Below are 68,956 nucleotides of genomic sequence, written 5' to 3'. Positions count from 1 at the left end.
CCGGCCGGTCCGTTGCCGCACCACTGTGGGCGACCGCACCTGCCCACGCCCTCCTCCCCGCGCGTCGCGTTCGTCACCGCAGCCATAGCCGGCCAGGCTCGTCCATGAACACAGCCTCGTGCTCCTCGCGTCCCGCGCCCCCGCTTGCTTCGCCTACTGCTGCTACTAACCACCGCCGGCCGCCCTCCCTTCCTCCCACGGCCATGCCACCACGTCCGCGCGTGTCGCCGTGCCTCCTTGTTCGCCCTGCAGCTGCGTGCTGCTGGTGGCACCGTAGCCACCCCGCGTCGCCCACTCTCCACTGCGCCGGCCCCCGCTGCCTCCCCGATGGCCAGCCGCTGCCCCGCGACGCCACTCCGTCCAAAGCCCACGCCCCCGCTGCTGCTTCCCGCTGCAACGGCCGCCCCCGCTCCGTCCCCCTGGCCTCGCCTGCCTAGCGTCGCGCCGCCATCACCCCGCGGCTGTCGCTGCTCACCAGCGCACTCCGGCGCCCGTGCCCCTCGTCGCGGCTACGGCTAGCCGCGCCGGCGCCGTCCCTTGCCGCGGCCTTGCTCGCCATTTGGCCCACTCGGGTCCGCCTCCTCGGGCACACGCCCGTGACCGCTACGCCCGTTTAGCCTCATGGGCCACTGACCACAGGGGCCCACAGCCCTTGTTTTGTAAAAAAAAGATATTAAAAAATAAGTAAATATAAAGACATTTAATTAATTGATTAATTAATTAGGTAATTAATTATCTTAATTAGCCTTGCTTAATTAGCCTAATGAACTAGTTTAGTTATATTAAATCTGTTAATTAGTTAGGTCAATGACATACGGGCCCCACTGCCATGTTTGACCAGTCAACGGTCTGTGTTGACCGCTGACGTCATGATGGTGTCCTGCTGGTGCAATAACTCCATTTTAGCTTTAATAATAAATTCAGAAATTATTTAAATCTTTGATAAATCACAGAAAATAATCCGTAGCTCGGATGAAAAAGTTTTATACATGAAAGTTGCTCAGAACGACGAGACGAATCCGAATACACTGTCCGTTTGTCAGCCACACGTCCCTAGCATAGCGAACATGCAACTTTCCCTCTCCGGTCCGTTTGTCCGAAAATGTGGAACACCGGGAATACTTTCCCGGATGTTTTCCCCCTTCGCCGGTATCACTTATCCCTGCGTTAGGTCACCTCTAGCACCGCATATTGCCATGTTATGCTTTGTGATGCTTTGATTGCTCTGTTATTTATTGTGTTCCCCTCCGTTACTTCTTTCCAGTAGACCCCAAGACCGATGTCGGTACCCCCTGTGATCGAATACACCGACGTCGAACCCTTCTTGCCAGAGCAACCAGGCAAGCAAACCCTCCTTGAGCATTCTGATATCGCCCATTTCTTTCCCTCTCATGCTTGCATTAGAACTGCTACTGCTTTATGTATGATCCTACTCTGATGCATAGCCTGTTTTTGTTACCTGCTTTCATACCTTACTTGCTTAACTGCTTAGTATAGGTTGGTTAGAGATCCATCAGTGACCCTACCTTGTCCCAGTTGCCCCGCTTTATGTTCGATGACTCGATCAACGTGATCGACGTCCAGGCCCCGACACCGCACATCACTTTCCCCTTTTGTTGCTCGACTCTGCAGAGTTACCATCGAGTGCCGAGGGTGGAACCTCATACATCACTCCTGATGAGATCTTTGTAGTCTAGCTATCCGGTCGTGGTCATCGAGGGTGATTTCCTCCTTAACCACTTCCGTTATGGCTCTGTCGTGCAACCCCTCAAGTGTGAACCTCGAGGGTGGATCCTCTTACGTTCACCTTGATGATAACATCGAGTGGAATTCACCGGGGGTGATTCCTCGGGTTTCCCCCTTGGTGTTAGACACACAGTTACTATGGTTACTATGACTTTACAACTGAACCATGTTACTAAAGACGGGTAGGCCCTGAGGGTTACCCGCGCGAGCTTAATAGCGAGTGATGTGGAGTCGGGTTGACCTGGAAGGTGCCCGCGAGATACTTACGAGGCGTGGCCAGGCATTCTTATCCCTTGTCGCAAGTACTCGAGACAGGGCGACGGGGTCACATCGATCGTGAGTCTCTGCTCGTTACCGCACGTTCCTAATCCACTACGATTTGGGTATTTGATCCGAGGGGCCTCTGGCCTGATAGCACTAACCATCATGTGGGCATAGTATGGGCGTTCTGCGTCGTATACATTAGCCGAAGCTTAATAGACGTCAGTGACTGAGCGGCGCACGCCGGGTTGGACTGGTAAGCTCCTGCCTTTTTAGGGAGGTAGCTAGGTCTGCTCACTGGCCGCCCTCGCAACGTGCAGGAGTTCCCGGGGAGATGGCCCATGACCCCTGGGGGCATAGGTTTAGTCCGGCGTGCTGGCCTCTCTATTAAGCCTAGGTCGGGTTGCGATGTATTGTTTGGCTGAGGCCGGGCATGACCCAGGAAAGTGTGTCCGGCCGGAGTTAATCGAGCGTGATGGGTAAGTTGGTGCACCCCTGTAGGGAAGAAAACATCTATCGATAGCCTATCCTACGGTAATGGACACTTGGAGTTGTATCCCGATCGATACAACTAGAACTGGATATTTGTGATGAGAACTGGATGGTGATGAGAATTGGATTGTGATGATAACTGGATAGTATGGCTCTGGGATTGCTTTCTCGCAGGGAGTCGAGAAAGGATCTCTGGCCGAGGTTGATAACACTGCTACTACTTTACTTTATGCTACTCTACTCCCTCCTGTTGCTGCAAGATGGTGGTTTCCAGAAGATGTTAGTCTTCGATAGGACTAGGCCTTCTCTCTATTCTGGCATTTCTGCAGCCCAGTCCACATATACAACCCATTCCTTTGATACAGATGCATACTTATTTTAGATCTAATGTAAGTCTTGCGAGTACTTTGGATGAGTACTCACGGTTGCTTTGCTACTTCTTTTTCCCCCATACCCGATTGTTGCGACCAGATGACGGATCCCAGGAGCCAGACGACGCCACTGATGACTACTGCTACCCCGAGGGTGCCTACTACTACGTGAAGACCGCTGACGACTTGGAGTAGTTAGGAGGCTCCCAGGCAGGAGGCCTTGCCTTTTCGATTGATGTTGCTTTTGTGCTAGCCTTCTTAAGGCAATCCTGTTTAACTCATGTCTGTACTCAGATATTGTTGCTTCCGCTAACTCTTGTGTTTTTGAGCTTATGTATTCGAGCCCTCGAGGCCCCTGGCTTGTAATATAAAGCTTGTATTATTTTAATTTGTGTCTAGAGTTGTGTTGTGATATCTTCCCATGAGTCCTTGATCTTGATCATACACATTTGCGTGTATGATTAGTGTACGATTGAATCGAGGGTGTCACAATGTGATGTTTATACTTTATGCATCTTATTTTGCTTAGTTCGGCGGTAGCATTATAAGATGATCTCTCACTAAATTTCAAGGTATAAGTGTTCTCCCTGAGTATGCACCGTTGCTACAGTTCGTGGTGTCGAGACACCATGTGATGATCGCGTGTGATAAGCTCTACGTTCACATACAATGGGTGCAAGCCAGTTTTGCACACGCGGAATACTTGGGTTAAACTTGACGAGCCTAGCATATGCAGATATGGCCTCGGAACACTAGAGACCGAAAGATCGAGCGTGAATCATATAGTAGATATGATCAACATAGTGATGTTCACCATTGAAAACTACTCCATCTCACGTGATGATCGGACATGGTTTAGTTGATATGGATCATGTGATCACTTAGATGATTAGAGAGATGTCTATCTAAGTGGGAGTTCTTAAGTAATTTGATTAATTGAACTTTAATTTATCATGAACTTAGTACCTGATAGTATTTTGCATGTCTATGTTATTGTAGATAGATGGCCCGTGTTGTTGTTCCATTGAATTTTATTGCGTTCCTAGAGAAAGCTATGTTGAAACATGATGGTAGCAACTACACGGAGTGGGCCCTTAACTTGAGGATTATCCTCATTGCTGCATAGAAGAATTATGTCCTGGAAGCACCGCTAGGTGACAAACCCGCTGCAGGAGCAACGCCAGATGTTATGAATACCTGGTAGAGCAAAGTTGATGACTACTCGATAGTTCAGTGTGCCATGCTTTACGACTTAGAACCGGGACTTCAACGATGTTTTGAACGTCATGGAGCATATGAGATGTTCCAGGAGTTGAAGTTAATATTTCAAGCAAATGCCCGGATTGAGAGATATGAAGTCTCCAATAAGTTCTACAGCTGCAAGATGGAGGAGAATAGTTCTGTCAGTGAACATATACTCAGAATGTCTGGGTACCACAACCACTTGACTCTACTAGGAGTTAATCTTCCTGATGATAGTGTCATTGACAGAGTTCTTCAATCACTGCCACCAAGCTACAAGTGCTTCGTGATGAACTATAATATGCAAGGGATGGATAAGACGATTCCTGAGCTCTTCGCAATGCTAAAGGCTGCGGAGGTAGAAATCAAGAAGCAGCATCAAGTGTTGATGGTCAACAAGACCACCAGTTTCAAGAAAAATGGTAAAGGGAAGAAGGGGAACTTCAAGAAGAACAACAAGCTAGTTGCTGCTCAAGTGAAGAAACCCAAGTATGGACCTAAGCCTGAGAATGAGTGCTTCTACTCCCAAGGAGACTGTTGGGTACACCTTCTATCACAGATCCCAAGGCAAGATATTCGTTGCTAAGAATGGATCCTTTCTAGAGAAGGAGTTTCTCTCGAAAGAAGTGAGTGGGAGGAAAGTAGAACTTGACGAGGTAATTGTACCTTCTCCCTTATTGGAAAGTAGTTCATCACTGAAATCAGTTCCAGTGATTCCTACATCAGTAAGTGAGGAAGCTAATGATGATGATCTTGAAACTTCTGACCAAGTTACTACCGAACCTTGTAGGTCAACTAGAGTAAGATCCGCACCAGAGTGGAACGGTAATCTTGTTCTGGAAGTCATGTTACTTGACCATGACGAACCTACGAACTATGAGTAAGTGATGATGAGCCCAGATTCCGCAAAATGGCTTGAAGCCATGAAATCTGAGATGGGATCCATGTATGAGAACAAAGTGTGGACTTTGGTTGACTTGCCCGATGATCGGTAGGCCGTAGAATAAATGGATCTTCAAGAAGAAAACTGACGCTGATGGTAATGATACTATGTACAAAGCTCAACTTGTTGCGAAAGGTTTTCGACAAGTTCAAGGAGTTGACTACGATGAGACCTTCTCACCCGTAGCGATGCTTAAGTTCGTCCGAATCATGTTAGCAATTGCCGCATTTTATGATTATGAAATTTGGCAAATGGATGTCAAAATTGCATTCCTTAATGGATAGCTTAAAGAAGAGTTGTATATGATGCAACCAGAAGGTTTCGTCGATCGAAAAGGTGCTAACAAAGTGTGCAACCTCCAGCAATCCATTTATGGACTGGTGCAAGCCTCTCGGAGTTGGAATATACGCTTTGATAGTGTGATCAAAGCATAGGTTTTATACAGACTTTTGGAGAAGCCTATATTTACAATAAAGTGAGTGGGAGCTCCGTAGCATTTCTGATATTATATGTAGATGACATATTGTTGATCGGAAATGATACTGAATTTCTGAATAGCATAAAAGGATACTTGACTAAGAATTTTTCAATGAAAGACCTCGGTGAAGCTGCTTACATATTAGGCATCAAGATCTATAGAGATAGATCAAGACGCTTGATTGGACTTTCACAAAGCACATACCTTGATAAAGTTTTGAAGAAGTTCAAAATGGATCAGGCAAAGAAAGGGTTCTTGCCTGTATTACAAGGTGTGTAGTTGAGTCAGACTCAATGCCCGACCACTGCAGAATATAGAGAGAAAATGAAAGGTGTTCCCTATGCTTCAGCCATAGGCTCTATCATGCATGCAATACTGTGTACCAGACCTGATGTGTGCCTTGCTATAAGTTTAGCAGGGAGGTACCAAAGTAATCCAAGAGTGGATCACTGGACAGCGGTCAAGAACATCCTGAAATACCTGAAAAGGACTAAGGATATGTTTCTCGTATATGGAGGTGACAAAGAGCTCGGTGTAAACGATTACGTCGATGCAAGCTTTGACACTGTTCCGGATGACTCTAAGTCACAAATCGGATACGTGTTTTATTAAATGGTGGAGCTGTCAGTTGGTGCAGTTCCAAGCAGAGCGTCGTGGCGGGACCTACGTGTGAAGCGGAATACATAGCTGCTTCGGAAGCAGCAAATGAAGGAGTCTGGATGAAGGAGTTCATATCCGATCTAGGTGTCATACCTAGTGCATCGGGTCCAATGAAAATCTTTTGTGACAATACTGGAGCAATTGCCTTGGCAAAGGAATCCAGATTTCACAAAAGAACCAAGCACATCAAGAGACGCTTCAATTCCATCCGCGATCAAGTCAAGGAGGGAGACATAGAGATTTGCAAGATACATACGGATCTGAATATTGCAGTCCCGTTGACTAAGCCTCTCTCACGAGCAACATGATCAGCATCAAGACTCCACGGGTGTTAGAACCATTCCAATGTAATCTAGATTATTGACTCTAGTGCAAGTGGGAGACTGAAGGAAATATGCCCTAGAGGCAATAATAAAGTTGTTATTTATATTTCCTTATATCATGATAAATGTTTATTATTCATTCTAGAATTGTATTAACCAGAAACTTAATACATGTGTGAATACATAGACAAAGAGAGTGTCCACTAGTTTGCCTCTACTTGACTAGCTCGTTGAATCAATGATGGTTATGTTTCCTAACCATAGACATGAGTTGTCATTTGATTAACAGGATCACATCATTAGAGAATGATGTGATTGACTTGACCCATCCGTTAACTTAGCACGATTATCGTTTAGTTTGTTGCTATTGCTTTCTCCATAACTATACATGTTCCTATGACTATGAGATCATGCAAATCCCGAATACCGAAGGAACACTTTGTGTGCTACTAAACATCACAACGTAACTGGGTGATTATAAAGGTGCTCTACAGGTGTCTCCGATGTTGTTTGTTGAGTTGGCATGGATCAAGATTAGGATTTGTCACTCCGATTGTCGGAGAGGTATCTCTGGGCCCTCTCGGCAATGTACATCACTATAAGCCTTGCAAGCAATGTAGCTAATGAGTTAGTTATGGGATGTAGCATTACGGAATGAGTAAAGAGACTTGCCGGTAACGAGATTGAACTAGGTATTGAGATACCGACGATCGAATCTTGGGCAAGTGACATACCGATGACAAAGGGAACAACGTTTATCGTTATGCGGTTTGACTGATAAAGATCTTCGTAGAATATGTAGGAACCAATATGAGCATCCAGGTTCCACTATTGGTTATTGACCGGAGACATGTCTCGGTCATGTCTACATAGTTCTCGAACCCGTAGGGTCCGCACTCTTAACGTTCGGTGACGATCGGTATTACAAGTTTATGTGTTTTGATGTACCGAAGGTAGTTCAGAGTCTCGAATTTGATCGTCCACATGATGAGGAGTCTCGAAATGGTCGAGACGTAAAGATCGATATATTGGAAGCCTATGTTTGGACATCAGAATGGTTCCAGGTGAAATCGGGAGTATACCAGAGTACCGGGAGGTTACCGGAACCCCCCGGGAGGTATATGGGCCTTATTGGGCCTTAGTAGAAGAGAAGGAAAAGAAGCAAAGGAGGGGGCGCCCCCCCTTTCCTTCCTTCTTCCCTCTCCTTCCTTCTCTCCTAGAACCAACAAAGGGAAGGGGGAATCCTACTCACGGTGGGAGTAGGACTACTTGGGGCGCGCCTAGAGAGGTCGACCCCCTCCCCCTCCTCCACTACTTTATATATGGGGGAAGGCGGAACCCCATAGACACACACGTTGATCATTGATGTTTTAGCCGTGTGTAGTGCCCCCCTCCACCATAATCCACCTCGGTAATATCGTAGAGGTGCTTAGGTGAAGCCCTATTCTAGTAGCAACATCATCACCGTCATCACGCCGTCATGCTCACGAAGCTCTCCCTCGAAGCTCTACTGGATCATGAGTTCGCGGGACATCACCGAGCCGAACGTGTGCAGATCACGGAGGTGCCGTATCTTCGGCACTAGATCGGTCGATCGTGGAGACGTACGACTACATCAACCGCGTTGTCATGACGCTTCCGCTTACGGTCTACAAGGGTACGTAGACGATACTCTCCCCTCTCATTGCTATGCATCACCATGATCTTGCTTATGCGTAGGAATTTTTTTGAAATTACTACGGTCCCCAACAGGAAAACCACAGCATAATGGTGTGTCCGAACGTCATAACCGTACTTTATTGGATATAGTACAATCTATGATGTCTCTTACCGATTTAGCACTATCGTTTTGGTATTATGCATTAGAGACAGCTACATTCATGTTAAATAGGGCACCATCTAATTCGTTGAGATGACACCGTATGAACTATGGTTTGGCTAGAAACCTAAGCTGTCGTTTCTTAAAGCTTGGGGTTGTGATGCTTATGTGAAAAAGTTTCAGCCTGATAAGCTCAAACCCAAATAGGAAAAGTGTGTCTTCATAGGATACCCAAAAGGAACTATTGGGTACGCCTTCTATCATAGATCCGAAAGGCAAGACCTTTGTTGCTAAGAGTGGATCCTTTCTAGAGAAGAAGTTTCTCTCGAAAGAAGTGAGTGGGAGGAATGTAGAACATGATGAGGTAATTGTACCTTCTCCTAAATTGGAAAGTAGTTCATCACAGAAATCAGTTCTGGTGATTTCTATGCCAATTAGTGAGGAAGCTAAATGATGATGATCATGAAACTTTCGATCAAGTCACTACTGAACCTCGTAGGACAACTAGAGTATGGTCGGCACCAGAGTGGTACAGTAATCCTTTTTGGAAGTCATGTTACTAGACCATGACGAACCTACGAACTATGAGGAAGCGATGATGAGCCTAGATTCCGCGAAATGGCTTAAGGCCATGGAATCTGAGATGGGATCCATGTATAAAGAACAAAGTATGGACTTTGATTGACTTGCCCAATGATCGGCGAGCCATTGAGAATAAATGGATCTTCAAAAGGAAGACAGACGCTGATAGTAGTGTTACTATCTACAAAGCTCAAATTGTCGCAAAAGGGTTATCGACAAGTTCAAGGTGTTGACTACGATGAGATTTTCTGACTCGTAGCGATGCTTAAGTCTGTCCGAATCATGTTAGCAATTGCCACATTTTATGAAATCTGGCAAACGGATGTCAAAACTGCATTCCTTAATGGATTTCTTAAAGAAGAGTTGTATATGATACAACAAAAAAAATTGTCAATCTAAAGGTACTAACAAAGTGTGCAAGCTCCAGCGATCCATCTATGGACTGGTGCAAGCATCTCGGAGTTGGAATGTATACTTTGATAAAGTGATCAAAGCATATGGTTTTATACAGACTTGCGGTGAAGCCTGTATTTACAAGGAAGTGAGTGGGAGCACTATAGCCTTTCTGATAATTATATGTGAATGACATATTGTTGATCGGAAATGATGTAGAATTTTCTGGAAAGCATAAAGGAGTGTTTGAAAGGAGTTTTTCAAAGAAAGACCTCGCTGAAGCTACTTAAATATTGAGCATCAAGATCTATAGAGATAGATCAAGACGCTTTATATATTTTTCAATGAGTACATACCTTCGCAAGAATTTGAAGTAGTTCAAAATGGAACAGTCAAAGAAGGAGTTATTTCCTGTGTTGCAAGGTGTGAAGTTGAGTAAAGACTCAAAACCCGACCACGGCAGAAAATAGAAAGAGAATTAAAAATTCATTTCCTATGCCTCAGTCATAGGTTCTATAAACTATGATATGTTGTGTACCAGACCTATTGTATACCTTAGCATGATTTTGGCAAGGGAGTACAATAGTGATTTAGGAGTAGATCACTGGACATCGGTCAAAATTATCCTTAGAGGACTATGGAAATATTTCTCGGTTATGAAGGTGATAAAAGAGTTCGCTGTAAAGAGTTACGTCGATGCAAGCTTTTGACACTGATCTAGATGACTCTAAGTCACGATCTAGATACATATTGAAAGTGGGAACAATTAGCTAGAGTAGCTCCGTGCAGAGTATTGTAGACATAGAAATTTGCAAAATACATACGGATCTGAATGTTGCAGACCCGTAGACTAAACTTCTCTCAGAAGCAAAACATGATCACTCTTTGGGTGTTAATCACATAGCGATGTGAACTAGATTATTGACTCTAGTAAACCCTTTGTGTATTAGTCACATGGAGATGTGAACTATTGGTGTTAAATCACATGACGATGTGAACTAGATTATTGACTCTAGTGCAAGTGGAAGACTGAAGGAAATATGCCCTAGAGGCAATAATAAAGTTATTATTTATTTCCTTATATCATGATGAATGTTTATTATTCATGCTAGAATTGTATTAACCGGAAACTAAGTACATGTGTGAATACATAGACAAACAAAGTGTCCCTAGTATGCCTCTACTTGACTAGCTCGTTAATCAAAGATGGTTAAGTTTCCTAGCCATGGACATGTGTTGTCATTTGATGAACGGGATCACATCATTAGAGAATGATGTGATGGACAAGACCCATCCATTAGCTTAACATAATGATCGTTCAGTTTTATTGCTACTGCTTTCTTCTGACTTATACATGTTCCTCTGACTATGAGATTATGCAACTCCCGAATACCGTAGGAACACCTTGTGTGCTATCAAACGTCACAACGTAACTGGGTGATTATAAAGATGCTCTACAGGTGTCTCCGATGGTGTTTGTTGAGTTGGCATAGATCGAGATTAGGATTTTTCACTCCATGTATCGAAGAGGTATCTCTGGGCCCTCTCGGTAATGCACATCACTCTAAGCCTTGCAAGCATTGTGACTAATGAGTTAGTTGCGGGAAGAAGCATTACAGAACGAGTAAAGAGACTTGCCGGTAATGAGATTGTGGGAGTCCTGGATAAGGGGGTCTCCGACAGCCGGACTATATCCATTGGCCGGACTGTTAGACTATGAAGATACAGGATTGAAGACTTCGTCTTGTGTCCGGATGGGACTCTACTTGGCGTGGAAGGCAAGCTAGGCAATATGGATATGTATATCTCCTCCTTTGTAACCGACCTTGTGTAACCCTAACCTCTCCGGTGTCTATATAAACCGGAGGGTTTTAGTCCGTAGGACAACATACAATCTTACCATAGGCTAGCTTCTAGGGTTTAGCCTCTCTGATCTCGTGGTAGATCTACTCTTGTACTACCCATATCATCAATATTAATCAAGCAGGACGTAGGGTTTTACCTCCATCAAGAGGGCCCGAACTTGGGTAAAACATTGTGTCCCCTGCCTCCTGTTACCATCCGCCTTAGATGCACAGTTCGGGACCCCCTACCTGAGATCCGCCGGTTTTGACACCGACATTGGTGCTTTCATTGAGAGTTCCTCTATGTCATCGACGTTAGGCTTGATGGCTCCTACTATCATCGATAGCGATGCAGTCCAGGGTGAGACTTTTCTCCCCGGACAAATCTTCGTGTTCGGCGGCTTTGCACTACAGGCCAATTCACTTGGCCATCTGGAGTAGGTTGAAAGTTACACCCCTGGCCACCAAGTCAGGTTTGGAAGCTCAAACTACGCGGCCGATATCCGTGGAGACTTGATCTTCGACGGATTCGAGCCTCTGCCTTGTGCGTCACACGGTCACGATGAGTACGACTTAGCTCTACCATCGGACAGTGTAAGGAGATCGCACCGGCGGCCGCTCTAACCCTCAATTCAGAGCCAGTTGCGCCTTCTGCAGATGGGTGGATGGACCCCGCCACGGAGGCCTTACCCTCAGCGGCGATCGAGCCGAACATCAACTCTACCTTGCACGAGAGTCGTGTTGTTGAACTGTCGGATACTTCTCTGGCCACGGACTCCAAACCGCCTGCGCTCGCTCCGATCGAATCCGGTTGGGCGCCAATCATGGAGTTTACCTCCACAGATTTCTTTCAATACTCGCCCTTCGGCGATATACTGAAGTCATTAAAGTCTCTCTCCTTGTCAGGAGAATCCTGGCCGAACTATGCCCAGCAGGATTGGGATGCGGATGACGAAGAAATTCGTCGCCCACCCACCACCCACTTAATAGCCACTGTCGATGACTTAACCGACATGCTCGACTCCGACTCCGAATACATCGACGGTATGGACGGCGATGCACGAGACGAACAGGAACCACTGCCCCAGGGCACTGGACGCCCACTTCACCACATGACGTATACATGGTGGACACACCAAAGGAAAACGACGACGAGGAACGGAAGGACGCAATGAAGGATTGTTCCCTCGAGAAGCAGTCAAAACAGTGGCATAAGCGCTGCCCCAAATCCCACCTCAACAGAAACAATGATCATACAGACCCAGCGTTAGAGCAGGGGGAACCATTGTCGGACCACGGCAACACGGAGAATCAAGCCGAACAACCCGACTCTGTGAAAGATCATAGTCCAGATGACGTCACACCGGACGGACACCCGGAGCAACAGAATGCCCATCAAAGGCTCGTTGCCACCGCGAGGAGTCTAAAAAAGCAGAAGCAAAGGCTCAAAGTTGCGCAAGACACACTCCAAATCAGATGGAGCAAAGTACTCAACACAGCTGCAAAGTACGGCGGTAATCGCCCCACCAAGAGCTACCTGAAGCGGAAGTTGCTACCTGAATTCGATGAGGAGGCCTTAGATCCCCCACAACCAAAAATCAAAACAGCCATCTGGCCGGATAGGCGACTTCACGGCCAACACAGAGCGGCAAACAACGCCGCACATAAGCCAATACGCGATCCACGCGAGGACTCGCATCAAAAGGACGGCACAACCAGATCCATCTATGGCCACGTAAGCGCGCTCCAGCATACAACACAATACAGCAAACATCCAAAGAACGCGGTACACCCGGATACAGGTGTGCCGCACACCCCCTATGTTTCACCGATGAGGTGCTGGATCATGAATTTCTAGAGGGATTCAAACCCGTAAATATAGAGGCATACGACGGAACAACAGACCCTGGTGTCTGGATTGAGGATTATATCCTCCATATCCATATGGCTCGAGGAGATGACCTCCACGCCATTAAGTATTTACCCCTCAAACTCAAAGGGCCAGCTCAGCACTGGCTTAAGAGCCTCCCCGAAAGTTCCATTGGAAGCTGGGAAGAGCTCGAAGATGCTTTTCTGGCAAATTTTCAGGGGACTTACATCCGACCTCCGGACGCGGACGATTTGAGTCATATAACTCAACAGCCCGGAGAGTCAGCCCGAAAACTTTGGAACATGTTTCTTACTAAAAAGAACCAAATAGTCGACTGTCCGGACGCCGAAGCCTTGGCAGCTTTTAAGCATAGCATTCGTGACGAATGGCTTGCCAGACACCTCGGCCAAGAAAAGCCGAGAACAATGGCAGCATTAACAAGCCTCATGACCGCTTTTGCGTGGGTGAGGATAGCTGGCTAGCCAGATGCAGCATCAGCGACCCAAGTACATCCGAAGTTAGAGATGGAAACGGGAAATCACGGTGCAACAACAATAACAAACACCGGAATAAAGAAGACATCACGAAGAGCACGGCAGTAAACGCCGGATTTAGAAGCTCTTGGCAAAGTCAGCAAAAGCAGCCCTCTAAATGCGCCAGAGACGAACTGTCCAGCCTAAACAAAATTCTGGACCAAGTATGTTAGATCCATAGCACCCCCGGTAAACCTGCTAATCATACCCATAGAGAATGTTGGGTCTTCAAGCAGTTCGGCAAGCTCAACGTCGTACACAAGGGGGAGGATACACCAAGCGAAGACGAGGATGAGCCTCCCAAGCAAGACACTAGGGAACAAAAGAAGTTTCCACCAGAAGTCAAAACAGTCAACGTATTACACGTGATCAAGGGGAGAAACAAAGCGGCACTCCCAGAAAAATATGCCCAAGGGCCTATCACCGCGGAGTCCTGCCACTGGTCGTCTCAACCGATCACTTTTGACCATCGTGATTACTCAGCAAGTATCCGGCGTGCAGGATGGGCTGCCCTGGTAATAGACCCAATAATTGACGCATACCATGTTACACGAGTCCTGATGGACGGTGGCAGCTGTTTAAACCTAGTATACCAGGATATAATCCACGAAATGGGGATAGACCCAACGAAAATGTGCCATAGCAACACTACCTTTAAAGGAGTAACGCTAGGCCCCGGGGCTCACTGCACGGGCTCCCTGCTACTAGAGGTTATATTCGGCTTCCCCGATAACTTCCGTATCAAACATTTAACCTTCCACATTGCTCCGTTCCAAAGTGGCTATCAAGCACTACTTGGACGCGAAGCTTTCACTCGCTTCAATGCAATACTGCATTACGCTTCCCTCGTGCTCAAGATGCCCGGTCCACGTGGCATCATTGCAGTGCATGGAAATATTGAGCGATATTTGCGCGCCGAAGAGAGTGCGACTGCCTTGGCAGCCGCACACTAAAAACGGCCTCACCAACTAAAGCATTTGATAGGCCGTCAAGACCACGGACACGGTTAGACGAGTCCGGCGCAGCTATATGTAATTCATACCGGATTGATGGCCACACCCCTATTACAAATACAAGGGGCTTAACGCGCGCAGACAAGTGGCAATTTTTACTTATCTTTAATTATACATGGTTTCTTTAAAAACTACCTTTTTGCACGACAACTTTTCACCTAAGTTCCTCTCTTTTACAGATGACCATCGTGCTACACCCGTCCAGGATACGGCACAACGGAGACACAGGCGCAGACGTGCAGCAAGGACCCGCTCCAAGGATTCTTTTTAGATTAAGACCCTGCGTGAACCTTTTTTATTGTCTCTTGTTGCTTTACATCCCTCGGATTCTCAGTACATATTGAGAAGGATGCTGACGTCTTGGCATGTGGCCACGTCAGAATAACGCACGTACCCGGGCACAAGGGGCTTCTTACAAAGGGCACTCTTTAGGCCCGGTTTATACCATAAAGACCGAATACCTTAGGGAGTGTTCGGCGTCGCGAGTTTGGCCTTATATGCATCAGCTCCAAATCATGTCTTTGGTCAAATGTTGGGTTTGCCCGGCTCCTTTGTTTTGGTGCCTTACGTTCCGTTCTATTGGCTAAGGCAGCACCAGGAGAACTACTGCGATTGTGCCCTGGTTCGTCCGGACGAGCACCTTAGTAAAGAAAGCCGAAAACTGACTGTCATGATATAGCGCGAGACTGGTCAACCACTCGATGAACTATCGGAATGTTAGAATTCCTCCGCTTTAATGAAGGGTCGTTTCCCGGCCAGGCATATACGCACCCCGAGTTCGGGAGAGTGCGGAGCCACCAGGGGCTATATAGTAGCCCCACCGTCAAACTCCTATGGCTAAGTGAAAGTGTTAAAGCATCATAGTCCGGTTGCCTCGTTCGCTGCGCTATCACCTCCTTAATAGGACCAAGACGTTGGGTTAAGTGTGAACATGCGTTTTTTGCGAGCACCTCCGCATTATATGCGTGGGGATTGAAGCCGACGACTGCAATCTTTCAGGTTATATACATATATACATAAACAGCCGCACATGAGGCACCATATTACTTCCGGCAAAGGTATAAATACACCCTTACTACATTTCATAAAAACATTGTGTTTACAATGGGGATACATGTCACTCAAACATAATATTCTTCGAACACTGGGCCTCTATCAAACGAGCACCCTCAAGAACCTCTTCAAAATAGTGCTCGGCAGCTACTCGGCCTATGGCCGAACCTTGCGCCGCAACAGTGGTAGCATCCATCTCCGTATGCCTTGACACGAGCAAAGGCCATCTGCAAGCCTACTATGCACGCCAACCTCTTCATCGCATTGATGCGTGGCACTGCACCAAGGAACTGCTGCACTAAGCAGAAATAGTTGTTCGGCTTCGGCTTCTCCGGCCACAAATGATCTACGACGGACCTCATGGCAAGTCCGAACAACCTATTAAGTTCGGCCCACTCGGCTAGCTGATCAGTCAAGGGAAGCGGACGCTCTGGAACGTTAAATTGCGACCAGAACAGCTTGTCCACTTCACGATCTGTCTGATCTCGGAAGTATTCGACCGCATCGACAACGCTTGCCGCCAAGTCCATATATGCGTCTGCCAAACTCCACAGCCGATCAAGAGGGGCATACCGCGGATCTCCGAACTTCCTCTGCAGCAGAAAGGGCTTCCCAGCCGCAATATCCCCGGCTTCGCGCAGCTCCTCCTTCTTCGCCCTCATAGCAGAGCGAGTGTCTTTGGTCTCCATCGTGGCCTTTTCAAGGTCCGCTGCCTTCACTCGGTTCTCTTCTTCAAGGAACTGGCAACGGTCGGCACTGTCTTTTAATTCTACAGCCATCTTGGCCATCTTCTCTTTGCTTTCGCAACGCGCGGCCTTCTCGGCTCTTAGCTCTTCGGCCGCCTTCAAAGCAACCGCGTTACTAACTCTTGCTTGTTCCTTGGCTCGGGCAAGTTCCACCCGAAGGGTCTCCATGGTGGCAGCTCCGTCTGCAGTCACAACATATTAAAGATACTGGCATCATGCTGCTCTTATTATGTGACATTCACCAGAAAACTTTACTTACCTTGTGACTTGTCAAGCCGCTTGTTAACAAGCTCGATGTTGGCGTCTGCCGCATCTAGTTGCCGCTTTAGTTCGGCAAACTCATTAGTCCGGCTAGCCACCGGAGCTTCCACCACCTGCACATAAATGCAGTACTGGTTATTACCTGGGACTATGATCCTCTGTTCGCCGCTGTTCTCGACGACAACCAGAGTCTCAGGGGCTACTATCAACACAGGGCACACCTAACATGTGCGGTACTATCAAAAGGTATATCATTTCACGTACCTCAAAGCCCATCAGTAGACTCATAAAGGCTTCATGTAATCCGCTTTCGGCGGACGAAATTCTTTCCATCACCGTACCCATCAACGTACGGTGTTCTTCTGAGATGGCCGCTCGCTCCAACAGCTCCCTCAGAACGTCCGACCGCATACCAGATGGTGCCAGACTCTTTTGTTTGCTCTCTTCGAGAGCCGGACGCTGGGGACTTCGAGTGACTATGGGATTATCTTCTGGCCTCACCGGATCCGGAGAGGCCCTCCGTGACGACACTTCGAGGTCGCCCACTTCTTGAGCGGGGCAGTCCGGGGGAGGCGTTTCGCTCTCCATCATCTCCAGAAGAAGATCCGCCGAAGACGAGCTCAGCTGAGAAGGGCTCAGGTCCGAACTGCAAGATATATGCTTTGGTTATTTTCCTTACAGGAAAGGTAGTATACCTTCACTATTAAAGTATTTTTTTGATCACTTACGACTCGTTGGAGGGCCGATCCCCGCGCGGACTTTGTGTGGCAAAAGCACCCCCAAGGCAGGACCCTCTGTTGGAGACTTCTTCTCCCGTTTGGAGGCCTCGGTTTCCGGATCCTCAAAGGCAGTCCTCTTCCTCCCCCGTAGCGAGAGAAGGTCAGAATCTTCTCCCTAGTCATCCTCCCTTATGGAGGCGCTCATTCCCTCGGTTGGAACTGGCAGCGATGGGGGCCCGCTTTCGCCCATATTATTCCCCCCGTATCTTCCTTCGAGGGCTCCGGCAGGGTGCGAGCTCACGCATCTTTTCCAGTACCAGGTTTTCCAAACCCTCAGGGAGGGGGGCCGAACACCGAATCATCTTCGCCTTTGTTAGCCAGTCCTGGTCAAAGGGCGATTTTTCAGGAATGACGTCATGGTAAATAAAAGACAGTGTGTCTGGCTAGAGGATTACTTACTTGTTCGGCGGCGCGGTTGCTGCTCAGGCCCACGTCCTCGGTAGTATCCGGGCACTCTATTTGAGGTCCGAAGAATGACTTGTACATCTCCTCATGCGTCAGGCCGAGGAAGCTTTGAATAGCGCACGGTCCTTCTAGGTTGAACTCCCACAAGCGAAGGGGCCGGTGTTTGCAAGGCTGGACTTGGCGAACCAGCATGACTTGCATTACCATGACCAAATTAAAATCTCCCTCGAAGAGATCTTGAATGCGGCTTTGCAGTATAGGCACGTCCTTGGCTGGACCCCAGCTCAGCCCTCTGCTAATCCATGACATCAGTTGTTGTGGGGGGCCCGAGCGGAAAGCGGGGGGAGCCACCCACTTGGCACTTCTGGGAGCTGTGATGTAAAACCACTCCCGTTGCCATAATCCGCACACCTTTGGAAAGGAACCTTTTGGCCATGGAGCTCTTGCAATCTTGCTTATTAATGCTCCTCCGCATGCTGCATGATGTCCCTCGATTGTCTTCGGCTTCACATCAAAAGTCTTGAGCCACAGGCCGAAGTGAGGGGTAAAGCGGAGGAAGGCCTCACACACGACAATAAATGCCGAGATGTGAAGAAAGGAGTCCGGGGCTAGATCGTGGAAGTCTAGCCCATAGTAAAACATCAAACCCCTTACGAAGGGATCCAGAGCGAGCCCTAGACCTCGGAGGAAGTGGTAGATGAACACGACGTCTTCGTTGGGTTTAGGAGTAGGGACGACCTGCCCTAGGGCAGGCAGCCGATGCGAAACTTCGGCGGTCAGATATCTGGCCTCCCTCAATTTCTTGATATCTTCTTCCGTAACGGAGGAGGGCATCCATCGGCCTTGAAGGCTGGATCCGGACATGGTTGAAGATCCGGAGCACCTGACCTGGGCTTTGGGTGTTAGAACTCGAGGCGAGGGAAGGATTCGATTGAGCACGGGAGGGAAAAAAGTGAAAGCCTTGGCCCTTTATAAAGAGGGTGAATACCGAGCATCCTCTCCGTGGCCGTTTGGGGCTTGCCTATAATCTAGGAGTCCTAGACGTGGTTGGGTTACCCACGCCCGTATTGATGAGAATCCTGTGATAAGGGGACACGATCTTTGCTTTGACAAGACGTGTCAAAAAACTGCCTCGCGTTGTGTGCAGGGCTAGTTAAAAGAAACGGTTCGAATAATCACCAGGCCGTGACATAATGTCGTGTTGCCAAAACAAGTCAGCAAATTGGATTTGTGGAAATATTATTCTATCTACGGTGGTATGTGGAACTTATTTTGCAGGGTCGGACACTATCCTTGTATTCAAATTCTTCCGTGGTGTATTCGGAGGAGGAACCCGCCTTGCAATGCCGAAGACACTACTTTGCGCCGGACTCATCGTCATTGAAAGCCTGGTTCAGGGGCTACTGTGGGAGTCCTGGATAAGGGGGTCTCTGGACAGCCGGACTATATCCATTGGCCGGACTGTTAGACTATGAAGATACATGATTGAAGACTTTGTCTCGTGTCCGGATGGGACTCTACTTGGCGTGGAAGGCAAGCTAGGCAATACGGATATGTATATCTCCTCCTTTGTAACTGACCTTGTGTAACCCTAACCTCTCTGATGTCTATATAAACCGGAGGGTTTTACTCCGTAGGACAACATACAATCATACCATAGGCTAGCTTCTAGGGTTTAGCCTCTCTGATCTCGTGGTAGATCTACTCTTGTACTACCCATATCATCAATATTAATCAAGCAGGACGTAGGGTTTTACCTCCATCAAGAGGGCCCGAACCTATGTAAAACATTGTGTCCCCTACCTCCCGTTATCATCCTCCTTAGACGCACAGTTCGGGACCCCCTACCCGAGATCCTCCAGTTTTGACACCGACAGAGATTGAACTAGGTATTGAGATACCGACGATCAAATCTCGGGCAAGTAACATACCGATGATAAAGGGAACAACGTATGTTGTTATGCGGTTTGACCAATAAAGATCTTCATAGAATATGTAGGAGCCAATATGAGCATCTAGGTTCCGCTATTGGTTATTGACCGGTGATGTGTCTCGGTCATGTCTACAGAGTTCTCGAACCCGTAGGGTTCACACGCTTAATGTTCAATGACGATTTGTATTATGAGTTATGTGATTTGATGAGCAATATTTGTTTAGAGTCCCAGATGAGATCGGGGACATGACGAGGAGTCTCAAAATGGTCGAGAGGTAAAAATCGATATATTGGAAGGATATATTCGGACATCGGAAAGGTTTCGAGTGATTCGGGTATTTTTCGGAGTACCGGAGAGTTACGGGAATTCGCCGGGAGAAATATTGGGCCTTATTGGGCCATACGGGAGTAGTGGAGGCAGGCCAAAGGGAAGGAGGCGCCCCCCATAAGTTCGAATTGGACTAGGGAAAGGGGGCAGCGCCCCCCCTTGCCCTTTCCTACTCCCTCTCTCTTTCCCTCTTTCTTCTCTCCTACTCCAGAAAGGAAAAGGGGAATCCTACTAGGACTTGGGAGTCCTAGTAGGACTCCCCACACTTGGCGCGCCCCCTCTAGGGCCGGCCTCCTCCTCCCTCCTTTATATATGTGGGCAGGGGACACCCCAAAGGCACAACAGACAACCTCTTAGCCGTGTGTGGTGCCCCCCTCCACAGTTACACACCTCGGTCATATCGTCGTAGTGTTTAGGCGAAGCCCTGCGCCGGTAACTTCATCATCACCGTCACCACGCCGTCGTGCTGACGAAACTCTCCCTCGGCCTCAACTGGATCAAGAGTACGAGGGACGTCACCGAGCTGAACATGTGCAGATCGCGGAGGTGTCGTATCTTCGGTGCTAGGATCGGTCGGATCGTGAAGATGTTCGACTACATCAACCGTGTTGTCATAATGCTTCCGCTTACGGTCTACGAGGGTACGTGGACAACACTCTTCCCTCTCGTTGCTATGCATCACCTAGATGGATCTTGCATGTGCGTAGGATTTTTTTTGAAATTACTGCGTCCCCCAACAATTCGGACATCGGAAAGGTTCCGAGTGATTCGGGTATTTTTCGGAGTACCGGAGAGTTACGGAAATTCGCCAGGGAAGTAGTGGGCCTTAATGGGCCATACGGGAAAGGAGAGAAGGGCCTCAAGGGTTGCCCGCCCTCCCCCAATGGCAAGTCCGAATTGGACTAGAGAGGGGGTGGCGCCCCCCTCTCCTTCCTTCTCCCTCTCCTACTCCTTCCCTCTCTTCCCTCATGGAAAAGGAAGGGACTCCAACTAGGATTGAGAATCCTAGTTGGACTCCCCCTATAGACGCGCTCCTCCTAGGCTGGCCTCCTCCTCCTCGCTCCTTTATATACGTGGGCAGGGGCACACCAGAGGCACTCCAAGATTTGTCTTAGCCGTGTGCGGTGCCCCCCCCCCTCGACAGTTACACACCTCGGTCATATCGTCGTAGTGCTTAGGCAAAGCCCTATGCCGGTAACTTCATCATCACCATCGCCACGCCGTCGTGCTGGCGGAACTCTCCTTCTTTCTCAACTGGATCAAGAGCCCGAGGAACGTCATCGAGCTGAACGTGTGCTGAACGCGGAGGTGCCGTACGTTCGGTACTTGGATCGGTTGGATCGCGAAGACGTTCGACTACATCAACCACGTTACTAAACGCTTCCACTTTCGGTCTACGAGGGTAAGTGGACACACTCTCCCCGCTCGTTGCTATGCTTCTTCTAGATGGATCTTATGTGGTCGTAGGCAAAAAAAATTAATACTATGTTCCCCAACATCTAGTTGGTCAAACCAAACCAAAATTTCGAAAAAGAAATACAAGGCTATAATAATCATGCATAAGAGAGTTCAACAAAGACTCGAATAATATTCATAGATAGATCTGACCATAAACTCGCAATTTATTGGATCCCAACAAACACACCGCAAAAAAAGAGTTACATCAAATAGATCTCCAAAGAACATCGAGTAGAACATTGTATTGAAGATTTAAAAGAGAGAAGAAGCCATCTAGCTACTGCCTACGGACCAGTAGGTCTGTGGTAAACTACTCATGCAACGTCGAAGGGGCAAGGGTGTTGATGAAGAACCCCTTCGTGATCGTTGACCCCTCCGGCAAGGTGCCGGAAAAGGCCTCTAGATTGGATCTCATGGTTCTGGAACTTGCGGCGGTGGAAACCCTGATCTCTCTGCTCCCCTAGGGTTTTGGGATTTTAAAGTATTTATAAGCTGATAGGCGGTGGAGAGGGGGCTTGTGGGCCCCACTACCCACTAGGGCGCGCCAGGGGCCTCTGGCACGCCCTGGTGCCTTGTGGGCCCTGTGGGCCTCCCCTAGGGCACTTCATTGGCTCTCAAGTTGTATTATGTCCAGAAAAAAATCATCAAAAAGTTTCGTGGTATTTAAACTTCGTTTGGTATTGATATTCTGCGAAGTAGAAAACAAGCAAAAAAACAGCAACTGGCACTGGACACTATGTCAATAGGTTAGTCTCAAAAAATATATAAAGTTGCTATAAAATAAATGTAAAACATCTAAGATATATAGTATAACAGAATGGAATAATAAAAAATTATAGATACGTTGAAAACGTATCAGCAAGCCTTTGGGTCACCCTTAAGCAAGGGCGGAGCTCTGTAGGGGCAGAACAGGGCCATGGCCCGCCCAGGAATTTGTCAAAAATAAATTAACTATGTGTCATCTTAGCCCAGCCCACTGAGCCCACGCATGCACATGTACAACATCTCGTCTCCTCGTCTCAGGCACGCACTTCCCCAATTCTCTGTAGACGCTGCCGACCGCCGTGGAGCAACCGGAGCGCTGTGGAGCAACCGACCACCAGTTACCAGTGCGTGCTGCCAGCCATCAATTCCTGCCGTTGGTTTCCTCCGACTCCAAGTCGCATGACCTGAGCGAGCCCCCTGCCGCATCACACAGGTACATGGTCAATTAGATAAGCAATAGTCTGATTCTTTGACTTGGAGATTTTGTTCAGTTCCATGCATCCAGTGATCAGTCTTGCTAGTGAAGTAGTGATAAATAAAAACCTAATGATTTGATTTTATGCAAATTGCAATTAGGTACTCATGGGCAAGGACAATCAGACTCATAAAGAATTGATTTGTTCTTCAAAAGAAAAAGAGAATTGATTTTGGTACATATTATATACATATCTTCTAGCAAAACCTTGTGACATGTCCTTATGATTCATAATTTGGAAAAAAAAATTGTGCTCTTCTTTAGTCCGGCCCGTTCAACTTTCTCTTTCAAGCTCCGCCACTGCCCTTAAGGCAAAGAAGTTAGGATCTTTTATTTTGCAAGAGTAATCACCATATTGTGTTAAGGATGTGTGATGCAAAAAAATCTATTCTTTCTTTATACAGGACGCAAAGTTTTTGCCTCCGTTTCAAAAGAAAAGGCAGCCCGACCGATCCTACGCTACGGCTAGCCGGCTGACATGCAGGACCATGCATGATGAACGCCGGATTCATACCCCGTTTACCTCTCGGTGATCGTGATTGCACGACGACAGGCTAGGCGAACGTACGCACAAACCTACTCTTACGCACGTTTGCAGTTCCGATCTCCTTTCAGTTTGATATATAGATGATCGACGATGGCGTTGCAGCTTGATTGATAAACCAACAAACGCACGCTTTATCATCAATGCGCACACCTTACATGCTTGTTAAGCTAGTACAATCAATTGGAAAAAAGGACCGCACTTTTTACACTGGCGCGCGGCGCTTTCTGAGACAGTGATTGCACGAACATGCCTTCAAATTCCCCACGAAACAGATATGATTACACTTACACATATTTTCTGCGTATATTTGTTGGATTGTTAAATTTGTATACAATGTTGCCGTTGTCACAATCAATACTACGTGGCAAACATTCTTCCAACAATCATATTCCGGCCTCTTGTTTATTTCGTTCCAACTGAAACAACTCATGCAGATATGGTCGGGTCGGATGAGTTGGGGGGTAGTGGTTAACCTGTTAATGATGTAGTACGTGCCAACCTCCAAGCTTCCAACATCTTTGAGGTCGCTCCCCAAAAGTCTCTTCTTCTCAGGTTGGAAAGTCCCTCTCAGCATTCTGCTCCATGATTCCTTCATGCAACATCTTAGAACCATCCAATTGTCTGAATTTATTTTTCTGAACATTGTGTTCTTATGATGTCCACTCATATTTGAGGAGAGAGGGAAAGAAACACGGAATTGAAGACACCGTCTGTTGTCCTTCCTTCTTAGAACATACGTCTCCTGTCTACCTCACAAGCATACTGCAGAATCAAGATCTCTTTTTTTCCCCGAAAATTGCAGAATCAAAATTATATTACTGCATTAGTAACAGCTGGTCACAAACTGCACAGGGAACCTTAAGGGAAAAGGGTGAAAGAAATATAACACTTTGGCACCAGGAAAAAAGACGACTCGATTGTGTGCATCATAATGATGCAGAGACGGAGGTTTCAACCTCCATTTCAAAAAGAAAAATCATGACTGCTCTGTTATGCCGAGATTCAAAATTACATCGAAATCAATTATGCACATAGCTAAAACGCGTTTGATATACAGCTGTGGCTGTGTTTGGTACATAGTAGTTGGCCTTGTCTATCTTTCTTATCCAGTAGACAAATTGTACCTAAGCCCACCATTAAAGAAAATTCCAACAGCCGATATCTGCACGATTTCTTTACAGGCAAGACATCCTTTCTTTCTGGTGGGGAATTAAAATCTCGAGAGCCAACTGCAATAATATTTGCCGATGATTGGTTATCCTGCTCATTTTAATAGTATGCAAGTACATATGTGTTACCGTGTTGGAAAATGGCAGGTCAGTGTGTGTGGACAATGTCCATGCAGCAACTACATTGATAAATTCCTCACACGTCTTTATCTTTTGGAGTACATTCGTTATGAGAGTTAAGCCTAGAAGAATACAGTGGAGGAGAATTTTTAATTAATTAGTTCCACGTACTGCTTGTGGTTGCTTTAGTCGGCTAGCAACCACCAAAAATACTAGTCCTTGAAAAGAAATATAGAAGCAAGCAACACACCATCCTCCTCCCTCCCTTCTCCCGGACATCTTTATATCCTCACGCAGCGCACGGCAATGGCGACCTTGCTGCCACCACCACGACCACCACCACCACCATTGCCAAGGAGAACGAAGCATGGACTGCTGCATCTGCGGCCCCATGGCCGCCATCTACAGGCCTCCGAGGAACACCATATGCTCCCCGTGCTACGAAGGCTCCAAGGCCATCATCGCCTTCCTCAACGACGGCGATCACGCCGCCGGTGACGGCCAGGACGAGCGTGGCTTGGTGACCCCCCGCGGATTGATCAAGCACAGAGACAGCTCCACCAAGGCAAGAACTCTCAAATTTATTAATCCTCATGGTCTCCAATGTTGCATATCAATCGTGTGTACTTAAGCTGTCACGAACTGTGATGGAGCTCTGCATGTAAGCAAGCAAGATACTTAAGCTGATGTCCTATGGCGAAATATCGTTTCCATAGAAACACGAAAGACCTGCATCTGCATGCGACGGGCGCCTTAATTAGTTCGTCCATCGTGGTTTGTTTGCTCTGCCGTCACCGCCAGTACTATCTTACCGACCGGCGAGCCGCATGTCTCCGTCACAGAATTGCATGCATGTCTGAACAGAAAAGTTTGGTCGGTGAGAATGACACTTGACGCCACTCTCATGATTGACGCTTCTAATGTTCAGTTAAAGTTTTAAAATGCGTAATCAGTAACGCCGGGAAGTCATTACCCTAAATTTTCTTTCTTTGTGATGTTGAAGCAGGGGATGAGAGAAGCATGGGAGCAGATGAAGGAGATGAGAGACAGGGAGGAGGCGGCGAACCAGCGGGCTGGGTTCCTCGAGCAGGGCTTCGGGGCGGCCTGGGTGGAGGGAGCCCACACCGACATAGTCGTCAAACCAGGAAATGGGCCGCCGATCCCGGCCCACAAGGCCATCCTGGTGAGCCGCCTTCCTTTATGTCCACCATCACCGCCGGCCCTTTGGGGTTTAGGCCCGCTGATGAATAAACGAATAATTAACCCCGGCCGTGCATTGCGTGCAGGCGGCGAGGTCGGAGGTGTTCCAGCACATGCTGTGCTCCGACGAGTGCAAGGCGGCCCCCGCCGGCGGCTGCGTCTCCCTCCCGGAGCTAGCCCACGACGAGCTCTCCCTCTTCCTGGCCTTCTTATACACCGGGACCCTCGACGCGGCTGCGGCGGCGACGGCGACATCGGCGTCGGAGCGACGGCTGCACGCGCTCCTGGTTGCGGCAGACAAGTACGACGTGCCGTTCCTGGGGCGGGCGTGTGAGGCGCGGCTGGTTGCGGCGATGGATCCTGGGAATGCGTTGCGGACGCTGGAGGTGGCCGATCGTGTCAGCTCGGGCGGCGCGCTGAAGGAGCGCGCCATGGGCACGGTGGTGGAGCACGCGGAGCAGGTGGTGTTCTCCGACGAGTACCACGACTTCGCCGTCAGGAACGCCGGCTTGTGCGTCGAGATCACCAGGGCGCTGCTCGCCAAGGCCGCCGGCGCCAAGAAGGCGTGAAGTGCACATGTATATAGCTAGATCCTAGATGCAGCTGTTTTTTTTCCGGGCACAGAAAAGTCGTTGCATGTGCACCCGGTGCGATCAAATGCAAGAGTAATTCAGGCTCCGTCAGTTCAGGGCTGGGCAACTTGGGTCATAGGACATCAGCTATCTTACTTTAGATGGACCCATACCTTGTGTTCGACCCTGCAGTCTCACCCCACTATGAGGTGTTTTCGATCCCATATGTACCCGTGGATCCTGCACAAGATTCCATGGAATGGCCACCATCCTCGTGGCTGTTAGATGTATTTTTTTTTTTTCGAGAATGAGCTGTTAGATGTATTCTCATCTAGTACAAGGCAATGGCACGATAAGTCTTTTCTCCGCCAAGGCGAGGCCATGGGGACAGTGGCTAATGCGCGACTAGATCCTATGATGCCGTGCTCGGGCGGTCCAAGGTGACGATATAGTGTGTATTGGCGAGGATCACTTTATGTTCATTGCCGAGGTGTGTTTGTCGTGAGGTAATACATCGATCTTAGTATATTTTTTTTCGAAAATGAGGTTGTCCTCCGGCCTTCGCATCAGAACGATGCATGCGACCATCTCATTAATAAGCAAAAGATTCAACAAAGTCTCCAGGTCTCAAAAAGGTGCAAAGCCTCACAAAGAGCAAGAAAAACATGAAACGGGATAGCCACAACCGGCGGAATAAAAATAGATAAGAAGCTCTAACAATGATAACATTTTGGATCTTAAATATGGTAGGGGAGGCTTCTTTAGGCACGTCGACTTCCTTGACTTTCACCCCTACAACGAGGTTATTTTCTTGGGTTTCTCATTTAAAGTAGTGGCTTATCATTTGAAAACCTTAAAGGTTCAGTATCTAGGTGACATCCGCCCAAGTGATTACTACCTTGCACACACAAATGGCATGTACGGATTATTCCATACACCCCGTGCATGATTGGAGAGCTTCGAGAGCACGCTTCAAGGAGTCATTTTGACTATTTGGCTACATCAGTTTAAGGAATGGTAAGCCTTCTCCAATTTACTTTTATTGATCGTCTCTTTGAAACTGCTCCAACTGGCTGGTTGCGCGATCAACATGGGTCATGTATTATTTAGACGATTCAAGGTCCAAGTCAAGTGTCGAGAAGTGTTGGGCGGCTTTGCTTTAGATTGTTTCTTCACCTGTTTGATCAATTTTTCTAGTTGCATAAATGAGTAGACATCTACTACTGAATTCAAGTCAAATTTTGTACCGGTGAGGAATTTGGGGACATGTTGTGCAATTTTGTTGTGTACTTTCGAATTCTAAGCTTTCGATTGATTCATTTGAATCCTCGATGACTCACTTGGATGGACGGTTGGTGTAGGTGCTCAACTACAATGATTTTGATGTATTGTACCTAAAATACCTAACATTATATAACAGGACACACATGAGGGTGTCAAGGCGATTGTTTTTTAAGGTGATTTTGATCACCCGCTTCGAGTCGACTCAGAAGACGGGAAGATAATTTTTGACCTACTGTCAGGGTGATTTCGATCACCCTTCGAGTTGACGGCGTCCTCTTAGGAGACAAGGAAAATAATACTTTAGACCATGTATGATGATTCCGATGCCTAAGAGAGTTAACCTCTACCCAATAAATTTTAGATAAATAAACGTTTTCCATCACAACAGCAAGAATGGCTGTGCGGCGAGATGACCAGGGCGCTGCTCACCAAGGCCGTCGGCGCCAAGAGGGCATGAAGTGAAGATGCATATAGCTAGACGCGATCGTTTTTTGTTGCTTAATATGGACACAGACGACAGGGTTTCTTTTATGTACATGTCTGTCTGAAACACGTTCAATGCCAAGATTAATTCAGGTTTTGTGTCAAAGTGCGTAATACAAGCAGTACCGAGTTGCGGTTTTGCTCCACTTGTGCGCACCCGCCTAGGTTTTTTCAGAGAATTTAAAGAGCTTTATTCAAACAAAAGAATTCCTGGGACAATCAGCCAAAAGGCTGGTCAGCAGGAAAGGAGATGGCCAACATAAGGGAATTTCTAACCGGTCCTCTATCCAACCGTAAGGGAGGATAATTTCGATTTTCCTCCCATATGGCGCACCTAACCAATCCCCAGTTCACTGTAAGGGAGAAAAAATTATCCAGTGACACCTCTCATTTCCCTAAACATACTCGGCCGTTGCGGCTCCGAGTAAAAGCCACGCCTCTCCCACGTGTTGCCTCCCGCCACTTCATCTTCGTCGGCGCACCTCCCGGCGATCGACCACCGACCCCGCCGCTACCTCGTTGCCTTTCTTGGCCCCTGCCGTCCTTCTGCCCGATGTCGCTCCCGTTCGGCTGCCGTCTTCGGAATCAAGGTGAAATGTCGCCGCCGTCGGCATAGCTGATTCATCGGATTGCTTCTAAACTCTTCATTTTCTGTCAGCCACCACATCTCACCTTGCTTGCACACCAGTTCAGGTCATTCGCACGCGCCGCCACCCGTTGGTTTGGTCTAAACGACATTGGCCGGCTGGTGCACCACCACCGCACTGTAAGTGTTCGACGAGTTGCCTAGTTGAGTTTTTTTGTTAGTTTCTTTTTTAATCGAGTCGTTTGGATTGAACGTAGCCATTTGAATTATAAATGACGAGGTTGACGTAGATGGTCTTGGAAGACTCATCGTCATCTGAAGAGGAAGAAGACGACGATGACTTCGACACCATTTTAGGCATGATTTTCAACGATGATGTTCGGCGGCCTAGGAGAGGATCACAGTTTGACCTCATACACATCAACCGTGATAGAGTGGGGGGACCATGCCAAGATCATGAGAGACTACTTTGATCCAAAGCCAGCCTGTTGGGGATATTACTACCGGACATAAATCGGCCAGGAGAGGCCGGATTATCCCCATGATGATTACTTTATTTGAATCCCATGGAGACAAAGATGGTGGCGCTTCCTGAAGGCCCAAGGCCCAAAGGCGGGTTAAGGCCTGTAGACATAAACCGACATTGATGCATGCTACCTCTTGAGCACTGCGTTGGATTTCCCCGAAAAGGAGAGGATGATGCAGCAAAGTAGCATAAGTATTTCCCTTAGTTTTTGAGAACCAAGGTATCAATCCAGTCGGAGGCCACGCACAAGTCCCTTGTACCTACACAAAAACAATAGCTCAACGCAACCAACGCGCTTAGGGGTTGTCAATCCCTTCACGGTCAGTTACGAAAGTGAGATCTGATAGAGATGATAAATAATATTTTTGGTATTTTTGGTATAGAGATGCAAAGTAAAAAGTAAAAGAAAAACAATAATAAAGTGATGGAGATTGATATGATGAGAAAGAGACCCGAGGGCCATAGGTTTCACTAGTGGCTTCTCTCAAGAGCATAAGTATTCTACGGTGGGTGAACAAATTACTGTTGAGCAATTGACAGAATTGAGCATAGTTATGAGAATATCTAGGTATGATCATGTATATAGGCATCACGTCCGAGACAAGTAGACCGACTCCTGCCTGCATCTACTACTATTACTCCACTCATCGACTGCTATCCAGCATGCATCTAGAGTATTAAGTTAAAAACAGAGTAACACCTTAAGCAAGATGACATGATGTAGAGGGATAGTTTCATGCAATATGATAAAAAACCCATCTTGTTATCCTCGATGGTAACGATACAATACGTGCCTTGCTGCCCCTTCTGTCACCGGGAAAGGACACCGCAAGATCGAACCCAAAGCTAAGCACTTCTCCCATGGCAAGAAAAACCAATCTAGTAGGCCAAACTAAACTGATAATTCGAAGAGACTTGCAAAGATAACCAATCATACATAAAAGAATGCAGAGAAGATTCAAATATTATTCATAGATAGACTTGATCATAAACCCACAATTCATCGGTCTCAACAAACACACCACAAAAATAAGATTACATCGAATAGATCTCCACGAGAGAGGGGAAGAACATTGTATTGAGATCCAAAAAGAGAGAAGAAGCCATCTAGCTACTGACTATGGACCCGTAGGTCTGAAGTAAACTACTCACACTTCATAGGAGAGGCTTGGATGATGATGTAGAAGCCCTCCGTGATCGATGCCCCCTCCGGCGGAGCTCCGGAACAGGCCCCAAGATGGGATCTCGTGGATACAGAAAGTTGCGGCGGTGGAATTAGGTTTTTGGCTCCGTCCCCGATTGTTGGGGTACGTGGATATATATAGGAGGAAGAAGTACGTCGGTGGAGCTTCGAGGGGCCCACAAGGTAGGGGGGCGCGCCCTGGGGGGGCACGCCCTCCACGCTCATGGCCGCCTCGTGGCTTTCTTGACGGAGGGTCCAAGTCTCCTGGATCTTATCTGATGAGAAAATCACGTTTCCGAAGGTTTCATTCCGTTTGGACTCCGTTTGATATTCCTTTTCTTCGAAACCCTAAAACAGGCAAAAACAGCAATTCTGGGCTGGGCCTCCGGTTAATAGGTTAGTCCCAAAAATAATATAAAAGTGGATAATAAAGCCCAATAATGTCTAAAACAGTAGATAATATAGCATGGAGCAATCAAAAAGTATAGATACGTTGGAGACGTATCAAGCATCCCCAAGCTTAATTCATGCTCGTCCTCGAGTAGGGAAATGATAAAAAGAGATTTTTTTGATGCGGAGTGCTACTTGGCATAATTTTAATGCAATTCTTCTTAATTGTGGTATGAATATTCAGATCCGAAAGATTCAAGACAAAAGTTCATATTGACATAAAAATGATAATACTTCAAGCATACTAATTAAGTAATTATGTCTTCTCAAAATAACATGGCCAAATAAAGTTCATCCCTACAAAATCATATAGTTTAGTCATGTTTCATTTTCGTCACACAAGAATGCTCTCATCATGCACAACCCCGATGACAAGCCATGCAATTGTTTCATACTTTAGTAATCTCAAACCTATAAACTTTCACGCAATATATGAGCGCGAGCCATGGACATAGCACTATGGGTGGAATAGAATATAATGAGGGGTTTATGTGGAGAAGACAAAAAGGAGAAAGTCTCACATCAACGAGGCTAATCAATGGGCTATGGAGATGCCCACCGATTGATGTTCATGCAAGGAGTAGGGATTGCCATGCAACGGATGCACTAGAGCTATAAATGTATGAAAGCTCAACAAAAGAAACTAGTGGGTGTGCATCCAACTTGCTTGCTCATGAAGACCTAGGGCACTTGAGGAGGCCCATTGTTGGAATATACAAGCCAAGTTCTGTAATGAAAACTTCCCACTAGTATATGAAAGTGATAACATGAGAGACTCTTTACTATGAAGATCATGGTGCTACTTTGAAGCACAAGTGTGGTAAAAGGATAGTAACATTGTCCCTTCTCTCTTTTTCTCTCATTTTTTGGGCCTTTTCATTTTTTATGGCCTTTCTTTTTTTTGGGGGCCTTCTCTTTTTTATGGCCTTTCTCTTTTTTTATTCCTCACTTGGGACAATGCTCTAATAATGATGATCATCACACTTTTATTTATTTACAACTCAGTGATTACAACTCGATACTAGAACAAAGATGACTCTATATGAATGCCTCCGGCGGTGTACCGGATATGCAATGAACCAAGAGTGACATGTATGAAAGAATTATGAACGGTGGCTTTGCCACAAATACTATGTCAACTACACGATCATGCTAAGCAATATGCCAATGATGAATGTGTCATGATGGACGGAATGATGGAAAGTTGCATGGCAATATGTCTCGGAATGTCTATGGACATGCCATAATAGGTAGGTATGGTGGCTGTTTTGAGGAAGATATAAGGAGGTTTATGTGTGAAAGAACGTATCATATCACGAGGTTTGGATGCACCGGCGAAGTTTGCGCCAACTCTCAATGTGAGAAAGGGCAATGCACGGTACCGAAGAGGCTAGCAAAGATGGAAGGGTGAGAGTGCATATAATCCATGGACTCAACATTAGTCATAAATAACTCACATACTTATTGCAAAAATCTACAAGTCATCAAAAACCTCGGCACTACGCGCATGCTCCTAGGGGGATAGATTGGTAGGAAAAGACCATCGCTCATCCCCGACCGCCACTCATAAGGAAGACAATCAAATAACACCTCATGTTTTAAATTTGTTGCATAACATTTACCATACGTGCATGCTACGGGACTTGCAAACCTCAACACAAGTATTTCTCAATTTCACAACTACTCAACTAGCATGACTTTGATATTATTACCTCCATATCTCAAAACAATCATCAAGCATCAAACTTTTCTTAGTATTCAATACACTCATACAAAAGTTTTATTATTAATCTTGCATACCAACCATATTAGGATTTTAAGCAAATTACCATGCTATTAAGACTCTCAAAATAATCTAAGTGAAGCATGAGAGATTAATAGTTTCTATAAAACAAATCCACCACCGTACTCTAAATGATATAAGTGAAGCACTAGACCAAAATTATAAAGCTCAAAAGATATAAGTGAAGCACATAGAGTATTCTATCAAATTCCAAATCATGTATGGCTCTCTCAAAAGGTGTATAAAGCAAGGATGATTGTGGTAAACTAACAAGAAAAGACTCAAATAATAAAAGACGCTCCAAGCAAAACACATATCATGTGGTGAATAAAAATATAGCTCCAAATAAAGTTACCGATAGAAGTAGACGAAAGAGGGGATGCCTTCCGGGGCATCCCCAAGCTTTGGATTTTAGGTCTCCTTAGATTATCTTGGGGGTTCCATGGGCATCCCCAAGCTTAGGCTCTTTCCACTCCTTGTTCCATAGTCCATCAAATCTTTACCCAAAACATGAAAACTTCACAACACAAAACTTAAAGTAGAAAACTCGTGAGCTCCGTTAGCGAAAGAAAACAAAAGACCACTTTAAGGTACTGTAATGAAATCATTCTTTATTTATATGGGTATTATACCTACTGTATTCCAACTTCTCTAGGATTACAAACTATTTTACTAGCCATAGATTCATCAAAATAAGCAAACAACACACGAAAAACAGAATCTGTCAAAAACAGAACAGTCTGTAGTAATCTGTAGCTAGTGCAAGATATGGAACTCCAAAAATTCTAAAATAAATTTATGAACGTGAGGAATTTATCTATTAATCATCTGAAAAAAGAATTAACTAAATAGCACTCTCCAAATAAAAATGAAAGCAGTTCTCGTGAGCGCTAAAGTTTCTGTTTTTTACTGCAAGTTCAACAAGACTTTCCCCAAGTCTTCCCAATGGTTCTACTTGGAACAAACACTAATTAAACACAAAAAACAAAACCAAAACAGAGGCTAAATAATTTATTTATTAAATAACAGCAAGGAATAATATTGGGTTGTCTCCCAACAAGCGCTTTTCTTTAAAGCCTTATAGCTAGGCATTGATAATTTTAATGATGCTCACATGAAAGACAAGAATTGAAGCACAAAAGGAGCATCATGAAGCATGTGACAAACACATCTAAGTCTAACATACTTCCTATGCATAGGCATCTTATAGGCAAACAAATTATCAAGGCAAGTAAAAACTAGCATATGCAAGGAAGCGGAAAGAAACAATAGCAATCTCAACATAACGAGAGGTGATTTAGTAACATGAAAATTTCTACCACCATATTTTCCTCTCTCATAATAATTACATGTGGGATCATAAGCAAATTCAACAAAATAGCTATCACATAAAATATTTTCAACATGATCCACATGCATGCAAAGTTGACACTCTTCCAAAATAGTGGGATTAACATTAACTAAAGTCATGACTTCTTCAAACCCACTTTTATCAAAAACTTCATAAGATTGAACATTATCCAAATATGTGGGATCTAAAGTCGACACTCTTCCAAACCCACTTTCAGTATTATTTCAAATACTATTATCAATCTCATATTCATCATGGGGAGTAAATAAATTTTCAAGATCATAAGAAGAATCACCCCGATCATGATCATTGCAACAAGTAGAGGACATAGCAAAACTAGCATCCCCAAGCTTAGGATTTTGCATATTATTAGCACAATTCATATTAATAGAATTTATAATAACATCATTGTAATCATGCTTTTTATTCAACGATCTATCATGAATCACTTCATGAAATACTTCATCACAATTTTCAGATTCACGAATTTCAAGCAAAACAGCATAAAGATAATCTAGTGCACAAAACTCACTAGCAATTGGTTCAACATAACTGGATCTCTTAAAAGATTAGCAAGCGGATGAGGATCCATAAATCTTAGGTTCTCTGTTTAGTAATAAATAAACGACTATTCCAACCGTACGAGCAAACAAGAAACGGGCAAAAAGAGGCAAATAGAGAAAGAGAGGGAGGATAGAGAGAGAGATGGCGAATAAAACGGCAAGGGTGAAGTGGGGGAGAGGAAAACAATAGGCAAATGGCAAATAATGTAATGCGGGAGATAGGGATTGTGATGGGTACTTGGTATGTTGACTTTTGCACAGAATCCCCGGCAACGGCGCCAAAAATTCTTCTTGCTACCTCTTGAGCACTGCGTTAGATTTCCCGAAGAGGAGAGGATGATGCAGCAAAGTAGCGTAAGTATTTCCCTCAGTTATTGAGAACCAAGTTATCAATCCAGTAGGAGGCCACGCACAAGTCCCTCGTACCTACACAAAAACAATAGCTCAACGCAACCAACGCGCTTAGGGGTTGTCAATCCCTTCATGGTCACTTACGAAAGTGAGATCTGATAGAGATGATAAATAATAGTTTTGGTATTTTTGGTATAGAGATGCAAAGTAAAAAGTAAAAGCAAAGTAAAAGCAAAATAATAATAAAGTGATGGAGATTGATATGATGAGAAAGAGACCCAGGGGCCATAGGTTTGACTAGTGGCTTCTCTCAAGAGCATAAGTATTCTACGGTGGGTGAACAAATTACTGTTGAGCAATTGACAGAATTTAGCATAGTTATGAGAATATCTAGGTATGATCATGTATATAGGCATCACGTCCGAGACAAGTAGACCGACTCTTGCCTGCATCTACTACTATTACTCCACTCATCGACCTCTATCCAGCATGCATCTAGAGTATTAAGTTAAAAACAGAGTAATGCCTTAAGCAAGATGACATGATGTAGAGGGATAGTTTCATGCAATATGATAAAAAACCATATTGTTATCCTCGATGGCAACGATACAATACATGCCTTGCTGCCCCTTCTGTCACTGGGAAAGGACACTACAAGATCGAACCCAATGCTAAGCACATCTCCCATGGCAAGAAAAACCAATCTAGTAGGCCAAACTAAACTGATAATTCGAGGAGACTTGCAAAGATAACCAATCATACATAAAAGAATTCAGAGAAGATTCAAATATTATTCATAGATAGACTTGATCATAAACCCACAATTCATCAGTCTCAACAAACACACCGCAAAAAGAAGATTACATCGAATAGATCTCCACGAGAGAGGGCGAGAACATTGTATTGAGATCCAAAAAGAGAGAAGAAGCCATCTAGCTACTGACTATGGACCCGTAGGTCTGAAGTAAACTACTCACACTTCATCGGAGAGGCTTGGATGATGTAGAAGCCCTCCGTGATCGATGCCCCCTCCGCGGAGCTCCGGAACAGGCCCCAAGATGGGATCTCGTGAATACAAAAAGTTGCGGCGGTGGAATTAGGTTTTTGGCTCCGTCCCTGATCGTTTGGGGTACGTGGATATATATAGGAGGAAGAAGTACGTCGGTGGAGCTTCGAGGGGCCCACGAGGCAGGGGGCGCGCCCTGGGGGGGCGCCCTCCACTCTCGTGGCCGCCTCGTGGCTTTCTTGACGGAGGGTCCAAGTCTCCTGGATCTTATCTGATGAGAAAATCACGTTTCCTAAGGTTTCATTCCGTTTGGACTCCGTTTGATATTCCTTTTCTTCGAAACCCTAAAACAGGCAAAAAAACAGCAATTCTGTGATGGGCCTCCAGTTAATAGGTTCGTCCCAAAAATAATATAAAAGTGGATAATAAAGCCCAATAATGTCTAAAACAGTAGATAATATAGCATGGAGCAATCAAAAAGTATAGATACGTTGGAGACGTATCAAGCATCCCCAAGCTTAAGAAGGTCCAAAATCAGTTTGACGTGAAGATCAAGAAGGTTCGGAGTGACAATGGAACGGAGTTCAAGAACGCAAATGTGGACACCTTTCTTGATGAAGAAGGGATTTCACACGAGTTCTCGGCTACGTACACACCTCAACAAAATGGAGTCGTTGAGAGGAAGAACCGGACGCTCATCAAAATGGCAAGAACGATGCTTGATGAATACAAGACGCCGAAGCACTTTTGGGCAGAAGTGGTTGAGACAGCTTGTCACGCAACAAATCGCTTATATCTTCACAAGCTACTCGGCAAGACGGCATACGAGCTTCTCACCGGTAACAAACCCCAAGTTGGATACTTTCGAGTATTCGACTCAAAGTGCTACATTCTTGATAAGCATCGTCGTTCAAAGTTTGCTCCTAAATCTCATGAAGGTTTTCTACTTGGTTATGGCTCAAACTCTCACACTTATCGTGTCTACAACAATTTCACCCGAAAGGTTGAAGAGACGGTAGATGTGAAGTTTGATGAATCTAATGGCTCGCAAGTAGAGCAATTGCCAATTGATGTAGGAGACAAAGACCCTTCAGAAGCAATCCAAGACTTGTCCATTGGAAAAATTTGTCCAACGGAGGTGAAGGAGAGTACTTCATCCGTCCAAGTGGAAGCTTCTACTTCACGACAAGGTGAACCAAGAATTGACACGGAAGCATCCACAAGTGGGACACACCAAGATGAAGAAAATGAGGAAATGCATCAAGACGAACATCAACAACCTCCTTCTCCACCACGACAAGAGAACTATGACGTCAACAATGAAGAAGGCCAAGAAGAAGAACAAGATGAAGAAGATGTTCAACAAAGACCCAAGAAAAAGCTCTCACGAGTTCGAGCAAGAATTGCCAAAGATCATCCCGTCGAGCAAATCCTCAATGATATACAAACCGGGAGAATCACTCGCTCAAAAGCTCGTTTAGCTAAGTTTTGTGAAAAATATTCATTCATCTCTAGCATTGAACCTATGAGGGTTGAAGAAGCATTGGAAGATCCGGATTGGATAAATGCTATGCATGAAGAGCTACACAACTTTGAGAGAAACCAAGTTTGGACATTGGTTGAGAAGCCCGACAACAACCACAACATCATTGGTACAAAATGGGTGTTTCGCAACAAGCAAGATGAAGATGGACAAGTGGTTCGCAACAAAGCACGTCTCGTCGCCCAAGGGTACACACAAGTCGAAGGTATGGACTATGGTGAGACATATGCTCCCGTTGCTAGACTTGAGTCCATTCGCATCTTACTTGCCTATGCTAATCACCATAATATCACCTTGTACCAAATGGACATTAAAAGTGCTTTTCTAAATGGTGAAATAGAGGAGGAAGTTTATGTCAAACAACCTCCCGGCTTTATCAATCCTAAGAAACCAAATCATGTTTACAAACTTCACACAGCTCTTTATGGTCTTAAACAAGCTCCTAGAGCATGGTATAAATGCTTGACCAAGTTCCTTATTACAAGTGGTTTTGAAATTGGTAAAATTGATTCTACTCTTTTTACTAAAAGGGTTAATGGAGAACTATTTGTATGCCAAATTTATGTTGATGATATCATATTTGGTTCAACTAACCCTCTCTTTAGTGAAAAGTTTGGAAAGCTTATGTCAGAGAAGTTTGAGATGTCTATGATGAGTGAACTCAAATTCTTTCTCGGTTTGCAAATCAAGAAAACTAAGGAAGGTTCATTTGTCTCTCAAACAAAGTACACCAAGGACTTATTCAAGAAGTTCAATATGCAAGATTGCAAAGGTATGTCTACACCCATGCCTACTAGTGGACATAATGATTTAACCAAAGATGGTGAACCGGTTGATCAAAAGGTTTATCGCTCTATGATTGGTTCATTGTTATACCTATGTGCTTCACGTCCCGATATTATGCTAAGTGTGTACATGTCTGCACGATATCAAGCTGCTCCTAAAGAATGTCATCTTAAGGCTGTGAAAAGGATAGTGAGATACTTAATCCATACACCAAACTTTGGCATTTGGTATCCTAAGAGATCTTCTCTTGATCTTGTTGGCTATTCCGACTTGGATTATGCTGGAGACAAGGTTGATATAAAGTCCACTTCGGGTACTTGTCAATTTCTTGGTAGATCTCTTGTGTCTTGGTCTTCCAAGAAACAAAACGCAGTATCCTTATCCACCGCCGAAGCGGAATACATTGCCGCTGGTTCATGTTGTGCTCAATTACTTTGGATGACCCAAACTCTTAAAGATTATGGGATTTATGTGAAACATGTTCCACTGCTTTGTGACAATGAAAGTGCTATCAAAATTGGTCATAATCCTGTACAACATTCTCAAACTAAGCATATTGAAGTTCGTCATCATTTCATTCGAGATCATGTTGCTAAGGGTGACATTAATCTTAAGCACGTTCGCACCGATGAGCAATTAGCGGATATATTTACTAAACCTCTTGATGAGAAAGTGTTTTGCAGGTTGAGAGGAGAATTGAACATCATTGATGCTTCGAACTTGGAGTAGAAACTCCATTGGATACATGCAAGACATGAGCTTATGACTAATCCATGATATATCTCTTATGATAACTATCTTATGTCTTGGATATATTTGCACCTTGCATGTTGTCTAACCCATGTAGGTGCTTGGTTGAATCTAATTCCATGAGATTGCGACTCACTCACATCTTGAGCAATCTCTACATCACCAAGACTCTACACAATGGTGGTTGAAGACAAGGAAGCACAAAACCATTCAAACATATCCTTTGACAAATTCTATGTTGAGCTTCATGATTGTCATTTTTGGATACACAAGTGCTCTTCCTTGCAAGAACTAACCCATGTAGGTAGATGAACTCAAACTCCAAGTGGTGCTCCCAACTCTTGATGAGCTACATCAACTTTGAGCACCCACACAAGTTCAACTACATGAGCAAGAACCACACCACCACCCAAGGTATGTTATTCCATCTTAGAGAAGCTTTACTCCAAGACATGAGTCAAAGCAACTCAACAAGATGTGAATACATCAAGATGCTTAAACGAAAAATGGTAACCCCATTTTGAGCTTAAACGATGAGTATGACCTATGATCAAGTGTTCTCACTTGACTCCTAAGTCAATATGCTCTAACATAGGTGACTATGTCACCGCCCAACTCTAGATGAAGTTCTCTTGTGTTCTTTTTGTGTGTATCTCATGCATGTTTAGTTTCTTTCTCTTTTTCAAAAACAAAAAAAACTTCATCTAGATCTTTCAGTTTCTTCTCTTTTCTTTCTGTTTATGTTCTGCATTTTCTGCATTTAATTCCTTGCATATCCTTCAGGTAATTCATTGCAAATCTTTGTGAGATCCTACATGTCTAGTGAGCTGAGGTGACAAGTGTTTTTCTCTGTGTGAACTCGGTTTCACCGACTTGTAATTTTTGGTCCAACCGAATCTTTTCGGTGCCACCGAAACATACCACTCGGTGCCACCGACTTCGCAACAAGAAAAACAGTTTGCCACTTGTTCTATATTTCTTCTGATCCAGCTCTACTCAATGAATCTTGTCCTCTACAAGCATCACAGTTTTATCCATTGCTTTGTGCTGAGTCTCAAGGACCAAACCTATACGACGGATTCCAGAAAGCCCTTCTTGGAAATTGATGTCAAAGGGGGAGAGACAGATCACATCAAAGCTTGTAGGAGAGAGAGATCACATCAAGGGAGAGAAAAAGTCTCAAGGACCAAACCTACAAGAGAGAAAGTATTAAGGGGGAGAGAGAGACTTCCAGGGGGAGAGAATACTCAAGGATCCCAGATGCTTGATGTTCAAGAGGAGAGATGTCACATGCCTTTTGGGGGAAAGACATGTATTTGCATTAAGTTCTATCCATTTGTATCTTTCAGCTCTGATTTTCCGTTCCCCATCTTCTCCCAATATCCCATGTAAGATTCAGGGGGAGCAAGACACCTAAGGGAAAGAAATCAGTCAAATTCATTGCATATCTTTATTCTTTGGGACATGTTGAATCCAATGTGGTACCTTGTACTCACTCTCTACATGTCATCCCAGTCTTGGTATTCTTGTGGTTTCTTTTGTTTGCTCTGGCTAGTGGATGTACCTGTGTTATCTAACTTTGTTTGTGCAGGTTCATTCCATCCTAAGCCAACTCAAGACCACAAGGTAAGTATATGCATCAAAATCATGAGTATGAGGAGTTCTTGCTTATGTACATACTGTTTGCAAGAAGGACTCATGAGCATGAAGGTATTTTCCTTGATAATCTTTTGCTCTGATGCATATGGCCAAGATACATGTAACACATTGCCTACTCTGTCATGGTTATGCTCTCACATGCCTCTATATTTCATATTTACATGAGTGCATACATGTAGGGGGAGCCTATGCTTGTTACATGTCCTTCAAAGCTTTACTTGCTGTTCTTTATATCTTTATCTAAAGCTTTGATGTATGTTGCCATCAATTACCAAAAAGGGGGAGATTGAAAGCACAAGTGCTCCCTAGGTGGTTTTGATAATTGATGACAACATATCTCTTGTTGGACTAACATTTCTATCTAGCATGTTTCAGATAAGTTCAACAATGGAGTGGCATGGACTAAAGGTTGTGGGAACTCCTTCAAGATGCTAAGGACAAAGGATTGGCTAAAGCTCAAAGCTCAAGACTCTTCATTTTACATTTAGTGATCCAAGATCACATTGAGTCTTAGGAAAAGCCAATACTATCAAGGAGGGATGAGGTGTTGCTTAATGAGCCTCTTGCTTCATGTGCTTAGTGATATGCTCCAAAACCCTCAACTACTTTCCCATATCCACATATGACCTAAACCCTAAGCCAAACTCGGTCCTACCGATTCTTTCTATCCGGCGCCACCGAGTTTCACTTGTCATAAGCCACTGCCAAACCCTAGCAATTCGGTTCTACCGATAGGGATCTCGGTCTCACCGAGATGGGATTGCAAACTCTCTGTTTCCCTTTCGTAACTTTTCGGTCTCACCGAAAGAGCGAATCGGTCCCACCGAGATTGCAGTGTAAACTCTTTGTTTCCTTTTTGTAACTTTTCGGTCTCACCGAAAGAGCAAATCGGTCCCACCGAGTTTCCTGACCAACTCTCTGGTTAGCTTATTACCAAACTCGGTCTCACCGAGTTTGTGTAATCGGTCTCACCGAGATTACGTTATGCCCAAACCCTAACCATATCGGTCCTACCGAGTTGCATGTCAGTCCCACCGAAAATCTCTAACGGTCACTAGGTTTACCTTTTCGGTCCGACCGAGTTTGTTGATTCGGTCCCACCGAGATTGGAAAACTGTGTGTAACGGTTGGATTTTGTGTGGAGGCTATATATACCCCTCCACCTCCTCTTCATTCGTGGAGAGAGCCATCAGAACACATACACAATTCCAACTCATATGTTCTGAGAGAGAACCACCTACTCATGTGTTGAGACCAAGATATTCCATTCCTACCATATGAATCTTGATCTCTAGCCTTCCCCAAGTTGCTTTCCACTCAAATCTTCTTTCCACCAGATCCAAATCCTATGAGAGAGAGTTGAGTGTTGGGGAGACTATCATTTGAAGCACAAGAGCAAGGAGTTCATTACCTACACACCATTTGTTACTTCTTGGAGAGTGGTGTCTCCTAGATTGGCTAGGTGTCACTTGGGAGCCTCCGACAAGATTGTGGAGTTGAACCAAGGAGTTTGTAAGGGCAAGGAGATCGCCTACTTCGTGAAGATCTACCGCTAGTGAGGCAAGTCCTTCGTGGGCGATGGCCATGGTGGGATAGACAAGGTTGCTACTTCGTGGACCCTTGTGGGTGGTTGCTTCTTCGTGGACCCTTTGTGGGTGGTTGCTTCTTCGTGGACCCTTCGTGGGTGGAGCCCTCCGTGGACTCGCGCAACCGTTACCCTTCGTGGGTGGAGCCCTCCGTGGACTCGCGCAACCATTACCCTTCGTGGGTGGAGCCCTCCGTGGACTCGCGCAACCGTTACCCTTCGTGGGTTGAAGTCTCCATCAACGTGGATGTAGGATAGCACCACCTATCCGAACCACGGGAAAAACATCCGTGTCTCCAATTGCGTTTGAATTCTCCAAACCCTTCCCCTTACATTCTTGCAAGTTGCATGCTTTACATTCCGCTGCTCATATACTCTTTGCATGCTTGCTTGATATGTATTGTGAATGTTGAAATTATGCCTAAACTCCACTTAAACCGAAAAAGCCTAAAAATTGCAACTTTAGCACTAAGTGTCTAATCACCCCCCTCTAGACACATCTACTTCTAGATCCTACAAGTGGTATCAGAGCTTTGGTCTCCATTGCCTTGGTTTAATCACCATTGGAGGAAGATGGATGTGTCTACCTTAGGGAGTCTTAGACATAGAGTGCCTATTCTTGATGGAGAGTATTTTCATGAGTGGAAAAATGAGATGCTTGTAATTTTCAATCAATATCATTTGAACAAGTATATTGCTAGCCCTTGTGCACCTCATATTGATCCTTTGCATCCTACCCTAGATGAAGATATTGACATGATTCGCAATCTTAGAACTATTGAGCTCATCATTAGAGGATTGCCCAAAAATTTGATTGCTAGTTTGCCTACTCTTAATTGTGCCTATACTATATGGAAATTTCTTGAGGAACGATTTCCCGATCATTCCTTGAAAACTTTGGATGAAATTCTCCATAAATCTATTGCCTTGAGTAAGATGAACTCTAGTGATCCTAGTTTTGGTAATTGTCTATTTGAACTTACCAATCTTAAGCATGCTAAAGGAGATGTTGGAATCATTAGTGATATCATATTCGAAGCTATAAGAATTCATAAAAGTGACCACTTTGATGATCATTTATCTAATGAATTACCCTCTCTAGGAAATGATGAGTCACAAGATCATGATGAACATGGATACTATGATGATGATGATGATGATAGTGACTTCGATCTTGATGATGCAATGAGACATTTTGGTCTTATGGCAAATCTTCGGGGATATGAATCAGGAGGAAAGGAATGGGTTCTTGATAGTGGATGTACTGATCATATGACCGGAGATGAAGAGATGTTTCGTGAGCTTGCTGAAAATGACGGCCCTCGAAAATATGTCACCTTTGGTGATAATTCAAAGGGTAAAGTGGTTGGCCTTGGTAAGGTGGCCATCTCACATGATAGTTCCATTCAAAATGTCATGCTCGTTGAATCTCTCGGCTACAACTTACTTTCAGTATCTAGACTTGCTGATTTCGGTTTGAATGTCCTATTTACTGAGGTAGATTGCCAAGTATTTCGTCGAGACAATCATAAAATGGTCTTTACCGGTATGCGTAGAGGTGATCTTTACATTGTCGATTTCTCTAAAAAGGCACAACCTAAAACTTGCTTTGTTGCTAAATCCTCAAAAGGTTGGTTGTGGCATAGACGACTAGGTCATGTTGGCATGAGAAACCTTGACAAGCTTATTAAAGGAAATCATATCCTTGGAGTTAACGATGTCATATTTGATAAGGATAGACTTTGCAGTGCTTGTCAAGCAGGTAAACAGGTTGGAGGAAGACATCCCGTGAAGAACATCATGACCACAAGGAGGCCACTCGAGCTACTTCATATGGATCTTTTTGGTCCCAACGCCTACAAGAGTCTCGGTGGAAATTCTTTTGGTCTAGTTATAGTTGATGATTTTTCAAGATTTACGTGGGTGTTCTTTCTTAATGACAAGTCGCAGGTCCAGAAGATCTTCAAAAACTTCGCTAGGAAGGCCCAAAATCAGTTTGACGTGAAGATCAAGAAGGTTCGGAGTGACAATGGAACGGAGTTCAAGAACACAAATGTGGACACCTTTCTTGACGAAGAAGGGATTTCACACGAGTTCTCGGCTACGTACACACCTCAACAAAATGGAGTCGTTGAGAGGAAGAACCGGACGCTCATCGAAATGGCAAGAATGATGCTTGATGAATACAAGACGCCGAAGCACTTTTGGGCAGAAGCGGTTGAGACAGCTTGTCACGCAACAAATCGCTTATATCTTCACAAGCTACTCGGCAAGACGGCATACGATCTTCTCACCGGTAACAAACCCTAAGTTGGATACTTTCGAGTATTCGGCTCAAAGTGCTACATTCTTGATAAGCATCGTCGTTCAAAGTTTGCTCCTAAATCTCATGAAGGTTTTCTACTTGGTTATGGCTCAAACTCTCACACTTACCGTGTCTACAACAATTTCACCCGAAAGGTTGAAGAGACGGTAGATGTGAAGTTTGATGAATCTAATGGCTCGCAAGTAGAGCAATTGCCAATTGATGTAGGAGACAAAGACCCTTCAGAAGCAATCCAAGACTTGTCCATTGGCAAAATTCGTCCAACGGAGGTGAAGGAGAGTACTTCATCCGTCCAAGTGGAAGCTTCTACTTCACGACAAGGTGAACCAAGAATTGACACGGAAGCATCCACAAGTGGGACACACCAAGATGAAGAAAACGAGGAAATGCATCAAGACGAACATCAACAACCTCCTTCTCCACCACGACAAGAGAACGATGACGTCAACAATGAAGAAGGCCAAGAAGAAGAACAAGATGAAGAAGATGTTCAACGAAGACCCAAGCAAAAGCTCTCACGAGTTCGAGCAAGAATTGCCAAAGATCATCCCGTCGAGCAAATCCTCAATGATATACAAACCGGGAGAATCACTCGCTCAAAAACTCGTTTAGATAACTTTTGTGAAAACTATTCATTCATCTCTAGCATTGAACCTATGAAGGTTGAAGAAGCATTGGAAGATCCGGATTGGATAAACGCTATGCATGAAGAGCTACACAACTTTGAGAGAAACCAAGTTTGGACATTGGTTGAGAAGCCCGACAACAACCACAACATCATTGGTACAAAATGGGTGTTTCGCAACAAGCAAGATGAAGATGGACAAGTGGTTCGCAACAAAGCACGTCTCGTCGCCCAAGGGTACACACAAGTCGAAGGTATGGACTATGGTGAGACATATGCTCCCGTTGCTAGACTTGAGTCCATTCGCATCTTACTTGCCTATGCTAATCACCATAATATCACCTTGTACCAAATGGACATTAAAAGTGCTTTTCTAAATGGTGAAATAGAGGAGGAAGTTTATGTCAAACAACCTCCCGGCTTTATCAATCCTAAGAAACCAAATCATGTTTACAAACTTCACAAAGCTCTTTATGGTCTTAAACAAGCTCCTAGAGCATGGTATAAATGCTTGACCAAGTTCCTTATTACAAGTGGTTTTGAAATTGGTAAAATTGATTCTACTCTTTTTACTAAAAGGGTTAATGGAGAACTATTTGTATGCCAAATTTATGTTGATGATATCATATTTGGTTCAACTAACCCTCTCTTTAGTGAAAATTTTGGAAAGCTAATGTCAGAGAAGTTTGAGATGTCTATGATGAGTGAACTCAAATTCTTTCTCGGTTTGCAAATCAAGCAAACTAAGGAAGGTACATTTGTCTCTCAAACAAAGTACACCAAGGACTTATTCAAGAAGTTCAATATGCAAGAATGCAAAGGTATGTCTACACCCATGCCTACTAGTGGACATAATGATTTAACCAAAGATGGTGAACCGGTTGATCAAAAGGTTTATCGCTCTATGATTGGTTCATTGTTATACCTATGTGCTTCACGTCCCGATATTATGCTAAGTGTGTGCATGTGTGCACGATATCAAGCTGCTCCTAAAGAATGTCATCTTAAGGCTATGAAAAGGATAGTGAGATACTTAATCCATACACCAAACTTTGGCATTTGGTATCCTAAGAGATCTTGTCTTGATCTTGTTGGCTATTCCGACTCGGATTATGCCGGAGACAAGGTTGATAGAAAGTCCACTTCGGGTACTGCAAGAAACAAAACTCGGTATCCTTATCCACCGCCGAAGCGGAATACATTGCCGCTGGTTCATGTTGTGCTCAATTACTTTGGATGACCCAAACTCTTAAAGATTATGGGATTTATGTGAAACATGTTCCACTGCTTTGTGACAATGAAAGTGCTATCAAAATTGGTCATAATCCTGTACAACATTCTCAAACTAAGCATATTGAAGTTCGTCATCATTTCATTCGAGATCATGTTGCTAAGGGTGACATTAATCTTAAGCACGTTCGCACCGATAAGCAATTAGCGGATATATTTACTAAACCTCTTGATGAGAAAGTGTTTTGCAGGTTGAGAGGAGAATTGAACATCATTGATGCTTCGAACTTGGAGTAGAAACTCCATTGGATACATGCAATACATGAGCTTATGACTAATCCATGATATATCTCTTATGATAACTATCTTATGTCTTGGATATATTTGCACCTTGCATGTTGTCTAACCCATGTAGGTGCTTGGTTGAATCTAATTCCATGAGATTGCGACTCACTCACATCTTGAGCAATCTCTACATCACCAAGACTCTACACAATGGTGGTTGAAGACAAGGAAGCACAAAACCATTCAAACATATCCTTTGACAAATTCTATGTTGAGCTTCATGATTGTCATTTTTGGATACACTAGTGCTCTTCCTTGCAAGAACTAACCCATGTAGGTAGATGAACTCAAACTCCAAGTGGTGCTCCCAACTCTTGATGAGCTACATCAACTTTGAGCACCCACACAAGTTCAACTACATGAGCAAGAACCACACCACCACCCAAGGTATGTTATTCCATCTTAGAGAAGCTTTACTCCAAGACATGAGTCAAAGCAACTCAACAAGATATGAATACATCAAGATGCTTAAACGAAAAATGGTAACCCCATTTTGAGCTTAAACGATGAGTATGACCTATGATCAAGTGTTCTCACTTGACTCCTAAGTCAATATGCTCTAACATAGGTGACTATGTCACCGCCCAACTCTAGATGAAGTTCTCTTGTGTTCTTTTTGTGTGTATCTCATGCATGTTTAGTTTCTTTCTCTTTTTCAAAAACAAAAAAAAAACTTCATCTAGATCTTTCAGTTTCTTCTCTTTTCTTTCTGTTTATGTTCTGCATTTTCTGCATTTAATTCCTTGCAAATCCTTTAGGTAATTCATTGCAAATCTTTGTGAGATCCTACATGTCTAGTGAGCTGAGGTGACAAGTGTTTTTCTCTGTGTGAACTCGGTTTCACCGACTTGTAATTTTCGGTCCAACCGAATCTTTTCGGTGCCACCGAAACATACCACTCGGTGCCACCAACTTCGCAACAAGAAAAACAGTTTGCCACTTGTTCTATATTTCTTCTGATCAAGCTCTACTCAATGAATCTTGTCCTCTACAAGCATCACAGTTTTATCCATTGCTTTGTGCTGAGTCTCATGGACCAAACCTATACGACGGATTCCAGAAAGCCCTTCTTGGAAATTGATGTCAAAGGGGGAGAGAGAGATCACATCAAAGCTTGTAGGAGAGAGAGATCACATCAAGGGAAGAGAAAAAGTCTCAAGGACCAAACCTACAAGAGAGAAAGTATTAAGGGGGAGAGAGAGACTTCCAGGGGGAGAGAATACTCAAGGATCCCAGATGCTTGATGTTCAAGAGGAGAGATGTCACATGCCTTTTGGGGGAAAGACATGTATTTGCATTAAGTTCTATCCATTTGTATCTTTCAGCTCTGATTTTCTGTTCCCCATCTTCTCCCAATATCCCATGTAAGATTCAGGGGGAGCAAGACACCTAAGGGAAAGAAATCAGTCAAATTCATTGCATATCTTTATTCTTGGGGACATGTTGAATCCAATGTGGTACCTTGTACTCACTCTCTACGTGTCATCCCAGTCTTGGTATTCTTGTGGTTTCTTTTGTTTGCTCTGGCTAGTGTGGATGTACCTGTGTTATCTAACTTTGTTTGTGCAGGTTTATTCCATCCTAAGCCAACTCAAGACCACAAGGTAAGTATATGCATCAAAATCATGAGTATGAGGAGCTCTTGCTTATGTACATACTGTTTGCAAGAAGGACTCATGAGCATGAAGGTATTTTCCTTGATAATCTTTTGCTCTGATGCATATGGCCAAGATACATGTAACACATTGCCTACTCTGTCATGGTTATGCTCTCACATGCCTCTATATTTCATATTTACATGAGTGCATACATGTAGGGGGAGCCTATGCTTGTTACATGTTATTTCAAAGCTTTACTTGCTGTTCTTTATATCTTTATCTAAAGCTTTGATGTATGTTGCCATCAATTACCAAAAAGGGGGAGATTGAAAGCACAAGTGCTCCCTAGGTGGTTTTGATAATTGATGACAACATATCTCTTGTTGGACTAACATTTCTATCTAGCATGTTTCAGATAAGTTCAACAATGGAGTGGCATGGACTAAAGGTTGTGGGAACTCCTTCAAAATGCTAAGGACAAAGGATTGGCTCAAGCTCAAAAGCTCAAGACTCTTCATTTTATACTTTAGTGATCCAAGATCACATTGAGTCTTTAGGAAAAGCCAATACTATCAAGGAGGGATGAGGTGTTGCTTAATGAGCCTCTTGCTTCATGTGCTTAGTGATATGCTCCAAAACCCTCAACTACTTTCCCATATCCACATATGACCTAAACCCTAAGCCAAACTCGGTCCTACCGATTCTTTCTATCCGGCGCCACCGAGTTTCACTTGTCATAAGCCACTGCCAAACCCTAGCAATTCGGTTCTACCGATAGGGATCTCGGTCTCACCGAGATGGGATTGCAAACTCTCTATTTTCCCCTTCGTAACTTTTCGGTCTCACCGAAAGAGCGAATCGGTCCCACCGAGATTGCAGTGTAAACTCTTTGTTTCCTTTTTGTAACTTTTCGGTCTCACCGAAAGAGCAAATCGGTCCCACCAAGTTTACCTGACCAACTCTCTGGTTAGCTTATTACCAAACTCGGTCTCACCGAGTTTGTGTAATCGGTCTCACCGAGATTATGTTATGCCCAAACCCTAACCATATCGGTCCTACCGAGTTGCATTTTAGTCCCACCGAAAATCTCTAACGGTCACTAGGTTTACCTTTTCGGTCCGACCGAGTTTGTTGATTCGGTCCCACCGAGATTGGAAAACTGTGTGTAACGGTTGGATTTTGTGTGGAGGCTATATATACCCCTCCACCTCCTCTTCATTCGTGGAGAGAGCCATTAGAACACATACACAATTCCAACTCATATGTTCTGAGAGAGAACCACCTACTCATGTGTTGAGACCAAGATATTCCATTCCTACCATATGAATCTTGATCTCTAGCCTCCCCCAAGTTGCTTTCCACTCAAATCTTCTTTCCACCAGATCCAAATCTTATGAGAGAGAGTTGAGTGTTGCGGAGACTATCATTTGAAGCACAAGAGCAAGGAGTTCATTACCTACACACCATTTGTTACTTCTTGGAGAGTGGTGTCTCCTAGATTGGCTAGGTGTCACTTGGGAGCCTCCGACAAGATTGTGGAGTTGAACCAAGGAGTTTGTAAGGGCAAGGAGATCGCCTACTTCGTGAAGATCTACCGCTAGTGAGGCAAGTCCTTCGTGGGTGATGGCCATGGTGGGATAGACAAGGTTGCTACTTCGTGGACCCTTTGTGGGTGGTTGCTTCTTCGTGGACCCTTTGTGGGTGGTTGCTTCTTCGTGGACCCTTCGTGGGTGGAGCCCTCCATGGACTCGCGCAACCGTTACCCTTCGTGGGTGGAGCCCTTTGTGGACTCGCGCAACCGTTACCCTTCGTGGGTGGAGCCCTCCATGGACTCGCGCAACCGTTACCCTTTGTGGGTTGAAGTCTCCATCAACATGGATGTAGGATAGCACCACCTATCCGAACCACGGGAAAAACATCCGTGTCTCCAATTGCGTTTGAATTCTCCAAACCCTTCCCCTTACATTCTTGCAAGTTAAATGCTTTACATTCCGCTGCTCATATACTCTTTGCATGCTTGCTTGATATGTTCTGTGAATGTTGAAATTATGCCTAAACTCCACTTAAAGCGAAAAAGCCTAAAAATTGCAACTTTAGCACTAAGTGTCTAATCACCCCCCCTCTAGACACATCTACTTCTAGATCCTACAAAAGGGGTGACCCGGCGGCGGTTCAGGGACAACACAATAACTCGAGAGCCAGGCAAAGCGGATTCGCTCCCTGGTAATTGAAACCCTAGCAATTCCATCACAACTGGATTAGGCTGTCACCTTCACCATAAGGGGCGGAACCGGTATAAACTCTTGCGTCCCTTATCCGCTTTAACCCCTTTAAGCTAACCCGTAGCGATGGCTCCACGACTAAGTCCTTTCACGAGGACATCTTCCGTGACAAAACCACGATAGTTGGCGCCCACCGTGGGGCTATCGCACGATGCTTTCGAGTTCTTGAAGGGCAGCTTCGAAGGACTCAAGGGATACGCTGTGGGCCGGATGACTAAAAGTCATCGCGACAAGCTCTACATTGACAATGCAAGATGGAGTCCCGAGGCCGGCTCAATTGAGTACGGGTACCGGGTCCCCTTTGGTGGAATTCACGTCTTCATCGGCAAGATCGGCGAACCGGGCCCTGAGATGGACATCTGCACCGACATCATCAAGACAGCTTAGCATGCAAGATCTTCCCAGGTTCAGCCTGCCATAAAGCGTGCCTTCGTAGGTGTCATCCATGGAGCGGAATATGAGGATAGATTGGCATCTGGTGGGGAAACCGTTGTCTATTCTGATGACGAGTCTTCAACCGGAGAGACCTAGTCACTGTATCAGCCGCAGGATGGCCAGATAAGTGGTGGTTCCGATGGCGACAGTATTCCGGACCCCCTTGATCCGCCGAGTCGGGTCGCGATCTTCATGGCCGGTACACAATCAACGCAGCACTCTTCTACCGCCGCAGCAATGATCTTCGGTTCAGCAGCAGCAAAACCAGCAGGAGCAGGAGGCTCTACGCCGGCTCAGGTTTTGTCCGATTTGTTCGATGCTTTGGAAACGTTGCTGGCAGCAGAGGTGGACGCGGCAAACCGGGATCAGCACAACACGAAGAATTCAAAGGTGAAGGATCAGATAACTCAGGCTAAAGCAGACCTGGCGGTGGAGAACACCTGGATGGCTATAGAGCGGGCCGAGTTAGAGGCTCAGGCTTATCGGCTTATGCTGGATCAAAGTGCGTCAGATGATGTCATGAGGAGAAGATACCGGACGCACCTTCCACCGGTTTTTGAGGCAAGAAATCTCTTTAACATGCCAGGAGAAGGCACCAGCAACCAGCCAGTGGTAAACCGGGCGGAGGCACCTGAAACCGGGGCACCGGTTCAGCCGTGCGCGATGGATCCGCCGCCTCAGCCTCGTCAGAACGATGTCCCATCATGACACGTCTCAACGCCCCCGGGTCATTACTCTAACCCGTTGGATAACATCGTTGCTACCGCTTCACAATTGGCGGCTCTCCCGGTTGATGGCGAGTCCCCAGTAGCAGTTGAGGAACGACGGGCTAGGGAGCTCCTTTAGACGGCCTTGACTCAGCAGCAGGCTTATTCATATAGCCGCGAAAGGATTCATTCTACTCCCCGCCCGAGCCGGAGTTACAGCAGGCATATCGATGAACCGGCCGTATCAAGCAGCGCGCGGAATCGTAATCCGCCCCATGGCCATAACCCGGAGGGCGACAGTGGCAATGCTCAGGATGTAGTGGATCGCGCTAGGGCACGTCGAGAGACCGAGTTAGCAGTGCAGCATGAGGCCCGCCAACTCACTCCTGTTTGTCCAACAACGTCGGTGGAACCAGGGGTTACCTCCAGTTCTTTGGGGGTACCATGTCTCGTCCCAGCATTGTGCAATGTACGGCTACCCAAGGATTTCAAAGGCCCGCGCAAGGTGCCGAATTACACTACCGATTTATCCCCCGAGTCATGGGTGGAAAGCTATGAGATGGCAATGGATGTGGACAAGGCGGCGTGTGCCAAATACTTTACCATGATGTTGGAGGGAACAGCTCGCACATGGTTGAAAAACCTACCGGCCAACTCCATTGGGTCGTGGGCCAAGTTAAGGGCCCGGTTCATCCAGAATTTCAAGGATACGTGCAAACAGCCCATGTCAATCGTGGATTTAGCTGCCTGTGTCTAGGAGGAAGGAGAATCAACAACCTGCCGTGTTGGGGATATAGCTATCAGTTATGACCCGCCCAGGAGGGGCCGGGTCAATCCCAATGACGGGTCACAAAGGAAGCCTAGAAAACATTCAAGGCAATAGTTTATTAAGACTTATAGAAGGCCTAAGCCCAGAGGCGGCTTAAGGCCCAATATTGTAAACCGCCATATGTAAGGAAAGACTTGTAAGGAAAGGCATGTAAAAGAAGTCACCGAGCCGGACATGCTTTATGAGCCTGACGGGACTCTGTAGGCCGCCAGGTGTCAACCCGTGTATATAAGGGGACGACCCGGTGGCGGCTTAGGGCAAGAAACAAGAGATCGATAACCAAGTCGGCGGATTAGCCTCTTGGTGATCGAAACCCCAGCAATTCCAACACAACTAGACGTAGGCTTTTACCTTCATCGTAAGGGGATGAACTAGTATAAAACCTCTGGTGTCCTTTGTCCTGATTAACCCCTTTAAGATTCCTAGTTGCGATGGCCCTACGACCAAGTCCTTTTGCTAGGACATCTGTCATGACAATTCCACGACAGTTGGCGCCCACCATGGGGCTAGCGCACGGTGGATTTGCGTTCTTGAAGGGCAGCTTCGAAGGGCTCAAGGGATACATTGTGGGCCGGATGACCAAGAGTCATCGCGGCAAGCTCTACATTAACGACGAAGGCTGGGGCCCCTAGGCCGGCTCAATTGAGTACGGGTAATGGGTCCCCTTCGGCGGGATTCATGCCTTCATTGGCCGGATCGGTGAAGCAGGCCCTGAGCCGGACATCTGCACCAACATCATCGAGACGGCTCAGCGCGCGAGACTCGCCCGGGCCTGACCCGCCGTAAAACGTGTCTTTGTAGGCTGCATCCATGGAGGTGAATACTCGGAAGGATCAGTGGATGGCGGGGATACGACCATCTGTTCTGACGCTACGTCATCAACAGGCGGGATGGCCTCGTTGTATCAGCTACAGGATGGCATGCTTGGGGGCTGTTCCGATGGCAGCAGTATTCCGGACCCCTTTGAGCCGCCGAATCGAGCTGGAGTCTTCATGCCAGGCACCTAGCCCGGGCAGAAATCCACGGCTGCGGCAGCGACAACCACTGGGTTGGCAGCGGCCGAGTCGGGAGACCCGTGCCCCCACGGCTCAGGTACTAATGGACCTCATGGATAAGCTGATGACCCTATTGACTGCCGTGGTGGAACCGGTGGACAAGGTTCAGCATGATGCGGAGGTGGCATGGGTGCGCGAAGAGATGGCACAGGCCAAGGAAAACTTAGCAGCTGAAGAGGCCAGGATGGCTGCGGAGCGGACGGCTTTGGACGCTCGTGCACAGCAGCTTCAAGCGGAGACTTTTCGGCTCTCGATAGATCTGAATGCGTCAAACGAGGTCATGAGGAGAAGGCATTAGAAAACTCAATCACGTCTACCTCTGACGCTCGACCATAGGAACCTTTTCCATACACCTAGGGCCGGTCCAAGTAACCCGCCGGAAGCAAATCGGATCACGACACCCGGAGCACCGATTCAGCCGCGGGCCATGGAGCCACCTCGCATGTATACCGCTCTGCCTCATTATGCTCCAACACCACCGGGTCACTTCTCCAATCCTTTGGAAAACCTCATTGCTGTGTCAGCTCATTTGGTGGCTCTCCCGATGGAAGGCGACTCTCCGACGGCAGTCGAAATACGAAGGGTGAGGGAGCTTCTTCAGACAGCTCTGGCACAGCAGGATGCATACTCTTACAGTCGAGAGAGAATCCATTCAACCCCTCGCCCGAGCCGGAGCCCAAGCTATAGCAGGCATATAGACTCAGGTGATATGTCAAGCAACGCTCAATGCCGCAACCAACCACGCAAACATGAGCCGGTGCAGGCGGGAGCCCTTAACTTAGCGGATCAGGAGAGGATCCGACAAGAGGCTGAGCAGGCGATTCAATTGGCGGCGAAATAGGCGGCTCATCAAACTTTTCCGGTTTATCCAGCAACATCTATTGATGCAGGAGTAGCCACAAGGACTGGAGGTATTCCTTGCTTGGTGTCGGCTATACGTAATGAGCGCTTACCTAAAGACTTCAAGGGGCCTCGTAAAGTGCCTAACTACACAACCGATTTGCAGCCCGGGGCATGGATTGAGAGTTACGAGATGGCAATGGAGCTTTTGGAGGTCAGTGATGCATCAATGGCTAAGTACTTCACCATGATGTTGGATGGAACAGCTCGCACTTGGTTGAAAGGGTTGCCGCCCAATTCCATCGGCTCATGGGCAGAGTTGAAGGCCCGGTTCATTCAAAACTTCAAAGACACATGTAAGCTACCTATGTCAATCGTGGACCTGACAAACTGTAAGCAAGAGGAAGGAGAGTCCACAACCCACTGGGTGCGCCAGGTCAAGGAGATAATACATTCATCTGATAAGATGGATGCTGGTTCGGCAGTCTTAATGTTGGAGAAAATTGCCGTTTTGAACCTCTCAAGCAGAAGCTGGGGCGGCTCAAGCGTGACTACAATGACATGGGCCAGTTGATGGCGGCTCTGGTCAAGTATGCTGATTCTGACAATACCAAGGATCCATTGTCTAATGAGGAGAAAACAGGGAAGGGAAAGAAGAATGGCAACGGCAAGGGTCACCAGCATAACTCGGCAAATCAAGGAGGTAATAATCGTAAGGCTAACGAATTGGTGGCTAATACCAATGCACAGGGCAACAATCAACAGCGCAAGGGTAGGCAACCCCCTCGGTCAGGTGGGTCAGGCCCCACCCTCGAGCAACTACTGAATGAACCTTGCCCAAGACACGACACCCGGGAGAAGCCAGCAACCCATCTGTGGAAGGACTGTACGATCATGAAGGCATTTAAAAATTCAAATGCATTTGATGGAAGTCACGGGCCTGGCGGCGGTTCAGGTGGAGGTGCCTTTCATGGCCCGGACGCCGGTTCAGGTGGAGGCGTTTTTTGCGGTCAAGGCCATACAAGTAACCAGGGAGGTTACAATCAACAACCCGACCAAGGCAATCAGTAGCAGCAGTCTGGATATCAGAGCAACCCAAAACAGTTGAATAGTGGGTAGTATCATGTATTTACCACTAGTTTATGCAAGAGGGATCATATTCTTCATAAGAGGGTTGTCAATGCTGTTGAGCCGGCGATACCGCGTTATTTGAGGTGGTCTGAACAACCAATACTGTGGAGCAGAAAGATCATCCTCCCCGGGTTGACAATCCGGGTCACTTAGCCTTAGTAGTGGCACCTCAGGTTGGTGGATATAAATTCACTGAAGTGCTCATGGATGGAGGCAGTAGCATCAACATCCTCTACTATGAGACGTTCCGTCGGATGGGGTTGACTGATAAGAGTCTTAAGCAATCCAACACTGTTTTTCACGGTGTTGTACCTGGCAAGTCGGCATACCCAGTTGGTAAGATTGAACTGGAAGTAGCCTTTGGGGATGAATATGATTCCAGGGCGGAGAAGTTAACTTTTGAGGTGGTTAAGATCAAAAGCCCATATCATGCTCTGTTTGGACGGCCGACTTATGCCAAGTTCATGGCTCGGCCGTGTTATGTATATCTACAGCTCAAGATGCCGGGGTATAAGGGCACCATTACAGTGCATGGAAGCCGGAAAATAGCCCTGGAGTGTGAAGACGGGAGCCGCGTATGCTGAGTCTGTTTGTGCAATAGAGGAGTTAAAGTTTTATAAAGATAATGTTGACCCGGCAGACATGACATCGTTAAAGAAGCCAACAATGGAGCATGAGCCGGTGTTGAAGTTCAAATCAGCTGATGATACCAAGACGGTTGATTTTGTGCCCGGTGACTCATCCAAGCAGTTCATCATCAGTGCCAACTTGCATCCAAAATAGGAAAGCGCGCTCATCGAGTTCATCCGTGAGAACCGGGACATCTTTGTATGGAAACCTTCTGATATGCCGGGTGTCCCGAGAGAACTCGCTGAGCACACTCTCAATATTGATTCGAAGTTTAAGCCGGTCAGACAGTTTCTCCGGCGGTTTATCGATGGAAGGCGCAAGGCCATTGGAGAAGAAGTGGCCCGGCTCTTGGTGGCCGGGTTCATTGTGGAAGTTTACCCAGAGTGGTTGGCCAACCCGGTGCTTGTACTCAAGAAGAACGGCACCTGGCGTATGTGTGTGGATTACACCGATTTAAACAAGGATTGTCCAGCTGACCCTTTTGCTCTCCCTCGTATTGATCAGATCATTTATGCTACGGCGGGTTGCGCGTGTTTGAGTTTTTTGGATGCTTATTCAGGTTATCATCAGATCAAGATGGCAGTCAAGGACTAGGAGAAGACAACCTTCATCACTCTGTTTGGAGCCTTCTGCTATGTGTCTATGCCTTTTGGGCTTAAGAGTGCCCAGGCGACTTATCAACGGTGTATGCAGAATTGCCTTCACAATCAGATTGGGCATAATGTTCATGCTTATGTGGATGATATAGTGGTGAAGTCCAGAAAAGAGGAAACCTTAGTAACGGATCTGAAGGAGACCTTTGATAACCTCCGGGTCTACAAGATGATGCTTAACCCGGCTAAGTGTGTTTTTGGAGTCCCTGCTGGCAAACTCTTGGGTTTTTTGGTATCTAATAGAGGTATTGAAGCTAAACCGGAGAAAATTAAGGCAATCACCTCCCTGGCCAAACCGGTGTTCATCAATGACGTTCAACGGCTGGCGGGTCGCACCGCTGCTTTGAGCCGGTTCATAAGCCGGTTAGGGGAGAAGGCGATGCCTTTGTATCAGATGATGAAAAAGACGGATGATTTCATTTGGAGTGATGCTGCAAACTTTGCCTTTGAGGATCTGAAGAAACAACTTGCTGAGCCGCCGGTTCTTGCTGCTCCGGTTGAGAAAGAGCCGCTATTGTTATATGTAGCCGCTAACTCACGAGCTGTTAGTGTGGCGTTTGTGGTAGAACGCAAAGAGGCTGGCAAGGAACATCCGGTTCAACGGCCGGTTTACCACGTCCGTGAGGTATTGATTGAGTCTAAACAAAGATATCCACATTGGCAGAAACTTGTATATGGGGTGTTCATGGCCAGCTAGAAGCTAAAACATTACTTTCAGGGTCACCCAATCACTATGGTTAGCTCTGCTCCATTGGGAGACATCATTCAAAATAGAGAAGCCACTGGACGAGTCGCCAAGTGGGCCATTGAACTTGGGTCTCATGGGTTGAAATATGTACCACGTACTGCGATCAAATCTCAAGCGCTGGTTGACTTTATTAATGATTGGACAGAACTGCAGATGCCAGAAGAGAAACCAGACAACACGTATTGGAAGAGAAACCATACAACACGTATTGGATGATTCACTTTGATGGGTCCAGACAATTGGAGGGCTCGGGGGCTGGAGTTGTTTTAACTTCCCCTCGAGGTGACAAGTTTTTTTATGTGCTGCGACTGATGTTTCCTTGTACTAACAACGCAGCAGAGTATGAAGCCTTGCTCCATGGTCTTCGAATGGCCAAAGAGATGAGCCTGAGCCGGGTCCAGTGTCTTAGCGATTCAGATTTGGTTGCTCAATAGGTGTCAGGCAAATGGGATTCCAAGGACCCTCTCATGGCGGCTTATTGCCGTGAAGTCGATGCTGTTGTTATTTGATTAATGAGATCACATCATTAGGTGAATGATCTGATTGACATGACCCATTCCATTAGCTTAGCACCCGATCGTTTAGTATGTTGCTATTGCTTTCTTCATGACTTATACATGTTCCTATGACTATGAGATTATGCAACTCCCGTTTACTGGAGGAACACTTTGTGTGCTACCAAACGTCACAACGTAACTGGGTGATTATAAAGGTGCTCTACAGGTGTCTCCAAAGGTACATGTTGGGTTGGCGTATTTCGAGATTAGGATTTGTCACTCCGATTGTTGGAGAGGTATCTCTGGGCCCTCTCGGTAATACACATCACATAAGCCTTGCAAGCATTGCAACTAATGAGTTAGTTGTGAGATGATGTATTATAGAACAAGTAAAGAGACTTGACAGTAACGAGATTGAACTAGGTATTAAGATACCGACGATCGAATCTCGAGCAAGTAACATACCGATGACAAAGGGAACAACGTATGTTGTTATGTGGTCTGACCGATAAAAGATCTTCGTAGAATATGTAGGAGCCAATATGAGCATCCAGGTTCCGCTATTGGTTATTGACCGGAGACATGTCTCGGTCATGTCTACATTGTTCTCAAACCCGTAGGGTCCGCACGCTTAAGGTTTGGATGACAGTTATATTATGAGTTTATGAGTTTTGATGTACCGAAGTTTGTTCGGTGTCCCGGATGTGATCACGGACATGACGAGGAGTCTCGAAATGGTCAAGACATAAAGATTGATATATTGGAAGCCTATATTTGGATATCGGAAGTGTTCCGGGTGAAATCGGGATTTTACCGGAGTACCGGGAGGTTACCAGAACCCCCTGGGAGGTATATGGGCCTTAGTAGGCCTTAGTGGAAGAGAGGAGAGGTGGCCAGGGCTGGGCCGCGCGCCCCTCCCCCCTAGTCCGAATAGGACAAGGAGAGAGGGGGTCGGCGCCCCCCATCCTTCTCTCTCTCCTCTTTCCCCCCTCCCGAATCCTATTCCAACTAGGAAAGGGGGGTTCCTACTCCCGGAGGGAGTAGGACTCCTCCTGGCGCGCCCCTCCTGGCCGGCCACACCCCCCCCCCTTAGATCCTTTATATACGGAGGCAGGGGACACCCCTAGAGACACAAGTTGATCCACGTGATCATATTCTTAGCCGTGTGCGGTGCCCCCTTCCACCATAGTCCTCGATAATATTGTAGCGGTGCTTAGGCGAAGCCCTGCGACGGTAGTACATCAAGATCGTCACCACACCGTCGTGCTGACGGAACTCTTCCCCGACACTTTGCTGGATAGGAGTCCGGGGATCGTCATCGAGATGAACGTGTGCTAGAACTCGGAGGTGCCGTAGTTTCGGTGCTTGATCGGTCGGGCCGTGAAGACGTACGACTACATCAACCACGTTGTGCTAACGCTTCCGTTGTCGATCTACAAGGGTACGTAGATCACACTCTCCCCTCTCATTTCTATGCATCACCATGATCTTGCGTGTGTGTATGAATTTTTTTGAAATTACTACGTAACCCAATAGTGGTATCAGAGCCTAGGTTTTATGTGTTGATGTTATTTGCACGAGTAGAACACAAATGAGTTGTGGGCGATATAAGTCATACTGCTTACCAGTATTGTTGGTCGAAGCGGCCCGGACCGACATTACGCGTACGCTTACGCGAGACTGGTTCTCCCGACGTGCTTTGCACAAAGGTGGCTAGCGGGTGACAATTTCTCCAACTTTAGTTGAACCGAGTGTGGCTACGCCCGGTCCTTGCGAAGGTTAAAACAGCACCAACTTGACAAACTATCGTTGTGGTTTTGATGCGTAGGTAAGATTGGTTGTTGCTTAAGCCCGTAGCAGCCACGTAAAACTTGCAACAACAAAGTAGAGGACGTCTAACTTGTTTTTGCAGGGCATGTTGTGATGTGATATGGTCAAGACATGATTCTAAATTTTATTGTATGAGATGATCATGTTTTGTAACCGAGTTATCGGCAACTGGCAGGAGCCATATGGTTGTCGCTTTATTGTATGCAATGCAATCGCGCTATAATGCTTTACTTTATCACTAGGCGGTAGCGATAGTCGTAGAAGCATAAGATTGGCGAGACAACAACGATGCTACGATGGAGATCAAGGTGTCGCGCCGTGACGATGATGATCATGACGGTGCTTCGAAGATGGAGATCACAAGCACAAGATGATGATGGCCATATCATATCACTTATATTGATTGCATGTGATGTTTATCTTTTATGCATCTTATCTTGCTTTGATTGACGGTAGCATTATAAGATGATCTCTCACTAATTACCAAGAAGTGTTCTCCCTGAGTATGCACCGTTGCGAAAGTTCTTCGTGCTGAGACACCACGTGATGATCGGGTGTGATAGGCTCTACGTTCAAATACAACGGGTGCAAAACAGTTACACACGCGGAATACTCAGGTTATACTTGACGAGCCAAGCATATACAGATATGGCCTCGGAACACGGAGACCGAAAGGTCGAGCGTGAATCATATAGTAGATATGATCAACATAGTGATGTTCACCAATGAAGCTACTCCATCTCACGTGATGATCGGACATGGTTTAGTTGATTTGGATCACGTAATCACTTAGAGGATTAGAGGGATGTCTATCTAAGTGGGAGTTCTTTAAGTAATATGATTAATTGAACCTAAATTTATCATGAACTTAGTACCTGATAGTATCTTGCTTATTCATGTTTGATTGTAGATAGATGGCCCGTGTTGTTGTTCCGTTGAATTTTAATGCGTTCCTTGAGAAAGAAAAGTTGAAAGATGATGGTAGCAATTACACAGACTGGGTCCGTAACTTGAGGATTATCCTCATTGCTGCACAGAAGAATTACGTCCTGGAAGCACCGCTGGGTGCCAGGCCTGCTGCTGGAGCAACACCAGATGTTATGAACGTCTGGCAGAGCAAAGCTGATGACTACTCGATAGTTTAGTGTGCCATGCTTTATGGCTTAGAATCGGGACTTCAACGTCGTTTTGAACGTCATGGAGCATATGAGATGTTCCAGGAGTTGAAGTTAATATTTCAAGCAAATGCCTGGATTGAGAGATATGAAGTCTCCAATAAGTTCTATAGCTGCAAGATGGAGGAGAACAGTTCTGTCAGTGAGCATATACTCAAAATGTCTGGGTATAATAATCACATGATTCAATTGGGAGTTAATCTTCCAAATGATTGCGTCATTGACAGAATTCTCCAATCACGGCCACCAAGCTACAAGAGCTTTGTGATGAACTATAATATGCAAGGGATGAATAAGACTATTCCCGAGCTCTTCGCAATGCTGAAAGCTGCGGAGGTAGAAATCAAGAAGGAGCATCAAGTGTTGATGGTCAACAAGACCACTAGTTTCAAGAAAAAGGGCAAAGGGAAGAAGAAGGGGAACTTCAAAAAGAACAGCAAGCAAGTTGCTGCTCAAGAGAAGAAACCCAAACCTGGACCTAAGCCTGAAACTGAGTGCTTCTACTGCAAGCAGACTGGTCACTGGAAGCGGAACTGCCTCAAGTATTTGGCGGATAAGAAGGATGGCAAGGTGATCAAAGGTATTTGTGATATACATGTTATTGATGTGTACCTTACTAATGCTCGCAGTAGCACCTGGCTATTTGATACTGGTTCTGTTGCTAACATTTGCAACTCGAAATAGGGACTACGGATTAAGCGAAGATTGGCTAAGGACGAGGTGACGATGCGCGTGGGAAATGGTTCCAAAGTCGATGTGATCGCAGTCGGCACGCTACCTCTACATCTATCTTCGGGATTAATATTAGACCTAAATAATTGTTATTTGGTGCCAGCGTTAAGCATGAACATTATATCTGGATCTTGTTTGATGCGAGACGGTTATTCATTTAAATCAGAGAATAATGGTTGTTCTATTTACATGAGTAATATCTTTTATGGTCATGCACCCTTAAAGAGTGGTATATTCTTATTAAAACTCGATAGTAGTGACACACATATTCATAGTGTTGAAACCAAAAGATGCAGAGTTGATAATGATAGTGCAACTTATTTGTGGCACTGCCGTTTAGGTCATATCGGTATAAAGCGCATGAAGAAACTCCATACTGATGGGCTTTTGGAACCACTTGATTATGAATCACTTGGTACTTGCGAACCGTGCCTTATGGGTAAGATGACAAAAACACCGTTCTCTGGTACTATGGAGAGAGCAACAGATTTGTTAGAAATCATACATACATATGTATGTGGTCCGATGAATGTTGAGGCTCGTGGCGGATATCGTTATTTTCTCACCTTCACAGATGACTTGAGCATATATGGGTATATCTACTTAATGAAGCACAAGTCTGAAACGTTTGAAATGTTCAAAGAATTTCAGAGTGAAGTTGAAAATCATCGTGACAAGAAAATAAAATTCCTACGATCTGATCGTGGAGGAGAATATTTGAGTTACGAGTTTGGTGTACATTTGAAACAATGTGGAATAGTTTCGCAACTCACGCCACCCGGAACACCACAGCGTAATGGTGTGTCCGAACGTCGTAATTGTACTTTACTAGATATGGTACGATCTATGATGTCTCTTACTGATTTACCGCTATCATTTTGGGGATACGCTCTAGAGACGGCCACATTCACGTTAAATAGGGCACCATCAAAATCCGTTGAGACGACGCCTTATGAACTGTGGTTTGGCAAGAAACCAAAGTTGTCGTTTCTGAAAGTTTGGGGCTGCGATGCTTATGTGAAAAAGCTTCAACCTGATAAGCTCGAACCCAAATCGGAAAAATGTGTCTTCATAGGATATCCAAAGGAAACTATTGGATACACCTTCTATCACAGATCTGAAGGCAAGACTTTGTTGCTAAATTCGGAAACTTTCTGGAGAAGGAGTTTCTCTCGACAGAAGTGAGTGGGAGGAAAGTAGAACTTGTCGAGGTAACTGTACCTACTCCCTTATTGGAAAGTAGTACATCACAGAAATCTATTTCTGTGACACCTACACCAATTAGTGAGGAAGCTAATGATAATGATCATGAAACTTCAGAACAAGATACTACTGAACCTCGTAGATCAACCAGAGTGAGATCCGCGTCAGAGTGGTACGGTAATCCTGTTTTGGAAGTCATGCTACTAGATCATGATGAACCTACGAACTATGAAGAAGCGATGGTGAGCCCAGATTCCGCAAAATGGCTTGAAGCCATGAAATCTGAGATGGGATCCATGTATGAGAACAAAGTATGGACTTTGGTTGACTTGCCCAATGATCGGCAAGCAATTGAGAATAAATGGATCTTCAAGAAGAAGACGGACGCTGACGGTAATATTACTGTCTAAAAAGCTCGACTTGTCGCAAAAGGTTTTCGGCAAGTTCAAGGGATTGACTACGATGAGACCTTCTCACCCGTAGCGATGCTTAAGTCTGTCCGAATCATGTTAGCAATTGCCGCATTTTATGATTATGAAATTTGGCAGATAGATGTCAAAACTGCATTCCTGAATGGATTTCTGGAAGAAGAGTTGTATATGATGCAACCAGAAGGTTTTGTCGATCCAAAGGGAGCTATCAAAGTGTGCAAGCTCCAGCGATCCATTTATGGACTGGTGCAAGCTTCTCGGAGTTGGAATAAACTCTTTGATAGTGTGATCAAAGCATTTGGTTTTATACAGACTTTTGGAGAAGCCTGTATTTACAAGAAAGTGAGTGGGAGCTCTATAGCATTTCTGATATTATATGTGGATGACATATTACTAATTGGAAATGATATAGAATTTCTGGATAGCATAAAGGGATACTTGAATAAGAGTTTTTCAATGAAAAACCTCAGTGAAGTTGCTTACATATTAGGCATTAAGATCTATAGAGATAGATCAAGATGCTTAATTGGACTTTCACAAAGCACATACCTTGACAAAGTTTTGAAGAAGTTCAAAATGGATCAAGCAAAGAAAGGGTTCTTTCCTGTGTTACAAGGTGTGAAATTGAGTCAGACTCAATGCCCGACCACTGCAGAAGATAGAGAGAAAATGAAAGATGTTCCCTATGCTTCAGCCATAGGCTCTATCATGTATGCAATGTTGTGTACCAGACCTGATGTGTGCCTTGCTATAAGTCTAGCAGGGAGGTACCAAAGTAATCCAGGAGTGGATCACTGGATAGCGGTCAAGAACATCCTGAAATACCTGAAAAGGACTAAGGATATGTTTCTCGTTTATGGAGGTGACAAAGAGCTAATCGTAAGTGGTTACGTCGATGCGAGCTTTGACACTGATCCAGACGATTCTAAATCGCAAACCGGATACGTATTTACATTAAACGGTGGAGCTGTCAGTTGGTGCAGTTCTAAACAAAGCGTCGTGGCGGGATCTACATGTGAAGCGGAATACATAGCTGCTTCGGAAGCAGCAAATGAAGGAGTCTGGATGAAGGAGTTCATATCCGATCTAGGTGTCATACCTAGTGCATCGGGTCCAATGAAAATCTTTTGTGACAATACTGGTGCAATTGCCTTGGCAAAGGAATCCAGATTTCACAAGAGAACCAAGCACATCAAGAGACGCTTCAATTCCATCCGGGATCTAGTCCAGGTGGGAGACATAGAGATTTGCAAGATACATACGGATCTCAATGTAGCAGACCCGTTGACTAAGCCTCTTCCACGAGCAAAACATGATCAGCACCAAGGCTCCATGGGTGTTAGAATCATTACTGTATAATCTAGATTACTGACTCTAGTGCAAGTGGGAGACTGAAGGAAATATGCCCTAGAGGCAATAATAAAGTTATTATTTATTTCCTTATATCATGATAAATGTTTATTATTCATGCTAGAATTGTATTAACCGGAAACATAATACATGTGTGAATACATAGACAAACAGAGTATCACTAGTATGCCTCTACTAGACTAGCTCGTTAATCAAAGATGGTTATGTTTCCTAAGCATGGACAAAGAGTTGTTATTTGATTAACGGGATCACATCATTAGGTGAATGATCTGATTGACATGACCCATTCCATTAGCTTAGCACCCGATCGTTTAGTATGTTGCTATTGCTTTCTTCATGACTTATACATGTTCCTATGACTATGAGATTATGCAACTCCCGTTTACCGAAGGAACACTTTGTGTGCTACCAAACGTCACAACGTAACTGGGTGATTATAAAGGTGCTCTACAGGTGTCTCCAAAGGTACATGTCGGGTTGGCGTATTTCGAGATTAGGATTTGTCACTCTGATTGTCGGAGAGGTATCTCTAGGCCCTCTCGGTAATACACATCACATAAGCCTTGCAAGCATTGCAACGAATGAGTTAGTTGTGAGATGATGTATTACGGAACGAGTAAAGAGACTTGCCGGTAATGAGATTGAACTAGGTATTAAGATACCGACGATCGAATCTCGAGCAAGTAACATACCGATGACAAAGGGAACAACGTATGTTGTTATGCGGTCTGACCGATAAAAGATCTTCGTAGAATATGTAGGAGCCAATATGAGCATCTAGGTTCCGCTATTGGGTATTGACCGGAGACATGTCTCGGTCATGTCTACATTGTTCTCGAACCCGTAGGGTCCGCACGCTTAAGGTTTCGATGACAGTTATATTATCAGTTTATGAGTTTTGATGTACCGAAGTTTGTTCGGTGTCCCGGATGTGATCACGGACATGACGAGGAGTCTCGAAATGGTCGAGACATAAAGATTGATATATTGGAAGCCTATATTTGGATATCGGAAGTGTTTCGGGTGAAATCGGGATTTTACTGGAGTACCGGGAGGTTACCAGAACCCCCCGGGAGGTATATGGGCCTTAGTAGGCCTTAGTGGAAGAGAGGAGAGGTGGACAGGGCTGGGCCGCACGCCCCTCCCCCCCCCAGTCCAAATAGGACAAGGAGAGAGGGGGCCGGCGCCCCCCTTCCTTCTCTCTCTCCTCTTTCCCCCCTCCCGAATCCTATTCCAACTAGGAAAGGGGGGGATCCTACTCCCGGAGGGAGTAGGACTCCTCCTGGCGCGCCCCTCCTGGCCGGCCACACCCCCCTTAGATCCTTTATATACGGAGGCAGGGGGCACCCCTAGAGACACAAGTTGATCCACGTGATCATATTCTTAGCCGTGTGCAGTGCCCCCTTCCACCATAGTCCTCGATAATATTGTAGTGGTGCTTAGGTGAAGCCCTGCGATGGTAGTACATCAAGATCATCACCACGCCGTCGTGCTGACACAACTCTTCCCCGACACTTTGCTGGATCGGAGTCCGGGGATCGTCATCGAGCTGAACGTGTGCTAGAACTCGGAGGTGCCGTAGTTTCGGTGCTTGATCGGTCGGGCCATGAAGACGTACGACTACATCAACCACGTTGTGCTAACGCTTCCGTTGTCGATCTACAAGGGTACGTAGATCACACTCTCCCCTCTCGTTGCTATGCATCACCATGATCTTGCGTGTGCGTAGGAAATTTTTTGAAATTACTACGTAACCCAACACTACATATCCGTATCGCCAAGCTTGCCTTCCACAGCAAGGAAAGTCCCTTCCGGACACGGGGCGAAGTCTTCAATCTTGTATCTTCATAGTCCAGGAGTCCGGCCGAAGGTATAGTCCGGCTACCCGGACACCCCCTAATCCAGGACTCCCTCAGTAGCCCCCGAAACAGGCTTCAATGACGACAAGTCTGGCGCGCATATTGTCTTCGGCATTGCAAGGCGGGTTCTCCTTCAAATTCCGTGTACCTGTCGAATAATGTCCGGTTTCTTGTAAATGTAGCGCTCATTGGCTTCTACGCCCAATAATGGCCATCTTCCACGTGTTAAACGGATACGAAAAGTCAGGGTGTTTTCATATTTACACCCCTAGCCGCATAAATGAGCCGCCTATTTAAGGAGACGAGGATTTAGATCCAAACCACATCTTCTCCCTTCCGCGAGTATTCATCAGAGCATGTCCGACAGAGGTCCATTCTATCATGGCCGGCCGCCGCAGCTCCTCCTCTCGCCCTTCCAGCCCTCAGCCTGGAGATTGGAAGAGATGCTCCATCCCGCACAGCGAGCTAGTGACGCTCCAGACCAAGGGATTTCTCCCTCCGGCCTATATGGTCCCGGTTCGAGCCGGACTTGTCACCTATAATGGCGGAGAGCAAGCGGAGAGCGCCCCCAATCCCTCCAAAGGAGAGCGGGTATGCCTTGTCCCTTTATTTAATAAGAGGGCTCGGATTTTTGATTCATCCGTTTCTCCGGGGGCTCCTGGAGTTCTATGGCCTCCAGCTGCACAACCTCATGCATGCCTCCATATTGCATATCGCGGGCTTCGTAGCCCTTTGCGAGCTGTTTTTGGGCTGCGAGGCTCATTTCGCTCTGTGGAAAAGGCTATTCCGCCTTGTGCCCTATTCTCAGAAGGGGTCAATATATCAAGTGGGCCGAGCCGAAGTGTGGCGCATCGCCGGGACCGGATATCTATCCGGAACCCCAAAGAAGGTGTCCGAGGACTGGCCTTCGGAATGGTTTTATATAGAGGATGTCCCGCTGACGGATCCTGTCTGGATCGGCCTCCCTGAGTTCGACAGTGCTCCCCTGAAGAAGCGCCTAAGCTGGCGTCCACGGAGCCCTCAGAGGAAAAGCGACAAGGACATTCTTTACCTGATGGACCGGATAAGATTGTTAGCTCATTCCGGACTGACCATGATCGGGGTTATGGCCGAATGCATCATGCAAGGGGTGCAGCCGCTTCAGTATAGAGGCCACCCCATGTGAGACTTCAACGGGGAGGACGACGCCACCCGCTACGGCCGTAAGGGGCCGGATTCGGCTGCCGCTCTACTTAAGATCTTGTCCACTTTGTACAAGGGAGAAGAGGAGGAATTTCTCCGCGTCAACCCACAGGGTGGATTTTCTATGTACAATCCCCCAAGCTGGGTAAGTGGTCACTTTTACCTGCCCATCCGTTTCATATTCCCATCATTAATATTCAGTCTAATGACTTCAACGCAGGAACTGCGCCAGGCTGTTAAAGAAATAAACATCCCTCCTCCACAACTCAAGGACCCAGGACGGTCCCTCGACCCGTCCTCTCAAGAGGATCCGGTCTTATCTGTGGAGCTAATTGATGGGGTATTTCATCAATTGAGTAAGGACAACGCCTTGGTGACCATTACGGCCGATTACCTAGGGCTACTCCCAGCCTCACAGGTAACTGAGACCGAAGTCCCAGCACTTTGAAAAGGGATCTGTCTTCGCGTGTTTTTGACTGCCGTATGACAACCATGTTTTGCAGGGGAGGTCCTTGAGACGGGAGGCCGAGCCTGCGGTGACTAGCCAACGAGGGGCGGCGAGGCCCCGCGGGCTGAAAAGAAGTGCGGTCCGGACTGAGACGCCGGTGCAAAGGTATAGCGCACCATCTTATTCCCAGGTGTTATTCCTTCAAGGCATATTAACGCTTGTTCTTTCTTCAGGACGAAGAGACCTCGCCGGACTATATCCGGAGAGGTTGCCAATCGCGCCTCCACCAGCCAGGCTCCAAAGCCTAGTCCGGAAGTGGAGGCGAACACAAGGCGCACACCGGACGCTCCTCCGACAAAGGATGCGGACAGGCTGTCTGCCACCAATTCCGAGGTGGAGAGTGCTATGAACCACAGGCGTCACCGGACTGTTCTTCGTGATGCTTGTTTCTCCCAAGAGGCATTGGATGCCTTCAATTCGGGAGATGCGTACCTCCGTGCCGCTCAAAATGGTCTAGCCAGAGC

General features: G+C 45.8%; 1 protein-coding gene across 1 annotated transcript; it reads left to right on the top strand.

The window, feature by feature from the left end:
- The first annotated feature begins 24,650 nt into the window (after positions 1-24,650).
- LOC123082099 (BTB/POZ domain-containing protein At3g56230) lies at positions 24,651-26,689 on the top strand. Its single transcript, XM_044504515.1, has 3 exons — positions 24,651-25,174; positions 25,616-25,792; positions 25,896-26,689. Exons 1-3 carry the CDS (start codon positions 24,977-24,979, stop codon positions 26,376-26,378), a joined length of 858 nt encoding a protein of 285 aa, XP_044360450.1. The 5' UTR covers positions 24,651-24,976; the 3' UTR covers positions 26,379-26,689.
- Positions 26,690-68,956: the final 42,267 nt, after the last annotated feature.

The sequence above is a fragment of the Triticum aestivum genome, chromosome 4A (assembly GCF_018294505.1).
Source record: "Triticum aestivum cultivar Chinese Spring chromosome 4A, IWGSC CS RefSeq v2.1, whole genome shotgun sequence".
In the NCBI taxonomy this organism is placed as follows: Eukaryota; Viridiplantae; Streptophyta; class Magnoliopsida; order Poales; family Poaceae; genus Triticum; species Triticum aestivum.
The sequence above is the reverse complement of the archived record's forward strand: the minus strand, read 5'-3'. Positions and strand labels throughout refer to the sequence as shown.

Coding starts and splice junctions, on each gene's coding strand:
- LOC123082099 (XM_044504515.1), top strand. CDS start 24,977: ATGGACTGCTGCATCTGCGGCCCCATGGCCGCCATCTACAGGCCTCCG. Junction 25,175..25,615: donor ACAGAGACAGCTCCACCAAG/GCAAGAACTCTC, acceptor ATGTTGAAGCAG/GGGATGAGAGAAGCATGGGA. Junction 25,793..25,895: donor CGGCCCACAAGGCCATCCTG/GTGAGCCGCCTT, acceptor CATTGCGTGCAG/GCGGCGAGGTCGGAGGTGTT.